Genomic DNA, 72,089 nt, shown 5'->3' on the forward strand with positions numbered 1-72,089 from the left:
GCCTCCATCCCAGCCTAATTTCCCTAATTAGCATGCCTTCTCAGGTGGCAGCCTGAAGAGTGAAGGTGTTTTCTCTCAAGAAAAGGCAAGGGGACAAAGGGCCAAGCGGGGGCATTTCCGGTGTGCGGGACCAGCCTTCACATTACGGTTGCTATAGAAACCTGACGTCATGACAAGCATGGCGACCGTGACGACTTTTTATAGAAGCAGACCTGGCTTGGCAAGAAAAACAGGTCTCGCCTTCAGGTGTTTGGACTCAGCTGAGGTTGGGGTGCCCCGCAGTGGGGACTGAATTGCCCTGGGGTGTGGGGAGACAAAGAGATCTCAGAACCAAGTTGGCTCGTTCCCACTTTGGGGCTCGATGCCCCGCTGTCTCCTGAGAGGTGTGGGACCCCCCCCTGGCCCCAGTGAGGGTGGCATCCTGCTCCAGGGTGTCGTGGAGCTACTTTCCATGTAAAGGCCTGGAGCGGGAGAACGAGACACGTAACGTGTCTCTCTCCCCCTCTCTGAGCTCAACTTACCCCTCTGTAAAATGGGCATAAGAATGCTCACCACATGATTGCTGGAACCTTCACTAATAAACAGGTGCAAGCCCATGGCCCTGTAGTTATTGCAGGAACGTGAATGCCTATATGAATTCAGGACACTTTTTTTTTTCAAATTTGTTATTAGGGGATAGATGAGGAAAGTATAAGAAAAAGCCCCTGGTGAGAAATCCATTGTATTTTCTTTTTCTCATGATCACTACCCAATTGTATCAATGTCACTGGTCACTAACCCAGTGCCCAGCACATAGTTATTCCCGTAAAGCATAGTGATTGCTGGATTCTCTTTCCCTGGCAGCTCTTCATGCAGGTGACTGAGCTCATATCAAGTGTCTGAAGGAGGTGGCTCTGAGGATCTGGGTCATGATGGCTGTTGAAGCTTCAGCAGTCCTCAGGAGACCCCCAACACTTCCATCCCTGGTAGGATATGACACTTGGCTCTAGGTAGTTCATACATGAACAAAAACATGTCGTGGAATAGTTCCTGTGTGGTTCACAAAATAGTCTAAAAGAACCTACTTTGATCTCATCATTGGAGAAGGGGTCTAGCAGGTGGATTTCATTCTATCAGCAGCTATATGCTTTGTAATAGCCCTTGAAGCTCATTTAAAGATGCTTTTATTTGTCATAAAGCAATGAATTGTTCGGTAGGGAGAGAAACCTGATGTTTAACAAGCATTTGTCATAAACTTACACAGTTTTCTCTGACTATATAAATAAAAATAATTGATTTCCATGTATCTCAGATGGAAGGTAAAATATAAAGTTGGTTAGAAGGTCTTCGTGGCAATTTGAGATTGTAATATGCATACTTTCATGGTTGCCACATTTTCATCCATTCTATAATATATTTTCTTTTTTGAGACAAAGTCTTACTCTGTCACCCAGGCTGGAGTGCAGTAGTGTGCTGGAGTGCATAGCTCGCTGCAACCTCTAATGCCTGGGCTCAAGCAGTCCTACTGCCTCAGCCTCCTGAGCATCTGGGACTACAGGCATGCGCCACCATGCCCCGCTATTTTTTTTTTTTTTTGTAGAGATGGGGATCTCACTATGTTGCCCAGGCTGGTATGGAATCCTGACCCCCAGCGATATTCCCACCTCAGTCACCATGCCCAGCCTATAATGTAATTTTTTTTAAAAACCCACTAATTTATCAAATGTTAGTTTAAAAATATCAAAATTTCAGTTACAAGAATTCAGTATTTTTAAAGTAGTAATTACCTTATAGTTTGCCCTATTATAATGATATCCATCCATGTCTCCTAAAATAACCAGATAAGCCTAGGTATCATTATTATTACTTCCCAAGACATAGCATTTCAATTCGGTAGTACTGGGGCTCCCTAGCCCTCCCACTGCCCTGTCTACAGGCAAACACAGCATTTCTGCCACTATAGATTAGGTTTCATGTCCTAGAAATGTATTTAAATGGAATCATAGAGGATTATTTTAAAGGAGGATCTGGCTTCTTTCATTCACTCTATTTATTTTCACATTGATCCATTTTGTTGCATATATCAATAGTTCATTCTTTTTTATTGCTGAATAGTAATCCAGTATATAGCTGTACCACAACTTGTTTTATCCATCACCTCTTGATGGATATTTAGACTGTTTGTAATTTGAGGCTTTTATAAATAAAGCTGCTATGGAACATTTGTGATTAAGTCTATTCATAGAAATATGCTTTCTTTAGGGTAGATATTTAGGAGTGCAATGGCTGGCTGGATCATATGGTAGATGTAACATTAACATTGTGAGAAACTGCCAAACTGTTTCCAAGTGATTGTACCATTTTTCATTGCCACCAGCAGTGTATCAGAGTTTCATTCTCCACAAACTTGCCAACACTTGGTATGGTCAGTGTTTTTAATTTTGGCCATCCTCATGAAAATGTAGCATCTCATTGCAGTTTTCATTTACATTTCCCTAATGATTAATGTTGTTGAGTATCTTTTTATGTGCTTATTTGACATTTGTATATTTTCTTTAGTGGAGTGTCCATTCTAGTATTTTGCCCATTTATTTATTGAAGTGTCTGCTTTCTTCTTAAATTGACTTTTGTGAGATTTTCTATATTCTGGATACAATTCCCTTATCAGATATATGATTTTAAACATTTTCTCCCACTCAAGGGCTTGTATTTTCATTTTCTCATTCATATATTTGGAAGACTAGAAGTTTTTAACTTTGAGGAAGTCCAATTTATTGATTTGTTCACTTATGGATTGCAGTTTTCATGTCATATATTAACATAATAGCATGACTACAAGGAGAATACTTTAAAATATAATAGCAAGCAGGGATAAGCCCACTTTTCCATTATATGTGAGCTTCAGTGTCACTGCTGTGTGGAGGAGGGGTTGTGGGATGGAGATAGGAGAGAGAAGAAGCATCATTCCAGTTAACTGAGAGGGGATAGGCAAGACATCACCTTGTGCCCTGCATTTCATGTGCTTTCCCATCCTCTTACTTCCCTCCCTATTCCATGTGCTTTATTATTCTCTCCCTTCTATTGTATCATCAGACAAGTGTGTGGACTCTGCACCCAAGAACCAGGAGCTCATAGAGAAGAACCAAGTGTGATGTTGAGTTTGCTAGACAAACTATTGGAGCAAGAGTGAAGAGATCAAGATCCCATCATTTGGACACTTTAGGTAAGTCACATATCTTCCACCTATCTCTTCTATTTAACAGGATAACAATTCCTACTCCTCCCGATGATCCCATGTAAGAAAGCAGTCTGTGGTCTTAGGTGGGAGGGAAGAACCAGTGCACTTTTGTGGAATTACATTAATAGAGACCCTCCACATGTCCCAGAACTCTGCATGGTAGGCATAAAAATAATGGTACTCAACTGTGAGCTATTGAGGTCAGGATTTTTTCAAGTGTGGTCTATGGATTGCTTCATCAAATCATCAAGGGATGCTTGGTAAAATGGCAGATAGTTGGGCCCACCCAAGAAATGCTGAATCAAAACCAGGAGGTGGAATTGGAGGTATCTACATTTAAAGTAATATCTACAGTTGGTCTGGTACTTATCTATATTAGTGTAATCCTAATTACTAGATGATAAACAATAGATATTTATTTCTCACAGTCCTAGGAGGTTGCAAAGTCCAAAATTAAGGTGCTGACAGCTTCAGTGTTTGGTGAGGGCCCACTTTCTTCATAGATGGATGTCTTCTCACTGTAACCATCCATGGTGGAAGGGGTTAGCTAGTTCTCTGGGGTTTCTTTTATAAGGGCACTGATCCCATTCATGAGAGTGGAGCCCCAAGGATCTAAAAACCTGCCAAAGGCCCCACTTTATAATACTGTCACCTTGGTAATTATGTTTTAACATATCAATTTGGGAGAGACACAAACATTCAGACCATAAACATCATCCATGTTTGAAAAGCACTACTATGGATTTGCAAGAAGGTCTTCTTACAATTTTGAATCCTTTAATGTCTGATTTCATCATTAGTTGCTCCAGTTACTCAGGCTAAATATCTTTGTCTTCTCTGGTGTGTCCAATAGGTAACAATTCCTTCAATTCAGTAATATCTATTCAGTGATTTATATGTGATGCACTGAACTAGGCACTGGGGAAACAGTACAGAGAATAAAACAGGAAAGGTCTCTGGAGCTATCATTCTACTTTGGGAAAACTGAGAATCAGCAGGTAAATAAATCAATAAGCAGGGCAATTACAAATGGGGATTTGTGCTTTAAAGAAAATAAACACATGGAGTAGAAAATGACCAGGACAGGGATTATTATAGACAGGGTTGTCAGTGAAGCTCTTTATTGCAAAGTGACACTTGAACTGAGTCCTAAATGGCAAGAAGCAGTCAGGCATGAACAGGCCATTTTGTCAGTATGCCTGTGATGTTTGTGTCTGTGTGGGCACCAGTTGTTCCAGGAGCAGAGGACAAGTTGTGACTGGAGCCTGGCACATAAATGCAGACAGGTGGGAGGTGAGGTCTAAAGGGCGGACAGGAGCCACGTTATTTGTGCCACGTAAGGAGTTTGGGTTTTATTCTGAGTGTGGAGGTTAGGATATGGGAGTGACGTGATCTGATTTATGTTGTCAGAAGGTGCCTCTGGCCACTGTGTGGAGAGTGGACTGGAGAGGGACAAGATGGGGAGTGGGGATAACGATTAGGAGAATGTTGCAGAAGTCCAGGGGAGGGACATGGGTAGATTGGGCCAGGGCTGCAGCCGTGTGCAGAGGGAGGGGTGGAGCTGGGCAGGGCGTGTTTGGAGGTAGGGCAGGCGGCATCTGCAGTGGCTGTGCATGTGGGGTGTGGGGGGATAAGGCAGACTCAAGGGTGACCCCTTCAGCCATGTGGAGAAATAGTGGTGCTGTTTTCTGAGATCAGTCCTTCCAAGTGCTTTTAAAATGTTCTCAGGGTAATTAGGTCATCTAATAGTAGTCATAATAAAAACTAGTGATTTAAAAAATGTGTCCGTTGATGAATACAATTCAATTGTAAGACTATTAAACTTTGCTCTCCCAACATCTCCATAGCAGAATTTTTTGAATACTGTGATTCCTCACCACTTATCTTTTTGAAAACAAAAACACAAGTTAATATATTTTTTAAAATATTTTGTCCTCTATAGTATATAATGTATAATGCCAGTTTTACAGATGAGTCAAATGAGTAACTGTAAGGTAAAGTAAAAGTATTCCAAGTCACTCAGTTTTTACGTGGCAGAACTTGGGCTTGTCCCTAGTCTGTCTCCAGAGCCTGCACTCCTAACCAGTACACTCAGGAAGAAGAAAAGGCATTTGTTGAACCATTTCAACCCATGGCGGTTGATGTTTGTTGAGCCTAAGAATACTGAGTTATAGAAATGCCCCCTGTATTTCTGGAGACAAGATTTGATTTCAGAAGTCACATAAGGCTTTGCCTTAAAGAAAAAAGAAATGTGTTGGTTCAAAAGCTGCCTCGTCTCAGGAGGGCGTCTCCTTGGTCAGTAATAGCTGCACTTCAAAGAGACAGCTGTACGCTGGGCCTATGGTTCTCACCTGTTTTGAAAGACAAGCCAGGCCTCTTCCTAGAGCCATGGGTTGCCGGAGCTGGCAAGGACCCCCGGAGATGAGAGCTGATCAGAGAGATATGCTAATGCCCAAGCCGGGCCGGAAGGAGCCATGCGGTTAAAGTAATTAACACAAAGCACAGCTCATGTTGACTTCTGAGATCATCTCTGTCTCCAAGAACACAATCACCGGAGCCAAGATGTCTCTGTTTTTTGCTAAAGTAATAGCCTTATCAGAAAACTTAGAAGTTTGCCCCAAGAAGATTTTACAACTCATTGTTCCCCTAGTTAGAGTTAGTTAAAGGATCTGTAGTAGCCTTTTAGAAGACTTTGACGCTAAAGCAAACTGCCTGTTAGTATGTAAATCCCATTGCCCTTGGCAACGGGAGCCTGTACCTACCCTATATAATACCTGTGTGGATTTTCAGTTTGGGAGATATTTCTGGCGGGAGGAAATATCCCCATCCGGATACCCTCCTTTTATCTATTTTCATAAACCTTTACTTTATAAACTATATCTTTGGCTCTGTGTATTATTATTATTATTCTGTTTCCTACTATTTTTTCATCCTTTGCGATGACCCCTGCCTGAGAGATCTGATCGGAAGAAACAACCTCTTTGCTGGGAGCGCAGCTGACTCCCCGCAGATGTTAGGTCAGGACCATAGCTCTTTAGGTGGAATTTATCTTTCAGTACCTGTTCTGCATTGTACCAGAGGATATTTAACTATAAAAAACAGAAAGATGATTAAAAACAAAAAAGGCAATAAGCATCATAGTTACTCTGCATTAGACAAATTGGAGTTAATATAATTCCTTGGACTTCCAAGGTAAATTTTTCTCCCTTTTAGGAACTCAAAGTGGTTTTCCAGATGGCCATCACATTGCTCTCTGTGCCTGAGACCTCATTGGTTCAGGGAAAGGGCTGCCCAGGTCCTCTTTGGCAGGTGAGACCAGATGAGGTATGGTGATTACCCTAGGTTACCTAGAGTTAATAGGTTAGGTATGACACCGTGACCCATATATGTGTCCTGTCTTGCACCCAGTTGCCTGTTTTTCAGACATGGCATTAGCCTTGTTCCTATGTGTAGTAAATCACTTTTCAGGGGCTTAGGATTCATGTTTCCCTGAGGCTAACCTGCAAGTAATATAAGAGGACACTAAGTACCTTCAGATGAAATGAAATGGGATGTTGATTTTCTTATCCAGCCCCAAACTCTATTGGGAGAATAGAAGAAAATTTCCTGAATCATACAGCATGTGTTTTTTCTGTCTGGCTCCTTCAGCAACTTACTGTGAGATTTTTATTTACTTCTTGCAATGCATGAGAAAGCCTATTTTCTCACAAATTTTCTAAGAGGAATGCTGAGGGGATGTGAATATCACGTGAGAAATCTGTGAAAACCATTTCCCTAAATCAGAAGAATCAGATGTTCAGATTGGGGTCCTAGTCCATGCTTGTCTTTGAACTCAATCTTTACTCCTCTCTGTGTCCTGTAGCTCTGGGTCCAGTCCCCCACATGGGAGAGGAGTTCTTACATGAAGTAGAACTGCCATATCACCTCAGATGGATTACTTCAATGACTAAATGGGAAAACTTTCTTAGGAATCACGCAGACTGATAACAAGTTCAAAAACATACCAGTCTGACCTAGCAAAGGGAAAATTGAAAAAGCAAAACCTCTTCCTCCTACCCATGAGAAAAACCAAGACTGAAAACACACAAGGGTTCCCTCATCCTTCCTTCTATATAAGTCAGATACAGTCAGGAGCAGGTAGTAGCCTATTAGCACTATGCAGACGGAGGTACGAGTTTAAAAGTACCTCATTTTCCCAAGGTAGCAACCTCTCTCTACTCAACTATATCATTTACTGTTTAGATGCTGGGTTTCTAGGACTCAGGGGGAAGCCTGAACAAAACATACTAGGAATGGAGTCTCTTTAATTCATTAATCATGGACAGGCACTTACATCCATGTTGCTTCTTATGGGCAATTCCTCTTATAAGCATCTCTAAAGATTAAAAGAGGGATGATATGGGATGCAGATATGGAATTGGACTGACAGTGCCTGGCACACAGTAAGCTCCTAATACACGTTAATAAATTAATGACATGTAGATACAGTAATAAACAGGAAATGAAACTATGTATATGTCCTGTCCTTTTTTAAACATGAATTTTTTTCAAGGAGAGTTGGGATGACCCAATATTTGTTGTTTCATTATCTGATTTTAGAGCATTTCAGATTTTGAATTTTCAGATTTGGAATGCTCCACCTGTATTAGGAGGTGGAACTTTTGAGAGGTGATTGGGCCATGAGGGCTCTGCTCTCATGAATGGATTAATGCCATTATCATGTGAGTGAGTTCTTTATTGCCAAAGTGGGTTTGTTATAAAAGGGAACATTTGGCCTCCTTTTTCTCTCTCATTTGCCCTTTGACTTTCCACCATGTGATGACACAACAAGAAGGCCCTCACAAGACGCTGGCACCTTGATCTTGTACTTCCCAGCCTCTAGAACAGTGAGCCAATACCTTTCTGTTCATTATAAATTACTCAGTCTTAGGTATTTTGTTATAGCAGCACAAATGAAATAAGACATATGCCATTTATAGGGAAATAAGATAGGTATAAATGAAAAGTAATCTAAAATTCCAACAAAATATATCACATTCAAAAATATTAATAATGTTGTGGAACCCATTATTTGCACAGATCTAGTAAAACAAGTACTGTCACCTTGTATTTGGTTGGGACACATTAATAAAAAAGATTTTAAATTTTAATTAGGCGAGTTTTTAATGTTCATGCACTTTGACAAAGCAGTCCCCTTGTGGGAACTTATTCTCCAGATACAGCCTGAGGAGGCCCCCAGACATCATCACTTATGTGTCGCCACTACTCAGTCATGAGCTGACTATTTCACCAGCTGGCTTGGTGCCTTCAGGCCCCCTGATCCTGCTCCATCTATTCTTCTATTCAAACAGGAAAATCTGTCTCACGGCTGGATTACCAGCCTTGAGGGACCACAGATCCAACTCAAGTGTTGATATAGAGCAGTGCTCAGGCCCCTACTCCTGGAAGAACTTGTAGCCCTCCAACTTTATCCCCATCTGGGAAAAATATTCCTTCCTCTCCCCTCTCTGCATCCTCAGAGGCCCTCTTCTCCCTAACAGGTCCAAACAGCACAACCCTTTCCTTAAATTTAAGTCTTCATAAGGGATAGAATGAACAATGGCTTCAGACAGCTTCTGCTTCCAGCCTGCCATAAACCTTCCATGAGGCAAAGGGAAGGGGCACCAAGCCTGGTTCCCTGCTGGAAATGGAAAAGGTAAACACAGAGAGAACAGAGATTAACCTCCTCAACAGTATGTGTCCAGATAAATTTGCTAAAGATCTGCCACCAGCAACTCAAGATGCCCAGGCTGGCAGGCTCTATCCCTGGCTCTGTGGTGAGCAACCTCTTTGCCTTCTGTCTCTGTCGTTAGGAATTTGTGCTTTTCAGTCACATACATCCATGAGGAGAGGATCTTGATACCTCACCAGCAGGGTTGTCATGAGATTAAATGCAGACACTAACATGAAGAACCTGGAGTTGGGCCCTTCCAAGAAATCTGCTTCATAAATAGTAGTTGTCTTTCCTGCTTGCAGCAAGGAGCTCATGTGGCAATTTGACCTGCCCCCTCATCCAGTGCTCCTTAACCAGGATGTACATCTGAATCACCTTGATGAGCCTTTTCTAAACCCTCACCAGAAACTCCCTTCTTGGTGGAAATAGGACTTCTGTATTAAAGGCCATTTAAGTCATTTAGTCATAATGATATGGGCCTCAGAACCAGATATGCTTATTTGATACCAACAGAGTATGTGAGTTCCTATTTCCTCTTCATTCCACCAACTAGCTTTTGTCATTATTTCCAGGGTTTCTTTGTTGTTGTTGTTGTTGTTTTATTACCAGATTTTGTCTTTATTTTTCTCCTGATCATCTTGTTTTCCCCAGACCTGCCCTATTGGAAACGTCATCTCAATGGTTGTTGAACTTACAAATTTAGAGGCTCATCCCATAGGCTTGTCAGATTTAGCAAATAAAAATAAAGGATGCCAATTTAAATGTGAATTTCAAAAAACAATTTTATTGCATGCCACATAGTTATGCCATAATTAAAAGTATTATCTATTTTTCTGGAATTCAAAGTTAATGGGTGTTTTGTGTTTTATCTGGCAATCCTACACATAATGGGCTATATGGGGTAAAATCAAAGTGCTCTGGTCAACAGCCCCAGCTGAGCTCCCAGCAAATGCCAGCACCAGTCGTCATCCATGCAAGTGGTCTCTCCTGGATGTCCCAGATGAGTGAAGCCTCCAGATGACTAAGGTGACAAACAGCACATGGAGAGACAGCCCCAGAGGTTTCACACCACATTTAACAGGAAAAACAACCAGGTGAGTCCTGTCAATACTAAGACTCTTGAGAGATAATAGATGGCTATTGCTTTAGGGTGTTTTGTTAAGCAGAAATGGATATCCAAAACCTGTGGTTTGGATGTACTCTTCCTCTTTCTCTGTGATCTGTTATCACTGCATAATATAGGGATTCTCTTATCCTTGAAGCCTTGGTAGGACTTTGTTATACTTTTGGCTATAGTCTGCATGTGGGTTTATGTGTAAGTATAAATTTCTGAACATTTCCTCAATTCCTTTTTGAATGGATTTCCAAGGAAATTTTTATGAGATAGGATTATCACCCTCCTCTTGGAATTTAGGGCCTAATTCTAATTTCCCTCCACGAAATGAGGCTCCACTGCAGTCATACCAATTAAGGAATTGAGAGGCTGCTGATACAAATGGCCTCATGAGCCACATGAAAAGCCATATTCTTACGAGGTTGCTAGGTGAGTGTTCAATCAGAGCAAGGGGTATTTATTCACTTTGAGAAGTGTTTCTCAAAGAAGGTGTCCTGAAACTCTTTTCTGCTACAAGGATAGTCTTGTGAGCAAGCTACTTTCCTTGAGCACACATAGACTCCTTCAGCAGACAGCAAATAGGATATGCATTGTAGTGCTTGACTTTTGTGACTGTCCCGATGCAGCACCACTTGGTGGATGAGTCTGTCCAATTGTGGGGTTCATTAAGAAGAAACTTCTTGTCAGCAGATCTAAACTTTCTCCGGTTTCACCTTTATAAAGAATGGAGTCAATGTTTTGCTTTCTTTATCCTTTTGTCATATTTCTTAGTTGGTTTAGAGCTCAGGCTTGGAGCAGGGAGTGTACTTTGGGAACCCCTTAAAGCCCCAAGCATTTTGGAACAAAATGATAGGAGTAGTTGGGGAGCCAGCAAAACAAAAAAAAGGGGAGAAGAGCTCTGGGCCCTTTGTTAGACCCACCCCAAGGGGACAGAACAAAATATATTCTGGCTAAGCACTGATTACCACCAAGACTTTTGAAGGGAGAGGGCCTGTGCTGTGCAACCTCTGGTTCACTTTCCAAACACACTCATCAGGTAAGTGATTCTTGCCATAGAGAAGGCGTGAGTGTATAGAGAGGTTAAAATTGCTTTTGTCATAGTTGCCCCTTCACATGGAAGAAAACATCACGAACAGAGGATAAGAATCCTCAGGATATCTGAATATGATTCACTTGAATGAGTTTCTGCCTACTAAATAAGTATAATATTCCATCCATGCTTTCCTGAAATAACTATGAGATTCCTAAAATGACAGTTTTCGGTGTTTGTAGATCATTCAGTCACGTGACTGAATTCAATCTCTTAGGTTTCTGCCAGAGATGGCTAACTGCTTAGCATGGTGTGTGAGTTTTACATATTCCCCCTCAGAGGACTAGCTCATCTCCATAAGCCCTAGGACACTTCCCTGGGTCTCTGTGTGCTGATGACACTCCCCTACTGTCACTTTTAAAGCAAACACAATTCTCCCAAACAGGGACTTGCTTTGTTCCAACAACCTGGACAGAGTTTTACTAATTGTCTGGGTCCCATTCTAGGTCCTCTAATTAGTATGTTTCTTCAGGTGGCAGCCTGAAGTGTGAAGGTGTTTTGCTTTCTGGGAAAGGCAAGGGCTTGGAGAAGAGCGCTGTGCAGAGACCTTTCCTGTGTAGAGGATAAGCCGGTGCATTGCGGTTGCCATAGAAACTTGACGTCGTTATGGCAACTTGACGTCGTTATGGCAACTTTTAATAGAGATGAACGTAGCCTGGCAAGAAGAGCAGGGTCCCACCTTCTGGTGTTTGGGACCCACCTGAGGGGGTGGGTGCCCCGCGGTGGGGGCTGAACCACTCTGAGGTGTGGCGAGACGAAGGGATCACAGATACAAGTCGCCTTGTTCCTGCTTTGGGACAAGTTACCTTTGCTGCGTCGTGAGGGAGAGAGAGGTGGAACGCTCCTGGCCCCAGTGAATGTAGTGTCCTGCTCCAGGGTGTCCTGGAGCTACTTTCCATGTAAAGGCCAGGTGCTGGAGGATAAGACAGGTAACAAATCTCTCTGAGCCCAGCTTCCCCCTCTGTAAAATGGGGATAAGAATGCTCACCACAGGATTGCTGGAACCTTCAGTGATAAACGTGCAAGATTGTGGGACGATGGATGCTTATATGAATTCAAGGCATTTCTTATTCCTTTTCAAATTTGTTACAAGATAAATGAGGAAAGTATAAGAAAAAGGCCCTGGTTTGAAGCCCATTGTTATGATGGGTTGTTATCATCACTACCCAATTGTATGAGGATCATTGGTCAGTAAACCAGGGCCTAGCATGGTGCCAGGCACATAGTTACTCTTATAAAGCATAGTGATTGCTTGGTTCTGTCTCTCCCTTTGTAGGTTTTAATTGGGTGTCTGAGCTCATATCAGGTGTCTGAAGGAGGCTGTTTCTGAGGATCTGGGTGGTGATGGCTGCTGAAGATTCTACTCCAGATTTCAAGGACAGCAGACCTCAGGACACGCCTAACACTTCCATCCCTGGTGGGATTTGACACAAAGCTCAAATGAGTGCATAGATCTGAAAAGAACTATGTTGTGGAATAACTCTGCAGGGTTTATAAAATAGCCTAAAAGTAGAGAGGCTACTTTGATCTCATCATTGGAGAAGAGGTTTAGCAGACGGAATTTCATCCCTTTAGCAGCTACATGCTTTGTAGTAGTCCTTGAGACCCATTTTAGAGATGCCTTTCTGTGTCACAAAACAATGAATTTTTCGGATGGAGAAGGAACTTGATGTTTAATATGTGTTTGCAATAAATTCACACATATTTTTCTGACTGTACAAATAAAAATCAGTGATTCCTATCAGCAGCATCAGATGAAATATGCAGTTGGTTGGAAGGCACTGTGAGATTGTAATATGGATTCTTTCTGGGTAGCTATGTTTTTATCCATTCTATGGTGAAATTTTGTAGAAGCCAAGAATTTTTGAAGTATTAGTTTAAAGGTTAAACAATTTATTATTTTCAAAAATAACAATTATACTAGAATTTGCCTTATTATAATGATACACAACCATGTTCTCTAAAATAACCAGATATTCTTAAATATCACTATGATTATTTTACCAGGTTGTAACTTTTTAGTTTTGAAATTCAGAAGGAAATGTGCATCAGCTTTCTGTAAATATTTAGATACACCTCATTTCAAATGATTATTTCTATTTTGGCCATATGTAGTATGAACAGCTTGGTAAAACATAGTGTCCATCTGCTAATATGAGAAGATTTTATTAGTGGGAATTGTTTTCCTAATTAATTCAATATCATCAAATGTCAAAAAAATAAGTATATTTCAAATGCTTTATTGAGGTATGTTTGACGTACAATACACTGGGCATGTTAATATTTAAAGCCTTGCTTTAGTAGGTTTTGACATATGTCTTCACCAGTGAAACCAACACTAGTCAAGGTAATGAACATATTTATTACCCTAAAAAGCATTTTAATGCCCCTTTGTAATGGTCCCACTTACCTATCTCCCTCCAGTCTCCCTGTTTCTCCCACCCCTCCCCATTTCCAGGCGACCACTGATCTGTCACTGTACATTGATTTGCATTTTCTACAATTTTATGTAAATGTCATCATACAGTATGTATTTTTTAATCTGGCTTCTTACATTCAGCCTATTAATTTTTAGATTTATCCATATTGTTGCATGATTGAATAGTTCCTTTTTAAAATTACTAAATAGCATTCCATTATATGGATTTACCACAATTTGTTTTATCGATCCACTTTTTCATGGACAGTTGGTAGTTTTAAGTTTGGGGTTCTTCTAAATAAAGCTGCTATAAACATTTGTGTAAATGTCTTCACATTTACATATGCTTTCTTTCTTTAGGGTAAATACTAGGAGTGCAATGGCTGGATCATATGGTAGGTGTGAGATTAATATTGTAAGAAACTGACAAACTTTTCCAAAGTGGTAGTACCATTTTTCTTTCCCATCAGTAGTATATCAGAGTTCCATTCTCTACAACCCTGCAAAAGCTTGATATGGTCACTCTTTTTAACTTTAGCCATTCTCATGGGCATGTAGTAGTATCTCATTGTAGTTTTAATTTTACATTTCTCTAATGACTAATGTTGTCGAACACCTTTTCATATGATTACTTGCCATTTATATATATTCTTTAGTAAAGTGTCTGCTCCAATCATTTTCCCATTTATTTATTGGAGTGTATGTCTTCTTCTTACTGACTTTTAAATAATTTTATATATTCCAGATATGTCTTTTGTCAGATATATGATTTTCAAATATTTTTTCCCAATCATTGGCTTATCTTTCCATTCTCTCAATGGTGTCTTTGGAAGAGCAGAAAATTTTAATTTTGAGGAGGTACCAATTTATTTCTTTAGGGTACCTAAAGTTGTTTCTATTAGTATTATATCTAAGAAAAGTTTACCTACCTGCAGTCACAAGGATTTTCTCCTGTGTTTTTTGTAGAATTTTATACATTTAGGTTTTACATTTAGGTCTCAGATTCAGTTTGAATTGACTTTTGTATATGGTGTGATATGTGGGTCACAGTTTATTTTTGTGTCTATGGATACCTACTTGTTCCAGAACCATTTGTTGAAAAGACTATCCTTTCTCCACTTAATTACCTTTGCATCTTTATTGAAAATCAGTTGTACATATAGGCGTGAGTCTATTTCTGGGTTCCTTATTCTGTTCCTTTGATCTACTTTTCTGCCTGCTGCTGCCAATAACACACTGTCTGGATTACTGTAGGTTTATAATGAGTCTTGAAATCAGACAGTGGTTGTTCTCTTTGTTCTTTTTCAAAGTTGTTTTTCATAGTCTAGGTCTTTTGCATTTGCATCTGATTTAGCATCAAGTTTGTCAATTTCTTTTAAAATTTGTAGAATATTTACTGGGATTACACTGAATCTGTATATTAGTTTGTGGAGAACTGATATCTTAACAATACTGAGTCTTCTGACCCATGAAAATAGTATATCCTCCACTTCTTTAGGTCTTCTTTAATTCTCTCAGTGGTATTTTATAGTGTTTAGTGTACAGACATTCCACATCTGTGAAAAGATAATTCATAAATACTTCATACTTTTTGATGCTGCTGTCAATGCATTATTTCTTAAATAGAATTATTATTACATCTTTACTGAACCATTAGCAACCAAATTTTTAACAATAACTATTGAACAATCTTTTTTTTTTTTTTTTTTTTTTTTTGAGACAGAGTGTCGCTTTGTTGCCCTGGCTAGAGTGAGTGCCGTGGCGTCAGCCTAGCTCACAGCAACCTCAAACTCCTGGGCTCAAGCAATCCTCCCGCCTCAGCCTCCCGAGTAGCTGGGACTACAGGCATGTGCAACCATGCCCGGCTAATTTTTTCTATATATATTTTAGTTGGCCAGATAATTTCTTTCTATTTTTAGTAGAGACGGGGTCTCGCTCTTGCTCAGGCTGGTCTCGAACTCCTGACCTCGAGCGATCCTCCGGCCTCGGCCTCCCAGAGTGCTAGGATTACAGGCGTGAGCCACCGCGCCCGGCCTTGAACAATCTTTTTAATTAAAAGCACAGGGTACTCTAAGATAGAAAAGGTATGTCGTGTTTAACATACCTGTATGTGCATTTCTATATCAGCTTTTAGAAATCATTGACAATACATTGAAACTAGGGATAAAAATGTTCCGGAGAGAAGTTTAGAGGTTATCTCCTGCAAAAGCAATCACTAAAAAAATACAGTATAGTAGCTTTCAACTGTCTGTGTGTGCTATGTTTGAATCTGTTAAAATGGGAAGTTGTACTTTTTTACCCCCAGTAAATCCACCTCAAAAATTCCTGGAATCTTGGATGTGAAAGAGAGAGGGGAGGAGAGCACATGTATGTATTTGAGTATGTGTGTATATATTAATCTGTATATTGCTGAAGCTGCCACGAATGTGGATTGTGAGGTGTTCTTGAGGTTAATTACTGTGCATTATGTCAGTACTATTTTTTTCTTAGCACATATTAGTAATAAGGGGGTTGTTAGTTTCCTCCCAGCTTTCCCTGGCCAGCATAGTTACCATGGTGACTCTGACTACTGTGGGATTTGGTGCAGACTGAACGTCCATTTATGATTTTTGCCTGAGTCACTTATGATAGCTGTGAAGTGTTGCTTATGCAATTCTGATATTCCTTCCAAAATTATAAGTTGGCATTTGAGAATAAGAGTTTTCCTCTTCTCTTTTATTTATTCATTTATGTATTTGTTCATGTATTTACATTGGTATGATTCAGAGATTCTCATTTTTCTCAGACGATTACTCTGTGCTGCTATCATTACTCTCTCTCTCTCTCTCTCTCTCTCTCTCTCTCTTTCTCAAATTGTCCCAGAATTGGCCAGTGGAAAGACCTTAAAGTTGACCTCAGTGTCCAATTGACACCTCCCTAAAATTCCTTGAGCATATACATATTGTGCTCTCTGAGCCTGACTATCTCTCCATCTGTAGAAAGGAAGTAAAGATGCCCGTCTCAGAGCATGGCTTTGAGCATTTGAAGAGAAAAAGTCTGAAAATAACAACCTGCATTATGTGGCATCTAGTAGGTCCTCAGCAAATGTCAGTTCTCCAAGTTTGCCTCCTTCATTCTGTCAATGCACTGCTTCTGATATTAACATAATAACATGACTACCAAAGAGAATACTTGGAAATGTTACAGCAAGCAGGGATAAGCCCACATTTCCATTATGTGCAACCTTCAGTGTCACTGCTGTGTGGGAGAGAGGTTGTGGGGTGGAACTGGGAGAGAGGAGAAGCATTATTGCATGGCTTCCTGTTAACTGAGTGGGGATAGGCAAGACATCATTACCCATGTGTGCATTTCCCATCCTTTTACTTTCCTCTCTATTCCATGTGCTTTCTTATCCCCTCATTCTCCCTTCTAGTGTAACATCAGAGAAGAGTGTAGACTCTGTGCCCCAGAACCAGAAGCTCATAGAGAAGAACGAAGCATGATGTAGAATCTGCTAGACAGGCTACTAGAGCAAGAGTGAAGAGATCAGGGTCCTGTCATTGGGACATGTTAAGTAAGTTACTTCCCTTCCACCAGCCTCATCTACACAACAGGATAACAAAACCCAATCCTCCTGACTGCCAGGAACACTTTGGAAATTAAGTGTGATCCTCTGTCAGACAGCAATCTGTGGTCTCGGGTGGGAGGGAAGGACCAGTGGACTTCAGAGTAATTACATGAACAGAGACACTCCATTTGTCCTAGAGGTCTACATGATAGGCATTAAATTAATGGTACACAAATGTGAGCTGCTTTCATTAGAATTTTTCTAAGTATGGTCTATGGACAACTTCATTAAAGTTGTTGGGAGGTGCTTGTTAAAATAGCAGATACTTGGGACCACCCTAGATCTGCTGAATTAAAATCAAGGAAGTAAGGTAGGAGGTGTCTACATTTTGAATAATTTCTCCAGTTGCTTTGGGTACTCATCCCTGTTTGAAAAGTGCTGCTGTGAATTTGTCACAAGGTCCACTAAAATTTTGAATCCTTTGATGTCTAATTTCATTGTTGATTGTTCCTGCTACTCAGCTTTTAATATCTATGTTTTCTCTGGTGTGTCAGACAGGTGAAAAGTCCTTCAATTCGGTAATATTTATTCAGTGATTTTTATATGAGGCTCTGAACTAGGCACTGGGGAAACAACACAGAGAAAAAGACAGGCAGGGTGCCTGGAGATATCACCCTAGTTTGAGAAAACTGGTAATAAGCAAGTAAATAGATCACCAGGGCGATTTCATATGGAGATTTGTGCGTCGAAGAAAATAAACAGAGTAGAAAATGATTGAGACAGGGATTATTATAAATGGGGTTGTCAGTGAAGCTCTTTCTCAGGAAGTGACACTTCAGCTGAGTCCTGAACAGCCAGGCATGGACAGGCCATTTTGTCAGTGTGCCCATGATGTTTGTGTGGGCACCAGTTGTTCCAGGAGCAGAGGACAAGCTGTGGCCGGAGCCTGGCACATTAAGTGCAGACAGGTGGGAGGTGAAGTCTAAAGGGCAGGCAGGAGCCACATGATTTGTGCCATGTAAGGAGTTTGAGTTTTATTCTGGGTGTGGAGGCAGAGTCAAGGATGACCCCTTGGCTTTTTGTTGGCCACATGGAGAAATGGTGGTGCTGTTTTATGAGATCAGGCATTCCAGCTGTGTTTTAGATATTCTCAAGTTAATTAGTTAGGTCATCCAACAGTAGCTGTAGTGAAAATTAGAAATTTTAAAAATGCAGGTTCATGAATAGGATTCAGCTGTTAGAGTAATGAGCTTTATGAATGACAGATGCAAAATATAGAACTATCAAAATGTAAAAAATGCGAAGCTCAGTGGCTCACGCCTGTAATTCCAGCACTTAGGGAGGTCGAGGAGGTAGGATTGTTTGAGCCCAGGAGTTTGAGACCAGACTGGGCAGCATACTGAGACCCCATCTCTACAAAAAATAAAAAATTAGCCACGCATGGTGGCGCACACCTGTGGTGCCAGCTACTTGGGAGGCTGAGGTAGATAGATGGCTTGAGCCCAGGAGTTTGAGGTTACAGTGAACTATTATCATGCACTGAACTCCAGCCTGGGTGACAGAGCAAGACCCTGTCTCTATAAAAATCTCAACTTGCTAGTATTTATAAAACAGCTCATGGTGATTGATCTGTTACTGTGTCTCTAGCACTCTTCTAAGAGTTTTCATTGGTTATTCTAAGAAACTACAGGAAAGCTTAAATGTTTCCTCTGAAAGTTTCATAATTGAGTCATCCTGCTGAAATAAACTGACAATAGATTACCAGGAGCAAAGCCATACAAATACATTAATGTGCACATAAACAAGGAAGTCCCAAAAATTCCAGACTCAGAAAAGGGTCAAATGGTTGAGGCTTAAATACCCTCTTCATAGGGTACAAGGAAATGTGGCGGGGTAGGCAATTTTGAGGGGTAGTAAATGATTTTGTGGGAAAACGAATGAGTTCAAAGAACAAATTATGGCCTAGGATAAGGTTCTTCTGAACTCTGGGGGAGGTGGTGGGACGGTGAGGGGCAGAATTTTACTGTGAACAAAGGTAGTCAGTCTTATTACACAGATAAAGCCCTCCCGGTAATGTCTTGGAGCCACCCTCAGAAGAATAAATGAGAATTCTGTTCCAACATGCTGATGACTTTTAGTCTTTTCTCTTTTCTGGTGTTTAATCTTTCTTGGTTATTTGATGAGATTCCTATGGAGGGGGTCTTAAGACAATTGCATTTCTTTTGGAAGAAGTTTTCCTCAGATAAGGAAATTCCAGTGGGAACCCCTCCCTGCACTTGGGGGGAGGGGGAGAAACAAGAAGTTAGAAACTCCTTGGTTCTGAGACAGATTCTAAGATTTCCTAATTTCTTTTAATTCAAAGTGCTCAACATGCCAAACCACCATATTCTATGAGACCCAACATAATTCTCAAGGCAACAAGTCATGAAGTAGGGACAATTTCCTCATTTTATAGAAGAGGAAACTGACGCACAGAAAGGTTCTTTCACTCTCCCCAGATCGCAGAGAGCCACCTATCTCAATGATTCTGCAATAGAAGTTCTTAAATAATGGTATTTCTGCTCATTTATCCTTGCAAAAACCAACACACAAGCAATATTTATTTAAAAACATCTTGTTTTCTAGGGCTGCAGTCCCCAACCCCCAGGCCATGGACCAGTACCACTTTGTGGCCTGTTAGGCACTGGGCCACAGAGCTCTACTGCACTCCCCCTCGCCGCCCCCCACCGCCATCCTGTGGAAAAATTGTCTTCCATGAAACTTAGGAAGGGCTGCACAGCATGAGGTGAGCGGTGGGCAAGCAAGCGAAGCTTCATCTGTATTTACAGCCACTCTCCATCACTTGCATCGCTGCCTGAGCTCTGCCTCCCCTGCTGCATGCCCCCTACTAACAACCCCCACCCCCCCATCCATGCAAAAATTGTCTTCCATGAAACTTGTCCCTAGTGCCAAAAAGGTTGGGAACCACTGTTCTAGGGTAAGCACTGCATAATCCCAGTTTTACAGATAAGGCATTTGAGAGACTTCAAGGTGAAGTCAAACTATTCAAACTCACACCATTTGTAAGAAGTAGGGCTTGTCCCTAGTCTGTCTGCCGAGCCCACACTCCTAACCAGTACACTTAGAAAGAAGAATAAGACATTTGTTAAACCATGTAAGGACATGGTGGTTGATGTTAGGCAGGGTCTTATGTCTTTGGGAGAAAACTATGCTTCAGTAGCCTCTATGCCATGTGCCAGATGGTATTTAAGAAAAATTAAAAAGTAATAATAATAAATACAAAAGGGTAAGGCCAATGAGATGGGATGATTTCCCCAAGGTCAACTAGAGTTAGTGGGTTAGGGCTGGCACTATGGCCCAGGTATGTCTCCTGTCTCACTTCCAGTTGCCTGTCCATCAGATGTGGCATTAGCCTTGTCCCTGTATGTAATAAATCACTTTTCATGGAATTATATGATACTTGCTTCTCTGAGGTTAACCTGCAGGTAATATGAGAGGACACTAAGTACCATCAAATAAAAGGAAATGGGGTATGGATTTTCCTTTCCTTCCCCAAACTCTATTGGGAGGTTAGAGGAATCTTACACCATATGCTCTTTGGATTCTGGCTCATTTCAATCAACATAATATGTGTGTGATTTACATTTTGCTTTCTATACTTGTAGATTGTCATTCTTATTGGTATATAGTATTACATCAAGTGAGTATTTTCCAATATATGTATCCATCGTGGGGATTTGGGCATTCTCCAGTTTTTGACTTATCATGAATAATGGTGCTATGAACATTATTATTTACATCTTCTGGATAGACATTTATTTTTTTAAATCTTTCATTGATATCTAATATTTACATATTTATGGACTACATATGAGTGTTTGTTATATACATAGAATGTGCAATGATCAAGTCCGTGTACTTGGGGTATCCATCACCTTGAGTACTTATGATTTCTATGTGTTACTATCATTTCAAGTCTTCTCTTCTAGTTACTTTGAAATATATAAAATGTTGTTGCTAAGTGTAGTCACCATAGTCTGCTATCAAACATTAGAACTTATTTCTTCTCTGTAACTGTATGTTTGCACCCATTAATCAACCTTTCTTCATCCCCCTGTCCCACCCACCCACCCTTCCCAGTCTCTGGTATCTATCATTCTATTCTCTACGTTCATGAGGTCAAGTTCTTTTTTTTTTTTTAAACTCCCAAACCTGAGTAAGAACATGGGGTATTTGTCTTTCTTTGGCTTATTTCACGTAACATAATGACCTCCAGTTCTACCCATGTTGCTGTAAATGACAGGATTTCATTCTTTTTTATGGCTGAATAGGATTCCACTGTGTGTACATTTTCTTTTTTTTTTCTTTTTTGTTTTTGAGGCAGAATCCTTCTCTGTCACCCTGGCTAGAGTGCCGTGGCGTCAGCCTAGCTCACAGCAACCTCAAACTCCTGGACTCAAGTGATCCTCCTGCCTCAGCCTCCCAAGCAGCTGGGACTACAGGCATGCGCCACCATGCCCAGCTAATTTTTTCTATATATTTTTGGTTGTCCAGCTAATTTCTTTCTATTTTTAGTAGAGACGGAGTCTTACTCTTGCTCAGGCTGGTCTCGAACTCCTGAGCTCAAACGATCTGCCCGCCTCGGCCTCCCAGAGTGCTAGGATTACAGGCGTGAGCCACCTCGCCTGGCCTGTACATTTTCTTTATCCATTCATTCATTGGTGGACACTTAGGTTGATTCCATGTCCTTGCTATTGTGAATAGTGCTGCAATAAACATGTGAGTGCAGGTATACCTTTGATATATTGATTTCCTTTCCTTTGGATACGTACCCAGTAGTGGGATTGCTGGATCACATAGTAGCTCTAGTTTTAGTTTTTTTGAGAAATATACATATGGTTTTTCATAGTGACTACATTAATTTACATTCCCACTAACAGTGCATAAGAGTGCCATTTTTCCACATCCTCGCCAGCATTTTTTATTTTTTGTCCTTTTATTAATAACAATAGCCATTCTGACTGGGGTGAGATAATATCTCATTGTGGTTTTGATTTGCATTTCCCTGATGCTTAGTGATACTGAGCATTTTTTTTATATACCTGTTGGCCATTTGTATGTCTTCTTTGAGAAATCTCTATTAATGTCCTTAGCCAATTTTTAATGGGATTATTTGTTTTTTGAATATTCTGAATATTAATCCCCTGTCAGATGAGTAGTTTGCAAATATTTTCTCCCATTTGAGACATTGTCTCCTCACTTTGTTGATTGTTTCTTTTCCTGTGCAGAAGCTTTTTAGTTTAGTATGGTCCCATTTGTCTATGGTTTTTTTTTTTTCATAAAAGTCTTTTATTAAGATGCTGCTATGCAAAATAATGATTATGAAAGATTTTAAAAGAGATATGACACATTACTGGAATAATCATTTTCAAAAGATGAAAATCTATCAACCAATAATTTTCTTTCATTTCTCTCCTTCTTTCCTCTCTTTCTGTTCTTTCCTTTGAATTCTTCACCCTTTGTTTTCCTGTTGTGTTTATATTATTCATTTTAGAACTGTGTAACTTTAGGGTTCAGTCACTGCATTACCATTACTAAATGCTTTAGGAAAAAGTTGCCACTTTAGAAAAGTAACCTGTCACAGTATTAATTTAACTTTTTAAGTGAGGCAGGAGGGAACACAAGTGGGCAGAATGATAGGAACAAAGTTAGGGTTATGTATCAATGAAAACAATAGCTGTGGTCGAGCCGTGACTGTAACCCTTACAGAAACACCCTGTTTGCTCCAGTTTGGGGAACCACCACACAGGCACCTGTGCAGATGGGGGACCAAAGTGTCCTCAGGTAACTCTGACTTCCTTCTACCAACGTTACCATCAATTATTGCCCCCCACCAACGGGCTTTGGAAGCCACGACACATCCAGGCCTGAACCAAATGAAATAAAAACTCCTCTGCCTGATGGATGGGAGGAGATGACATTTTCGTTGGCCAGAGGGATGGCAACACAACCGGCCTAGCTGCACGTGGACCTGCGCGCCCTCCCCAGCTTCTTCCGTGAAGTGCTGCATGCACTCCAGCAGGGCCACCATCAAATCTGTCATCCAATAAAGCATTCTGCCCTGCGTGACAATACAACGGCAGCTCAGCGTAGTCAGCGGCCAAAGATTTGAGGTACGAGCGCTTTGCGCAGCGGCCTAGGCGGGACCTCGCAAACTCGCGCCCAGGCGTGTTGGCCGGGCCCGGAGCAGCAAAGCCTTCTGTCCCCAGGCAGCGCTGATCTCACTGCAGCCCACGGGGACGGCGGGGAGGCAGCCCAGCCTGAAGTTGCTGATGACGCCCAGGCCGCCCTCGGCCCGGATCTCGAACAGGGCGCTGAAGACGTGGATTTCCTTCAGCCGGTGCAGCTGGGCCCGGGCGCGCCGCAGCCGGTTCTCCAAGCTCCCCAGCTCATCAAGCAGCTCCAGCTGGTGCCACTTGAGCTAACTGTAGTCCCTGTGGTGCTGCCGCTCCTGCTGCTCCAGCTCCGCGGTCTCGGCCTGGGCTGCCTGGAGACCCGCCGCCGCCTTCGCCCGGTCCCTGTCCGCGTCCTCCAGCTCCCGGGCCGGCCTGGCCTCCTCCTGCTCCAGGCCCCGCAGCGCCGTCCGCAGCGCGTCCCTCTCGTCCTCGCCCGCCAGCTCCCCGCTCTCCAGACAGCCAAGGTCAGTGAGAAAGAGCTGGGTGTCCAGCTGCTCTAGAAGCCTGTGGGTACACTCCTCGCACAGGGGCTGGTCCGTAACTTTTCGGCCCGAGAGGCTGTCACAAATGTCCCCAGCGGCCTTCTGGATGGTACCGAGAGTTCGCATGGGGTCAGTTTTCCCAAGCAGGGTGAAATGGCCTTGGACATCCCGCCATCTGCAGGAAGGAAGGGGTGTGCTGGGGGCGCCGTCCTGTAGCCTTTCACTCTCTGTCCACTCCCAGGAGACAGCCCTGTTCTCCTGGCTGTCTTCCCGCTCCCCCTGCGCTGGGGCCTCCGCGGTCTCTGCCATCGGGCTCAGTTTCAGGCGCGGGCTACAATGCTGGCGAAGGAAGCGAATGGAAGACAGGGTGGAGATCTCAACTCCTACCTTGGATCTAAGTTTCCTCCATCTCCCCCATTGTGTGTTCTTGTCACCCTTGTTGAACACCAGTTGTCTGTAGATAAGTAGATTTATTTTGGGGTCTTCTATTCTGTCCCATTGGTCTATATGCCTGTTTTTATGCCAGTACCATACTGTTTTAATTACTGTAGCTGTGTAATATATTTTGAAATCAGGCAGCATGATGCCTACAGCTTTGTTCTCTTTTTATTCAAGATTGCTTTGGCTATTCAGAGTCTTTTGTGGTTCCATACAAATTTTAAGATAGTTTTTTCTATTTCTGTAAAAAAAAAAAAAGTCTTTGGGATTTTAATAGGAAATGCGTTGAATCTGTAGGTGGCTTTGGGTTGTTTAGGCATTTTAACAATATTAATTCTTGCAATCTGTGAATACAGAATGCCTTTCCATTTGTTTGTGTTGGCTTTAATTTCTTTCATTAGTGTTTTATAGTTTTCAGTATATAGGCCTCTCATCTCCTTGATTAGGTTTCTTCCTAAATACTGTTTTGTGTGTGTGCTATTGTAAGCCAGATTGCTTTCTTAATTTTGGGGGAGGATAGTTCATTGTTGGTGTGAAGAAATGCAACTGATTTTTTGTTTTTTTTCTTTAGACAGAGTCTCACTCTGTTGCCCAGGCTAGAGTGCTGTGGCGTCAGCCTAGCTCACAGCAACCTCAAACTCCTGGGCTCAAGCAATCCTTCTGCCTCAGCCTCCCAAGTAGCTGGGACTACAGGCATGTGCCACCATGCCTGGCTGATTTTTTCTCTATATATTTTTAGTTGTCCATATAATTCCTTTCTATTTTTTTAGTAGAGACGGGGTCTTGCTCTTGCTCAGGCTAGTCTCGAACTCCTGAGCTCAAACAATCCTCCCGCCTTGGCCTCCCAGACTGCTAGGATTACAGGCATGACCCACTGCGCCCAGCCCACATATTTGTCTGTCTTTGTTGCCTGTGCTTTTCAGGTCTTATCCATAAAATCTTTGCCTAGACTAGACCAATGTCCTGAAGAGTTTTCCCTATGTTTTCTTTGAGTAGTTTTCTAGTTTTGGATCTAATGTTTAATTCTTTAATCCATCTTGAATTGATTTTTTTTTTTTGACACAGAGTCTCACACTGTTGTCTGGGCTAGAGTGCCGTGGAGTCAGCCTAGCTCACAGAAACCTCAAACTCCTGGGCTCAAGCAATCCTCCTGCCTCAGCCTCCCGAGTAGCTGGGACTACAGGCATGCGCCACCATGCCCAGCTAATTTTTTCTGCATATATTTTTAGCTGTCCAGATAATTTCTTTCTATTTTTAGTGGAAACGGGGTCTTGCTCTTGCTCAGGCTGGTCTTGAACTCCTGAGCTCAAGCGATCTGCCCGCCTCGGCCTCCCAGAGTGCTAGGATTATAGGCGTGAGCCACCGCGCCCGGCCCTTGAGTTGATTTTTGTATATGGTGAGAGATAAAGGTTCAGTTTCATTCTTCTGCATATGGTTATCCAGTTTTCCCAATACCATTTATTGAAAAGGGTGTCCTTTCCCCAATATATGTTCTTGATAGCTTTGTTGAAGATAAGTGCATTATAGATGTGTGGATTTATTTTGGTTTTTAAAAATTCTGTTCCATTGGTCTATGTGTCTTTTTCTTTTTCTTTTTTTTTTTTATTTATTTTATTTATTTATTTTTTTCCTTTTTATTTCAGCTCATCATGGGGGTACATAAGTTTAGGTTATATACATTTTCCATGTCCCACCCATCCCCCCGATATGTGTCTTTTTCTATACCAATATCATGCTATTTTGGTTACTATAGCCTCTTTATATGTTTTGAAGTCAGGTAATGTGATGCCTCCATCTTTGTTCTCTTTGCTCAGGATTGCTTTGGCTATTCTGGCTCTTTTTTGGTTCTTTACAAATTTTAGAATTTTCTTTTCTGTTTCTGTGAAGAATGACATTGGTGTTTTGATAGGGATTGCATTGACTCTATAGATTGTTTTGGGTAGTATGGTTATTTTAATGATATTAATTCTTCTGATCCATGAGCGTGGAATGTCTTTCCATTGGTTTGTGTCCTCTTCAGCTTCTTTCATCAGTGCTCTGTAGTTTTCCTTGTAGAGATCTTTCACCTCCTTGGTCAAATTTATTCCTAGGTATTTTATTTTTTTGTAGCTATTGTAAATAGGATTTCCTTCTTGATGTCTATTTTGACTATTTTATTCTTAGTGTGCAGAAATACCACTGATTTTTGTATGTTGATTTTATATCCTACAAATTTACTGAATCGGTTTGTCAGTTCTGAGCTTTTTGATGGAGTCTTTTGTTTTCTCTAAATATAAGATCATGTTGTCTGCCATGAGGGAAAATTTAACTTCCTCTTTTCCAATGTGCATTCCTTTCATTCTTTTCTTTTGCCTAATTGCTCTGGCTAAAATTTCTGGTACTATGTTGAATAGGAATGGTGAAAGTGGGCATCTTTATCTTATTCCAGTTCTTAGAGGAAAGGTTTTCAGCTTTTTCCTGTTCAGTATGATGTTACTTATAGGTTTGTCATATATAGCCTTTATTATTTCGAGGTAATGTTTATTCTATTCCTAATTTGTTAAGAGTTTTTATCATAAAGTAGTATTGAATTTTATCAAATGCTTTTTCTGTGTTAAATTAGATGATCATATGGTTTTTGTCTTTCATTCTATTGATGTGAAGTATTGTGTTTATTGATTTGTGTATGTTGAACCATGCATACATCCCTTGTGTAAATCCCACTTGATCATGGTGTATTATCTTCGATGTGCTGTTGAGTTTGGTTTGCTAGTATTTTGTTGAGGATTTTTGTATCTATGTTCATCAGTGATATCAGCCTGTAGATTTCTTTTGTTGTTGTTGTGTCCTTGTCTGGTTTTGGTATAAGGGTAATGCCGGCCTCAGAATGAGTTAGGGAGAATTCCCTCCTCTCAAATGTTTGTAATAGTTTGAGTAGGATTAGTACTACTTCTTTATACATTTGGTAGAATTCCACAGTGAAGCAATTTGATCCTGGGATTTTCTTTGTTGGGAGACTTTTTATTACTGATTCTATCTCACCACTCATTCTTGGTCCATTTAGGTGTTCTATTTCTTCTTGATTTAATCTTGGTAGCTTGTATGTTTCCAGGATTTTATTCATCTCTTCTAGGTTTTCTAGTTTTTTAGCATATAGTTGTTCATAATATTCTCTGATGATCTTTGGTTTTGCTGTGATATCAGTTGTAATGTCTCCTCTTTTAGTTCTGATTTTGTTTATTAGTGTCTTCTCTCTTCTTTTCTTGGTTAGCCTATCTAGCAGTTTATCAATTTTGCTTACCTTTTTGAAGAACCAACTTTTAATTTCATTGATCCTTTCTATTGTTTTTTAGTCTCTATTTTGTTATGTATAGATAACATCAATTCTCCTCCACAGGGGTTGTACCATTTGAGTCTTCTAGCACTGTATGAAAATCCCTGTTTCCTCACAGACTCTCTAAGAGGAATGCTGAGGGGAGGTGAACATCACATGAGAAATCCGTGAAAACTATTTTACTAAATTAGGAGAACTAGAAGTTTGTACAGAGGTCCTAGTGTTGTGCTTGTCTTTGAGAATTCAGTCTCTACTCCTTTCCGTCTCTTGTGGGTCTGAGTCCATGCCCCTCAACTGGAAGAGAAGTTCCCATCACCTCAGAAGACTAAACAGGAGGTACCTCCCTCATAGGGAAAAGACAAGCACAAAGCCAGTTCAGAAATCCATTACTTTGACATAACAAAGGACTAAAGGAAAAAGGAAAATCTGTAGTTTCCCACTCATGAGAGGAACCGACACTAAAACCATAAAAGGGTGACCTCACCCTTCACCCTCTGTCTGTAAAAGAGATCCTGTCAGGAGAAGATATCCCATTAGTGCTAGATGCCTGTTTCTCAATATTCAACTTCTCCCCTCTCAGCCACATCATTTCCTGTTTAGATGCTGAGTTCCCAGGACTCAGTGTGAAATTTGGACTAAATTTGCTTGGAATGGAGTCAATCTGAGGTCATACAGCATGGAGTGGGCACTAACATCCATGTTACTCTCTGTGGACATTCCCAGGTATACAGGTTTAGAGACTGAGAGGAAAGATGTGGGATGCACATATAGAATTGTACTGATAGTGCCTGGCACACAGTAGATATCCAATATATATTTATAAACTGATTAGACATAAATGTAGGAATGAGCAGGAAACAAAACTATGTACTTTCAGTCTTTCTATACATCTACGAGTTTTTCAAAAAAAACTCGAAGTCACACTGTACTTACTGTTTTGTAATATGCTTTGAGGAAAACATTTTGTTTCTGTTTATAAAAATTATGCCTTTTCTTTGAGAAAAAAAAAACCTGTATAAAATGGAGTATGATGCCACCTGGTGCTCAGAGTCAGAGTTGCAGAAGTGAAAGTCTCAACCAGGAGGCTTGGCAAGGGGCAGAGGATTTGGGTGGGTGAGGGAGGTACATGTATTCCATTGTGTAGGCCAAAGCTTTCCAGAAATTTCTACACATCGGTGGCTATCCTGCTATATTCATGCCCACCCTGGGATCTTCAAGTCTGAGGCCTAGAAGGAAGTCCAGCCCCTATGTGAATCAAATAGAAAGCTGCACAACTCGGTGTATGAATAATTATTGTGAAGAAGGTTGAAACAGAAATATGCAAACACCCACACTTGTACACACAGAAACACTGTCAGATAAATTGTTTGGAGATACTTATTTTACACATAAAACAGTATACTGTGAACATGTTTCCAAACCAATGAATATATGAACATCATATTTATATTCAGTTCACTATTGTTTTATGTTTTCAACATTTTCTAAAACGAAGTTTTCACATTTAAAACACTGTATAAGTGCAGATTTATAAAATAAAAGAATGCTTTATCTTCCTCCAACACATACACTGAATTATTACATAAATATTTTTAATGTGCTATTTTCACACAACAGTATATGAACATGATTCTTAGTCAACAAATGTATTTCTACACTATCACTTTGTGACTTCCTTCACTGGTTTCTCTGATACACAAAACTTTATCTCAACAACTTTGTCACATTGCCAATCAATTCTTTTCATTGTTTAAGATATATCAAACATAATTGAGGTATATATTGGAAATTAATTATTCTCCCATCCAAGTACTAACCAGGCCTGACCCTGCTTAGCTTCTGAGATCAGTCGAGATCAGGTACATTCAGGGTGGTATGGCCTCTCCTTTTCTGTAATACAAAGATAGTCTCTGTTAATTTATTATTATTATATATATATATTTTTTGAGACAGGGTCTTGCAGTGTCACCCAGGCTGGGGTGCAGTAGCACAACCATAGCTCACTGTAACCCTGAACTCCTGGGCTTAAGAGATCTTCCTGGCTCAGCCTCCCAAGTAGCTGGGACTACAGATGCACTCTGCTGCACTGAGCTATTTTTTTAAATTTTTTTGTAGAGACAGGGTCTGGCTATGTTGCTCAGGCTGGTCTTGAACTCCTGGCCTCAAATGATCCTCCTGCTTCAGCCTCCCAAAGTGCTAGGATTACAGACAGTCTATGCTAATTTGTTGGTACCTATTTTCCAGGCTTTTTTTCTGTATGTAATACACTAACATTTTTAATCACACACCTATACCTATAAATAATACATATAAAAACACACACACACTTTGGGATAATTGAATCATATTCCACATTATATTTTATGACCTGAGTAAATATGATTTTTTTCATTTCATTTCTTTATTTGTTTGCCTTGATGTGTTTCTAAATGTTTATTAGGGGTTTGTATTACTTTTAGTTCCTTATCTCCTGATGTTGACTCATCTCTATTGTTTAAGAATATTTCATATTTAGAAGATGTAAATTCTATGATTGCATATAGGCTGGAAATAATTTCTCCCAAATTCTTATGGTCCTTTTTATTTTCTATTTAAGCTATGCAGATGGGATTTTATATTTTATAAGGATTTTTAGTATTTAAAAAGTACTTTTAACACATTGTTTTCAAGAGAACAACTGAATAATAATGCCTTGAGGTATATCAAATGTCAGCACACAGGATAGAGGGGGGAAAAAGCTTAGTCTTTTGAGTAATTCCAGGTTTTGAGATCTGGAGCCATAATTTATAAGATTTTTTTGCCCAGGTGAACTTACCTAAGTTTTTATGAAATTATTGATTGTGATCATATTATAATTTGTTTAATAATAAATGGAATAATATTTAATGACAATGTAACCATTATTAAATTATACTCCAATATAAGATAAATACATAAAGGTACGTCCAAAAGACATGCAATAAATGCACTAAATAAGTATTGCAGAGATTCCTAGTGAAACTAGACGTGACATTGCAACATTTTTTGTGGATGTGTGTTTCTTTGTGACCAAATTTTCGTTTTTTATTTCAAAATATTAAGGGGGTACAAATGTTTTTGTTGCATGGACACCTTGTATAATGCTTAATTCAGAGCTTTTAGTGTGTACCCATCACTAGAATAGTGTACATTGTACCTGATAGGTAAGTTTTTATCCCTCATCCCTCCCACCCCACCTCCTTCTTGATTTTCAATGACCTTTACATCTTTTTGTGCCCATGTGTGTCCATTGTTTAGCTCCCAATTATTAGAGAATACATGTGGAGTTTGTTTTCCCATTCCTGAGGTACTTCTCTTAGGGTAATGGTCTTCAGTTCCATCCAAGTTGCAGCAAAAGACATTATTTCATTCCTTTTTATGGCTGAGTAGTACTCCATGGTGTCTGTGTGTGTGTGTGTGTGTGTGTGTGTGTATGGGGGTTGCGGAGGCAGAGACACTGGGCCCAGTGCTGAGCAGTCAGGGCTCTCCCCCTGCCCAGGTCGGGGCAAAAGCAGTCACAGCAGGGCTTCTCGGGTGGCATCTGTGGTGCCCATTCTGCTCAAATTCCCCCAGTCACAGGACACACAAGAGCATCTGTTCTGCCTGCTCCCTCCCCGGCCTGGGTGGTGGTTAGGAGGCGGCTGAAGCAAAGCCAAGCCCCGGTGCCCTGGACCTGAGAGCTCATGATGGCATCAGTTGCAGCAACCCGGGATGGAAGCTGCCAGGTCCCTGCTGTGCCTACTCTCTGGTGCAGTATGGCTGCAGAGACTCCAAGTAGTTCCCCGGTCAGTCCAGAGGTTTCCGGTGGTGGTGGTGGTGGTGTCCCCTCACAGCACAGGCTGCAGTGCCTGTGTGGGGAGCGTGGAGCTTCAGGGTTCTCTCCTCCTGTCCTTCCCCACATGTAGATGCTTCTCCCAGGTACCTTCCGATCTTGCCAAGTGGATTGCCCTGTCACCTTCTCCTTTACTCTGAATGTCCCCTGTCACTTCTCCAGTGATTCACAATGCTCTTCCCTAGAAGGCCCATCCATAGGTGGGCATCCACCTGCAACTTTTGATCCCTTCCTTAAGAGTAGCATGTGTTGGCTGCTTCTAGTCCACGATCTTGCCCCTCTCCCCCCTAAGTTACCCAAATTGTAATTTCTGTTCCCAGATCAAATAATGGGGATAATTATTCGTCCTGGATGGAACTGTTACAATTAAAATGAGATGAAATGTAAAATACCCTTCATGTAGTAGTTGTGCACATATTAATAGCCTACCATTCAGGCTCCCTTTCCAAAGGGCCACAGCTTTTGCTATTTCCTGGGTCCAGTTCAACATCTCAGAATCAGCCAGTCTATATGGTGCCCACATCCAGGCCTCTTGACCCAGGGGGCGGGATTTCATCTCCACTATCATCTTCATCAACAAAAAGGGTGTGATTACCAATGAGGATATGACACAGCCAAGGTTCCATATCAGGGGAATTTCCCACTATCAGTCCTGGAAAGCTGTCATCTAAATGGGAGGCTGCTGGTTGGCCTATGCAGAGTGCAAAGGGTACATGTTTGACCCTGGAAAATGTATGTAACTTCTGTGAGTCTCAGCTTGATTACCTGTAAAATGAGACTAAGGGTGCCTTCTTCACAAACTTGTAAGAAGAAAAGAATAAATTCTAAAAGAATTTCTGGCACATAGTAGGAATTTGATATGTGTTACTGCTGGCCCACTCTTCCCCCTCTGTCCTACAAAACCGAAGATTTGAAACAACATCTGCAAATGTGGCAGCAAGAAGTAAACTTTGGTCCCATCTGATCCGTTTCTTTTTTTCCATGTCTTTTCCTGTCTTTTTATTTTTTGTCTAGTTTGACATGGGTGAAGCAATTTCTTACTGAGCTTCAGAAAGAAATAGTACAGAAGAGCAAAGAATGGTAACAGGTTGAGTAGATGAAAATGGGAATAATCAAACCTGTGTCCCAGTTACCCATTAACTGAACACAGAACCTTGGGTGAGTCCCTTTCCTTTGTTGGCCTCTGGTCTAACACAAAAGAGCACTCAATATAGAAACAGTGGTTATGGGTGTGGGCTTCGGGGTGAGAAGGACCAGAATTTAATCTGGGAAACTTTACTTGTTGGTAGCACGATCATGTTGGTGTCTTTTATTATTATTTTTGTTGTTATTATTATTATTATTATTATTGCCATCCATCCAAGGGGGAAATGATAGGAATAGAGATTACACTGCCAGGTATTACAATGTTCCATGAACCTATGATTTTATAACTGTTGGATAGAGTGGTCAACATGAAGATGAAAGGATGTCTATATAGAGCTCATGAGCAGACCTAGGTATTAACATAATTTAATGTGCTACAGGTATGGTATTTCCAATCAGATGCATTTTTCAAGCAATGAAAAATTGCTTGAAATTGGAACAGCTGTTTTAAGCATTCATTAAAAAAGCAAAGTTAGTCCCACATCTCTTAGAATGGCTAGTATCAAAAATATGAAAGATACCAAGTGTTGAGTGAGGATGTGGAGAAAAGAGAAACCTTGTACACTGCTGGTGGGAATGTAAATTACTTCAGTCATTATGGAAAACTAAAAATAGAACTACTATATGATCCAGCAATCCCACTACTGAGTATATATCCAAAATAAATGAAATCAGTATGCCAAAGAGATATCTGCATTCCCATGGTAATTACAGCATTAGTCACTGTAGCCAAGATATGGAAGCAAGCTAAGTGTCCATTAACAGATGAATGGATAAAGAAAATGTGGTGTGTGTGTGAGTGTGTGTGTGGGTGTGTGTGTATAATGGAATACCATTCAGCCTTTAAAAAGAAGGAAATCCTGTGATTTGCAACAACATGGATGAACCTGTAGGACATTATGTTAAGTGAAATAAGCCAGGCACAGAAAGACAAGTACCACATGATCTGACTTATATGTGGAATCTAAAAACATTGCACTTACTAAAGCTGAGGCTGGGGAGGGGGCGGGTACAGTGGTTGGAGAGATGTTGGTCAACGGATACAAAATTTCAGTTAGGAAGAATAAGTTCAAGAGATCTATTGTATAGCATGGTGACCTTAGTAACAATGTATTCTATACTTGAAAATGGCTAAGAGAATAGATTTTAAATGTTCTCACCACAAGTAAATTATAAGTATGTGAGGTAAGGCATATGTTAATTAGCTTGATTTAGCCATTCTACAATATATACATATTTGAAAACATCATATTACACACAAAAATATATATAATTTTTATTTGTCAATTAAAAATAAAATAATTTAAAAACCAAAGTGAGATCATGTTTTATACCTTATCATTTAATAAGAATGCTTAGTACATGTTAGTACTTAGGATAAAAGATCAGATAAAAGCAGAAACAAAAGTGACCAAAAAACAAAATACTAAACTGTGTATACAGAATGATAGTATTTATATAAAATATATGTGTAATGTACATGCATGCACAGAAAAAACAATGGAATGCAATAACATGTGAATTTCAATAATGATAAAATTGCTGGGCATTGATTTTTTGACCTCTGCATTTGGCTCAATTTGTACAGATGAGTATGGATAACATTTATGATAAATATGTAGCTCCTAAAATATCTACTACTTAAGTATTTCAGAAACAGAATAGAGAGAGCCATAAAATTAGCCCCGGGTAAGTAAAAACTTTACTCCTCCCTGACTGCATCCCCTTTGTTCTCCTCTAGAGATAATCACTATCCAGATTGAGATGATTATCATTCACACGCATAGCTTTATCCTTTTACTCCATATGAGAGCTTTCTAAACAAAATATAGTATTGTTTTGCATATTTTCACTGCACATACATGTACACACAATGTTTTTATCCTCCTGCTTGATAATTTATGATTATCAGGATCTATCTATCCTGATTCTTACACTCAAGAAAGGGAGCATCAGCCGGGCGCGGTGGCTCACGCCTGTAATCCTAGCACTCTGGGAGGCCGAGGCGGGTGGATCATTCGAGGTCAGGAGTTCGAGACCAGCCTGAGCAAGAGCGAGACCCCATCTCTACTAAAACTAGAAAGAAATTAGCTGGACAACTAAAAATATATAGAAAAAATTAGCCGGGCATGGTGGCGCATGCCTGTAGTCCCAGCTACTCGGGAGGCTGAGGCAGGAGGATCGTTTGAGCCCAGGAGTCTGAGGTTGCTGTGAGCTAGGCTGACGCCACGGCACTCACTCTAGCCTGGGCAACAGAGCAAGACTCTGTCTCAAAAAAAAAAAAAGAAAGAAAGAAAGGGAGCATCATATGGAGTTCAAGGATAAATCTTCATCAAGATCCCAGCATGATATTTGTCACATCATCCACAATGCTAATGTTTGCTTCCTCTCCATCCCATCTGCTCCAATCATTAACAGAGACATTGTTTCTTCACCTCAATAACAGCTCTATACTTTCGTATTTCAGAATGGAAGAAGAAGAAGGAACCACACATACTCATCTATATTACGTAGGAAATTCAGTGCCATCTCTGGGCTGTACGCTATAATGGAGTCAGAGTTGGGAAAGGTCCTCACCCCTTTTCCATTCATTTCTTTTGCTTTTCCTGTACTCTGTTGGGGCCCTCTGTGTTCCCATCAGGTGTGTGCATGCCCTGAGGCTCTGGGACTTTCTTGGAGCTCCAGTAAGAGGTGACTGTGGGTCTGCAGGAGGGACCCTGGAGCAAGAGTCAAAAGCTGTTCCTGGGTCCCAATGCCTGAGCCATCCAAAGTGAGTTCCTTTTGCTTTGAACTGCATGGTCACACAGGTGTTCCCTAGGCATTTATCACTCTTCACAGCTGCAGTGGCCCAGGGGCTGGAGAAGTCACAGTAATCATTGCACAAGGTCCAGGCCCTTGTGGAAGTTATGGCAACCTCTGCAGAATTATCTTACTATGTAAAAGGAGGAAGACATCACTGGAGTCATCAGAGGCTCCTCAAAGAGAAGCTGGGCCAAGCACAATGGGCAGGATTTATGGGGGCTAGATGGGAGGGAGGGGACAGGGAGTCCAGCCTGCCTGGAGTGAAGAGTGGGGGCTTCCCAGGGGAGCAGATAAGCTCTGAGATAAATGACTGGACACTCCGGGGGTCTGAGGCCATCTAGGTTTGGGACCAATTGGAGAAGGGCACATTTGCTTCAATGGGATGCTGCATGTCACCTTTACATACTGAAACTGCACAAATTTGATGAGAAGGGAAGTGCCCGGCATGCCTCTCTCTGGCCGTGGGGGCAGGGAGGAACCGGGAACACTGACATTAGTGAAGTGGCTAATGTCAGTTCCATAAACCTTCATTAAAGTGGGAAGCAGACGTCAAAGGGAAGGATGTACGACTAATCGAGCCACCATGCTGTCTGGAGATGATACACCCACTTTAGTTTCTCTCTGACCCCAGGTCCTGTGGATTCCCATTTGCCAGCCAGTTTCTGCCTTTCCCCTGGAGTCACATTCTTAACCAGAACACTCTCTCCATGGGGCTCACACTCTCTCTAAAACTCTTTCATTTTTCTCTCTGTATTCTCCCAGGGATTTTTTAGGGGGCTTTTCTTTTTTATTGCCTCAGCTCCTTTGATCATCTCAGTGAGTTGTATCACAACTCAACACTGCTCTGACAAGTTTAGGCACATAGTAACATTCATCGCCTGTCAGGCAGGTGGGAGGGGGGAGGAGAGGATGCATATATTTCACACCTAATCGGGGGATGGACAGTCTTGAAGCTCTGACTTGGGTGGGACAAAGGCAATATGTGTAACCTAAACATTTGTACCCCTGTAATATGCTGAAATTAAAAAAAGGGATATCAGAGAGAGAATTGCTTCCCTTATCTAAAACCCTATGTTCTCATTAGAAGAAACAATGAGAAATGACTTTTCACAATGCCTCTTTAGCCCTGAGGTTCAGCCAACCCCTACTGCTGTGTCCCAACATTTCAAGGGCCATTGAAGTCCCACTCCATGCCACAAACTCTGGACAGGTTTTCTCATTTACCCTCTGGGCAGCTCTGGAAGGATGGTGTGGTCAGTCCCATTTCACAGATGACCAAGCTCAGGCTCACAGAGCCTAGGTCACCTCCCCAGATAAGTGGCAGGATTTGGAATGAGGTTCCTCCCCTCACCCTCCCTAGGGGACCCCGAGCAGCCTCCCTTTTAGAAGATGGGCTTCCAGGGCTTAAGAAATGGTCAGATCACATTCTCTTGCTATTGTGGCCCCATGGGTCTTGACTCAACAACCCCTTGCAGTGACGAAGGAAATAGAGGAGATAAAATCCCTATTGACAGCTAATTTTGAATTATTGTAAAGTTTCTCACATTTTGTCTTCATGCCTCTTGGGCTCTGAATGATCTAATGTCCCTGGGGGTTGCTTTTACAAGTTCCAAAGGTGGTGCTCAACTTTTAAAAAAAATTATGATCTGGTGGCTCACGCCTGTAATCTTAGCACTCTGGGAGGCCGAGACGGGATGATCACTCGAGGTCAGGAGATCGAGACCAGCCCAAGCAAGAGTGAGACCCCATCTCTACTAAAAAAATAGAAAGAAATGATTTGGACAGCTAAAAATATATCTAGAAAAAATTAGCCGGGCATGGTGGCGCATGCCTGTAGCCCCAGCTACTCGGGAGGCTGAGGCAGTAGGATCGCTTGAGCCCAGGAGTTTGAGGTTGCTGTGAGCTAGGCTGACGCCACGGCACTCTAGCTCAGGCAACAGAGCGAGACTCTGTCTCAAAAAACAAAAAAAAATTACGATCTGTAAAGTTTTTGTTGCTATTGCTGTTTGTTTGTTTTTTGTGTTTTTGTGGTTTTTGAGACAGTCTTGCTCCATTGCCTTGGGTAGAGTGCCGTGGCATCATCATAGCTCACTGCAACCTCAAACTCCTGGGCTCAAGTGAGCCTCCCAGAGTGCTAGGATTACAGGCGTGAGCCACCGTACCTAGCCAAAAAAACAATTTCTATATTAATAAAACACCAAGAATTCTCTGAAAACTTTGGAAAAAATATTTGCAAACTACAACTCATATATAGGATTAGTATCCATGATTTATGAAACACACTAACAAACAGATTGGTAAGTAATTTCAACAGAAAATTTATATAAAATGTACATGAACTTTTAAAATCCGGTAAAACTACAAGAACTACTAACATGCAATTATAAATCCTAAGAAGAATATTAAGTAGAAAAGACAAGTTGCAAAAGAAGATGAGAGCTGTAATTCCACTTTTGGAGCAGACTGTGTGTGTAAGTGAACACGTTCATATGCACCTCACCTACAGGAACACATCTGGAGAACTTGCACCATTCAATGGACAACAGACACCTGCAGGTCAGGCAATGGAAGTCGAGCCAGTGAGAGATGCAGGATAATTTAAATTTACTGAAGTGCTTTTGTACTGTGTTTCAAATTTTGCATTCAGGAATAAAATGTGTTTAGACAAAAACTTGAAAATAGAATGGACTTGTGAGCAGATCGATAAAGGTAACATGTACATATATTCCATATATTCCTCACATTGGAAAATCATTCATTAAATTGAATTTCATGGGGGGAAAAAAGCATAAAAAATGGATTGACTCTGTGTGTGCGTGTGTGTGTCTAGCTATTGTAGCTCTGTCACCTACAGTACAGTTCACAATTGTAGCTTCATCTTCAGACCAGGACTGGCTTCTGATCTCAGGTTTAGATATCCCACAAAATGAGCTTTTTTATATATCCCAGATAAATGATGGATACAGACGGGTTGCTGCGGGTAAGTGAAAAGTTCCAGAAAACGGTGGCTGATCCCATTAATCAAACTCCCAACCTTCATCCCTCCTTCCCCCTTGCCGAGTCCCCAGGTCTATTCCCAGAGCTGCAATTCTGACACTAGCCACCAGGAGGCATCACGGCTATCTCCACGTTTGGTGTTTTTTAATGAAAAGTGGTAAATTTTGCAAAAAGGAAGGAATGTTATGAAATCTTTGTTTACTGTGATACTAGTTCTGTTTGGGGGAAAAAATCACATGTATATTAACGCAGTTCCATTTCCTGTTGTCCCTAAATCTACATCGCATTCCCTGATGTCTCTCTTCCCTCATCAGTGTAGGCTGAGGCTTCCACACTGTAGAGGGGTCCCTCCCAGAAAGCAGGACATTCACCCTCCATTACCCACCCCTGTACGGGCTTCCCAGACCTCCTCCCACCCCCTCTCAGTCATCCCCTCTCCAGGACCCTATGGACACAGCTGCCCAGACCCCGCTCCGATGCCCCCATCCTCTCTGAGTCACCCTGCCCTGCACCGCCCTGTGCCTGCTAGGGACTGCCAAGGAGTGCCAGAGCTGCCTGATATCTCATCCTATGGATGCTCTATAGCATGTTTTTACAGTCTTCTTCTACACCTATCAGGGTTGTTTTTTTCCTTGAGACAGAATTATAATCGTTCAGCAGTTAGTTTCATAAACTGGATTTTAAGAGAGGATATATTTTTTTGCTCCTTCCGCTTCACTGTAGAGAATTTGATAATGGTGGTGTGTTGCTGCCATCTTGTGGCATTAAGTCTGAACTGCAGCTTGAACATAGCTGAGCTGGAAGGTGGGAGGGAGAGGCTGTGGCCAAAGCACACCACACAGAGCTTTCTGGAACTCTGGATGGAAAAGAGGGCATTCCCAGGGTACAGGGGTACAGACAGCCACCAAACAGAAAATGAAGCCTCTTACTAAGCTGAAGACAGAGCTCTATGTGAGAGGAACAAAATAATCCTTTTTTTCTTTTTACGCTTCGAGACCTCTGGATAAATAGCTACAGACCTACATTAGCAAAAATGTATCCTGACCACTTAATGATCTTTGTGACCCGCCTTTGGCCTCACTATGATCATATTTCCATGAAAATACATTTCTGTAATAACATTTTAAATTTCTTTCAAAAAATTTTTGTTTCCTTTTTTCTTTAATCAACTGGGTGGTTCTTCATGTGGATGCCCCAAAATTCACTTCATTAGTATTCTAGTGATGAAAGTTTGGTTGCTTTACTATCTTTTTCCGTTTACAAACAATGGTATCCTGCACATCCTGCTATATAAACAAATACCTTTGTAAGCATTTCTGTAAAAAAAAAAAAAAAAAAAAACCTGAAATTGTTCTTTTGAAACCCTGGAAACTATGAAATTTTGTATTAACATAATGAAGTCAAAACACTATTGCTAAATTAGATTATATTCCTTACATCACAGTATGTAAGGAGCTGTATCTTCACACGTTAGAAATAATGTGAATCATTGCTAATCTGACAGTGCAACAAATCACCTCTCATTGTTTTCATTATAACTTGTTGCTCTCTTCTACAATTCCGTCCTGTGCTTGTGACATAATCAGTTTTCACAACCCCCTGATATTCAGAGTGTTCTGATGTTCCCTGTTATCTACACTGTGTGGATAGTGTCTTTTCAGAGTCTGTGCCATGCTGAAGGACACACTTCAGGGCACAGTTCACAAGTTTGTTTCCACTGGTTAACTGAGTGTGTCCTCTTGGAACCCAGCTCCAAGTAAAGGTATAGAGTTGTGCAAACATCACCATAATTGAATTTTAGGTGTTTCCATCACCCAAAAAATTCTCATCGCGCTTGAATGCAGTTAAACCCACACCCACTGCCAGGCTTAGGAACCACATATGTGCTTTGTGTCTCTGTGGATTTGCCTATTCTTGACATTTCATAAAAATGGGATCATACAATATTTGGTCTTTGGCATCTGGCTTCTTTAATTTCACATAATTTTTTTTCTTTTCTTTTTTTTTTTTTGAGACACAGTCTCGCTGTGTTGCCCGCCCTAGAGTGAGTGCCGTGGCGTCAGCCTAGCTCACAGCAACCTCAAACTCCTGGGCTTAAGGGATCCTCCTGCCTTAGCCTCCCGAGTAGCTGGGACTACAGGCATGCACCACCATGCCTGGCTAATTTTTTCTATATATATTTTTTAGTTGACCAGATAATTTCTTCGTATTTTTAGTAGAGACGGGGTCTCGCTCTTGCTCAGGCTGGTCTCGAACTCCTGACCTCCAGCGATCCACCCGCCTCGGCCTCCCAGAGTGCTAGGATTACAGGCGTGAGCCATGGCGCCCGGCCTCACATAATGTTTTTAAGGCTTATTCATGTTGTAGCATGTGTCAGTACTTCATTCCTTTTTATCGGTGAATAATACACTACATTTTATTTATCTATTCATCAATTTGGTATACACTTTGGTTGTTTTCAAGTTTTGGTGATGCTACATATATTGGCGTGAAAGTTTTTATGTAGACATATTTTTTCATTTCTCTTGAGTATGAACTTAAGAGTAGAATTTCTGGGTCATGTGGTAATTCTCTGTTTGACAATATAAGGAACCCTAAGAATATTTTATTGACCCTAACAGTCTTGAGGAGTACAGACTTAGTCTGTTGTGTTTTCTCATGATTAGACTGGGATTATGGATTTTGAGAAAGAATACCACAGAATTGAAGTGCCCTCCTCATCACATCATGTGTGGGTTTGTGTGATACCAATCACTGGTGATGTCAACTGTCACCATGTGGTAAAGGTTGTGTTTGCCAAGTTCTCCAGTGTATACTAACTTTTTCAATTCACCTACTAATATTTTGTTGTATAGAAATGAGTCACTAAGTCTGACAGGCACACCACAATTGGGGCAGAACTGAGTCTCACCTCATGGAGGGTGAGTAGCTTCAAATACTATTTGGAATTATTCCATGAAGACAATTTGTCTTCTCACACTCATTTCTTTATTAATTCAAACATTTATTTATATCAGTATGGATTCATGTATACTTATTTGAAAGTAAGGACTTTTTACTGAATGGAAACATGCCCAAAGAAATTCCAGCATCATGATTTCTGTGGTGCGCTAAACAAATTTTGACTTTACAGTCAGAACTCTGCAAAAGAGTTCCCTCTCAACACAATTATATTTCACTACCATTATATTTTCTAATTATGGTATGTTAGTACTTTTAGACAATATAATTAACCATGGAAAAGTTTGGAATAGCGTTATAATTTCAGATGATTTCATTGCTTACTTGGTAACCCTTTGAGAAAGTAATAAAAAACAGATAAGGCAAAGTTATTGAAGCGGCCATAAAAAATTACTTCTAACATAAAGTAAACCTACTTGCAAACTCCCTTTCAATGAAGCAAAAGTAGAAAATATGTTGGGTAAAATATGTGTTTCATTTGAAAGCATGTTGTCTATAGCTCAGCCTTCTGATTATCTGACTGTGACTTTATGGAAGTTATTCTACAACTCTAGCTTTTTAGGTAACTGACAGCAGTACAATGTAGTCCTTGTCTATACACAAACAAATGAATTCTGTCTTGGGGAAAGGAAACCATTTCCTCCTGGCGAAATACCTGTTTGTCTCTATTTCAGCATTTATTTCAATACTCTCCATTTATAAATGTGACAAAGAGATGGCTATTGTCTTAGTGAAGGTGCATTTCAGTGGAGGGGTGGGGGAACAGAGCCCCATTAGATGAGGTAAGAGTACTGAGGTGGAGGGAAGTGCAGGGGAATATGAGTTGAGTATTTTTCCTTCAATAATAAATTAACGACAGCTTACTGTAACTTTTTTTTTACTTTATAAACTTTTTATTTAACTTTTTGACTCTTGTAATAACACTTAGCTTAAAACACAAACACATTATACAGCTGTACAAAAATACTTTTAGTAGAGAGAGGGTCTCAGTTCTTGCTCAGGCTGGTCTCAAACTCCTGACCTAAAGCAATCCTTCCCCCTTGGCCTCCCAGAGTGCTAGGATTGCAGGCTTGACATTTCATAAGAATGGGAAATTTTTATGAAATGTCTGCTCTGCCAAACAAATGTACTTTATACTTCATCTCCTTTAATCCTAACAGCTGTTCTTTAATCCTGGCGCCTACCATTATGACCATTGTTCAGACCAGGGTGCTGCCTTTAGAGGAGTTTATACAAATCAGGGAGACACCTTTGTTATCTCCTGATCAGCTTCTAACTCTGAAACACCCTAAAGATGTATCATTTTCTCTTGATCCCTCCAGGGCTCTGAATGATCTAATCTCCCTCCAGGCTGACAGTAAGTGCTCCCCAAGGTGTTGTATGACATTTTTTTTTAAAATTCTAACCTGTATAATTTTAAAGTCACATTATTGAAATTTAAAAGTCTTTCTAAATGAAAATAACACTAAAGCCTTATTAATACAAGGGAGAAAACACTTGCAAACTACATCTCGGATACTGGGTTATTATCCATGATTTGTGAACCACATTCTGTAACATGACTGACAACAACTTTCAACAGAGAAATCTCATTAAAATATATGTGAATATGCTTGAAGCTCTGACTAGGGGTGGAGGGGCGGCAAGGGCAATATACGTAACCTAAACTTTTGTACCCCCATAATATGCTGAAATTAAAAAAATTTACACTCAATAGGTACAGTTTCAGTTTGGGATGATGAAAAATTCTTGCAGATGGTTGTACAACAATGCAAATGTATTCATTCAATGCCATTGAAATATATACTTAAAAATAGTTAAATTGGCAAATTTTATGTTATGTATATTTTACCACGATAAAAAAATAACTCCTTAAAAAAATACGTGAATAATAAACATGTTAAGATATGCCAAAACTACAAGTACTAATAAGGCGCAAATGTAAATTCCAAGAATAATATTACATGGAAAAGACAAGTTGCAAAAAAAAATTGTACTGTAATTCCACTTTTGGAAAACACTGTGTGTGTAGCTGTATAGATTCACATACACTTCTACACAGACACAATCTGTTCACAACAGCAGCATTCAGGTCAGAGGATAGGAGTCAGACCAATGAGAGATGCAGATTACTTTCAATTCATAAAGACACTTTCATATATTGATTGAAATTTTGTGTTCAGGAAAAAGCATTTTGATAACTGCTTATGAATAGATTGACAAAAGTAATGTGAATATATTCACTAATTTAAAAATGCATTCATTGTTCAATTTTATGGAGAAATGAAATAGATAAAAATTGAATTGATAACGTGTCTGTGTGTGTTTCTGTCTCATTTATCATATGAATAAACACAGATGCAGCTTTACCTTCAATTCAGGCAGGGGATGGAACCAAATCTCAGTTTTAGATAGCCCAGGAAATGGTAGATACAGACAAATTGCTACCATGAACTGAATTGTTGAGCCTAAGAAATATTGATTTACAGAAATGCCCCACATATTTTTAGAGACAGATATGATTTCGGAAGTCAAGCAAGGCTTTGTCCACTTTTTACTGTTCCCCCAGGACTCGTCCCCTTTACCTGATGCCGGGGGGAGGGATTAGTCTCTTTACCTGAATTGACTTGTGCACAGGCGAGACATCTCATTGTTCCCTGCTGGGCCATCTGATTTGGCTGAGGAATGCAGTAGTCCCTCTGGAGAAGTTCGGTTAACTGGGTGCTGCCAAGGTGGGTGTTCTGATGTATTTGCTTGATTAGGTCTCATCATAGGTGTTCAGGGATTAAGACCCTATTGTCTGGGAGGATTTTCCAACCTCCTGAATCAGTTTTAGTCTTCAGGGCTTTTCTTAATTTAGCATTCTCTTTGGTGTAGTTTGGAGAGTTTGGCAGGAGCCGTTCTGGCAGAACAGGGAGAATTTGGAGAGGCCCCACTGGTTTTTGCGAGACTTTTCTTGCTGTCACGTCAGCGAAAGCATTGTCTCTTGTCACTGGGGAGTCAGTCCTCACTCTTGGTAAAGTGTCCCTTGTACATGTGCTGTTGCAAAGGCTTTCACCTGTCTTAGGGCCTGGGTCAGGGCTATGGGTTCAGCCTTTTGGGCTGAGGTTTCATGTCCGAGAGCCTGTGCCCAGATAACCCGGCCTGCAGTTACGACAGCCGCCCCTGCATGCCTGACTCCTTCTGAGACGTAGCTGCTCCCATCTGTGTATAATTCTTCGTTGGGGTCCGGCCATGGGCAGTCAGTGAGGTCAGCTCTCAGGTTGGTAAGAGACTCGAGCATTTTGAGACAGTCATGGAGTGGCTCCGACGGCTCATCCTCCGGGAGCAGGGTGGCAGGGTTGAGGGAGGCTGTCTTTAGGAACCGGATTCTGGGAGTGTCTAGCAACAGCACCTGATATTGGGTTGGATTCTGGGGGTGTCTAGCAACAGCACCTGATATTGGGTTATGCGGGAGTTGGAAAGCCACCTCTGGGGGGGGGGGGCTTTTTAGTAGAGCCTCCACCGAGGTGGGGGGCAATTATATATAAGTTCTGCCCCAAAATGGGCTTGGAGGCTTCCTTTGCCAAGACGACAGTTGTAGCAATGGCCCGCAGGCAGCCTGGCCAGCCAGATGCTACAGGCTCCAGCCTTTTAGACAGGTATGCAACCGGTCTGTTCCAGGGTCCTAGTTTTTGAGTTAGGGCCCGTTTAGCTATCTCTCGGTTTTCAGCAACATATAACTGGAAAGGCTTGGTCAAATCGGGCAAGGCCAGTGCAGCGGCACTCACAAGGACCTGTTTGAGGCTCTTGAGGGCCTTAGCCTCATTTTCAGTCCAGATCAGAGCGTCCCCGTTTCCCCCCTATGCTAGCATATAGGGGTTTTGTTATGTCAGCAAACTCAGGGACCCAGAGTCTGCAGTACCCCACTGCCCCCAGGAACCCTCGTACTTGTCTCTTAGTTTGGGGCTGTGGGATCTTCAGGATAGCTTTACTTCTACTGGTGGAGAGCGTTTGTTGGCCTTTCTTTAGTTCGTACCCCAGGTAGACTGCTGTCTGGGTGGGTACAAAGCTGAGCCTTTTTAGCCGGAACACAGTAGCCCAACTGAGCTAATTCTGTTATCAGGTCCTCAGTAGCCCTTTTACATGTGGCTTGATCCTTGGTGGCTCCAGTGTCAGTCAGAAACTCTGTAGGTTTGACCCCACACTCAGAGTTACCTTGGGCTCCTGGGGGCTTATCAGAATGGAGCCGCGGCCCCGTCAGTCTGTGTCCTCCATGAGGACCAGCACAGGCTTAGCCACCTCCTGCTTTAAGTGAGGACATTTGTTTTTCCAGTGACCATGTTCTTTGCAGTAGGCACACTGGTCACGGCGTAGGCTGGTCTTCCTCCTTCTAGTATTCCCCTCTGGTCTTTTGGGCCTCTTGCCTTTTTCAGTTTTATATTTCTCTTGTTCTACCATAACAGACACGAGAATTTTGGCCATCGTTTTAGACTGGGCAGTCCCAGGATCCTCTCTGTTGTTATAAAACTTCTGGGCAATTTTTACTAACTCAGACAGCAATTTTTCTCAAATCCTTCTAATCTCTGCAGCTTTTTCCTAATGTCTGGGGCTGACTGAGTGGCAAAGGCAATATTAATGGCACGTCTATCTTCGGGTGCCTCTGGGTCTATGGGAGTATACAGGCGGTAAGCTTCAAAAAGGCGTTTTAGGAACACCACCGGGGACTCCTTAGGTCCCTGTATGGTTTCGCTTACCTTGGACAGATTAGTCAGCTTTTTAGCCGCTGTCCGTATGCCTCCTAGCAGAGTCTGGGGATACTGATGGAGAGCCTCCTTGCCTCGTTCCTCATTTGGGTCCCAGTCTGGGTGTGTGGTGGGGAAGGCAAATGCAGGTTGCCTGTCAGGGCCAGAAATTGTCTATGGATGACAAAACTCTTAGAATACTCATGGGTAGACAGACAATTGACAAAGTTGGTTAATTTTATGGCAGAACAATGTAACATAATAACCATAATTATTACTGATAATATATATGAAGATATATCAATATTTTACAATTTAGAACATATATTAATAACATGTTATACAAATATAATCCCAAGAAAGACATCATTTCCTATTTGACAATGCTTCCTGTATAGTTTTAACATACCAAACAAGCCTAAAATGTCTTTCTTAGACTTTCAGTGGCCTTAATATTTGAAAAAGCTAGTTTGAGGTCAGAAAGACTGGATTTGGATTTTGGAAAGTTTTTCAAATATCAGAGGCTTAAATCCCCTTTCATGGACTTTATCCCAACTTGCGCAGACCAGCTACAACATACTTAAAACTTTCTGTTTTGTCTTAACTTTCCCTTTTGTACCATACAAGATTCCTTCTTATACAATATTATTCTCCTCTCTGTTTAACCTTTCTTACCAAAAATATGTTTATATATTCATAGCCTTTTTACATCTCTTTCCCTTACTTCACTGGTTACTTTCTATCTTGTTTTCATTTTCTTTTTAAATCTGTATTTTGAATCAACCTTTAAATAACCTCTCAATTAGACACAATTCAACATCTAAGCGGACCATGTTTGTCACAAGACTGGGACTGGTCCATACTGGTGACAAAAGAACTACCTTTTGTGAGGCACGAGGACAAAGACAGACAGCACAAGGAGACAGACCAGAACAAACAGAAACACAGTTGGCCAATATCACTCAAAAGAACTCCACAAAGACAAAGACAGACAATATCATTGTCAACTGCGCTGCGCCTGGCAGGCGGCAGCGGAGGGACGGGTTGGCCAGCCCTGGGGTTGGCCTTATTGATAGACACCGAAGCCCCAACAGGACCAACAACCCAAAAGTGCTGATGGTGATATAGTAGACTGGCTCTGTGCTAACCACCCAGAAGCCAGAAGACCAGGAAACGAGAAAACCAGAACCAGAATTTCCACCGAGTGGCCCTGGTCTCACCCCTCTCGGGTGCCTCCCACTCTTTGGAAAAAGAAAACCAGAAATTTCAGCCACCTAAAAAGATCTGAAGGGCACACACAGAGAAAGGCATAGACAGAAAGAGAGGGAGAGGGAGACGGAGGCCCGGCTCTACCACCCCGGACGGCCTCAGGAAAAAGACAGATAGGAAACTGACAATCACGGATCCCAGTGATAAGCGGGCACTGTTCTTTAAAGTTCGAAACTATAACCTAGGACCCGGATGACAGGTGAAACCGAAAGGGAATCGAAGCCGAGAGAAATGAAAGTAGAAGAGTAATTTGAAAGAAAGTACCAGGAATCCGACCAGGACTCGCAAGTTCTAGGTGATGCGTCGTGCCCTAGTACTAGCCCGAGGAAAAGGGAAACAGAGTCAGATTCCGACAATACCCAATAAGTTCCAGGTGACGTCTGACCTCTTGGAACCCGCCTGAGGAGTGACTCTGCATCCAGCCAATCTCCTGAGGTGCCAGACAACTCCGGAGCCAGAAACAGACCAGAAAAGAACTCACCGGTGAACAGAACCAGAAGACTCGTCCAGAGGAATCTGCGGCTTTGAAGGTGCCGGGGCCGTGCGTTGTCAAGCCTCTGCCCGGGGCTGAGGAACGTCTCTCAGAGGCCTCCCCTGGGCAAGACACTGGACTCCGCGCCTAGTCCCCAGGCACCGGTGGTCGCCAGGTGCCCTATATTAGGGCAGAATCTCACTAGGGCCTCTAAATGTTATGGTCTGAGACACGAGAAATGACCACCTAAAGACCGAATTGAGCCAAATCAGGAGTCTTTATTAGCCGGCCAGCGACTACCAAAGGCGGCACAGAGAGCAGCAGTGACCCTTTGAAACAGAAAGCTTTTATATTGGAAGTTTGTGGGTGGAAAATTATTAAGGTTGAGCAAGCACGTGTACAAAAAGCCTTGAGTAAGCATCATATCATTTTCTTATCTTTGGTGTAACAGGATCTGGGCAGTTTGGGCTCTGGGCCATATCTTGTTCACGCAAAACATGAGTGTTGTAATAGCTTCACGCAAAACGGGACTGTAATCATTTTACGCAGAACATGGGTGTTGTAGTCACTTAGGAATTTCTGTGTTGGGGGTAACAAACAGGAGCAAGCAGGTTTTACAGAAGCAGAAAGGCAGATTAATGATTTTTCAGCATGAAACTCAGACTCTAACAATGGCAGTCACTGCTTGGCTAAGCAGGTGGGTAAACAGAGGAGCCTGCTATCCGTTCAGGGGGTTCATTTGGGACAGTGCAAAGAGAAGCACGTCGTGTAACTACTTTCATCTCATGACTTCACTAAAGTTCTGGGATGTGTACATGTTGTCTGACTTTGCATTATAAGGTTCATTGGAGAGATGTGCTTGCCCTTCCTCTGGGTGTCTATGATTTTCCTGAAGCTGCGCAATTTGCCCATCGTGTGGGGAGAGTCACACATTAGTTCTGGGACCACCTTAGTACCTGATCCCCTTGCCTGATGCTGAGCCACTTCCCAGTGGGAAGGGCTGGGAATGTTTATTCTTATTATTACTTTCACTTCCAAAACCAACACACTTTTGTCATAGATAAAATGGCAAACTTAGGAAAGCAAAAAAAATTAGAAACTATTAAAAGTCTACTGCTTATGTAGAAGCACCGTTACCAGTTGAATTTGTATATATACAGCTATGTGGTGCTTAACAACAGGAATACGTTCTGAGAAATGCATCGTTAGGGGATTTCATGATTGTGCGAACATCATAGAATGTACCTGCACAAACCTAGATGGCACAGCCCACTACACACCTAGGCTACAAGGTATGGCCTGTTGTTCCTAGGCTACAAACCTGTACAGCATGTTACTGTACTGAATACTGGAGACAGTTGTAACAGGACGGTAAGGATTTGTGTATCTAAACATTCTAAACATAGAAAAGGTACAGTAAAAATATAGTATAAAAGATAAAACTGGCCAGGCGAGGTGGCTCACACCTGTAACCCTAGCACTCTGGGAGGCTGAGGCAGGAGGATTGCTCGAGGTCAGGAGTTTGAGACCAGCCTGAGCAAGAGCGAGACCCCGTCTCTTCTAAAAATAGAAAGAAATTATATGGACAACTAAAAATATACATAGAAAAAATTAGCCGGGCATGGTGGCACATGCCTGTAGTCCCAGCTACTCGGGAGGCTGAGGCAGGAGGATTGCGTAAGCCCAGGAGTTTGAGGTTGCTGTGAGCTAGGCTGATGCCATGGCACTCAAGCCTGGGCAACAGAGCCAGACTTTGTCTCAAAAAAAAAAAAAAAAAAGATAAAAACTGGTACACCCGTAGAGGGCACTTACCATGAATGGAGCTTGCAGGAACGGAAGTTGCTCTGGGTGAGTCACTGAGTTAGCCGTGAGTGAATGTGAAGGCCTGGGAGGTTACTGTAGACTTTATAGATACTGTACACTTAGGCTACACTTAACTTACAAAAAATATTTTTTCTTCAATAATAAATTAACTGTAGCCTACTGTAACTTTGTATCTTTATAAACTTTTTAGTTTTTTTAACTTTTTGTAATAACATTTAGCTTAAACACAAACACATTGTACAGCTGTACAAAAATTCTTTCTTTACATCTTTATTATATAACCTTTTCTCTATAAGCTCTCTTCACTTTTTAAACTTTTTGTTAAAAACTAACATACAAACACATACATTAGCCTCCAAGATTACACAGGCTCAGGATCATCAATATGACTGTCCTCCACCTCCATGTCTTGTCCCACTGAAAGGTCTTAATGGGCAGTAACACACAGGGAGCTGTTACCTCCTAGGATAAGAGTGCCTTCTTTGGGAATATCCCCTGAAGTGCCTGTCTGTGGCATTTTACAGCTTTTTTTATAAGTAGAAAGAATACATACTAAAATAACAATAAAATGTATAGTATAATAAATACATAACCTGGTAGCATCGTTGTTTATTATCATCATCAAGTATTACGCACTGCACATAATTGTATGTAATATACTTTTATACAACTGGCAATGCAGTAGGTTTTATACCAGCATTACCACAAACACAGGAGGAATGCCTCACCCTAGGGTGCTTACAATGCCTATGAAGTCACTAGGCAATAGAAATTTTTCAATTTCATTATAATGTTATGGGACCACTGTCCTATATGTGGTCCATCATTGACTGAAATGTTATGTGGTGCACGGCTGTATGTTGTTTTCATAAATTTTACTATGCAAATATAACCATGCATATTTAAGAATGCAATGAGGTAATATTCTACTTAGAGCTGTACAAACTCTTTTTTTTAACACACATCATAATATGAATGGCAACTACGCCAACCAGTATAAATTCACAGAATAACAAAAATGGCAATCTGTTAACACTGATAAAAAATGTTAATATATATTGCCAACTTCTTCACTTCCAGACATGGCTGTTAGTGCTGACCCTATACTTACTCATTGAAACCTCCCCACAACCTATGAGGAGGAGCTATTGTTGCCTGACTCTAAACATAAGGGAACTGAGGCACAGCGAGCGAGGGCAGGGCCAGCAAGTGGTGAAGCTTAGACCTGAACACACCCTGTGTGGCCCCCGAGTCCCTACATGTAACTAGAATGTGCTACTGCCTCTCATGTGATAAGACCAACCTTACTGTCATCAGGGCACAGCACATTAAAACAAATTAAGGTTCCATGTTTCTTCTCAGTGACTAAGTAGAAATATAAAATATTGATAGTAATCTGTGTGGTTTTGAATGTGGAGGAAATATGCCCAGTAAGCTGTACAAAGTGCTCCCCCTCCAACATCTTGCCTCCCTTCCTGCGCCTTAGGGTTGTTCCCATTCTATAGTGGAATGAATGCATTTCCTATTGTTGGCAACTCAGAATGCTTATGTTTCACAGGTGTTTTAATATTTTGTGTAATTGCAAGAGCAATAAGGCTTATTATTGGTGAAAACAGATGACATATAAAACAAAAATATCCCAAATCCTACCACCCAAAAATAAGCCCTTATAGTGATTTTACCTACATTATATTCTTCTACAAGTTTTCTTTTGCAGTATTTTTATGTTTGTGTAAGTATGCAAGCATGCATTTATATATTTACATACAAAAGATATTTCATCCTTTATTTTGTTTTGTAACTTGTTTTTCTCACTGCAATTGGTCGAATTGTGTCCCCCAAAATATGTTGCAATCCTAACCCCTGCCCTACCTTATTTGTCAGTAGGGTCTGTGCAGATGTAATTAAGCTAAAGATCTCAAGATGTGATCATCCAATGGCTGGTGTCTTTATAAAAGAAAGGAAAGGGAGATTTGACACATAGTGGGAAGAAGACCAGTGAAGATGGAGGCAGAGATTGGAGAGATGCTGCCACAAACCAAGTAAAGCAAGAGCCACCAGAAGCTGGAAGAGAAAGGAAAGGATTCTTGTCTTGAGTTGTCAGAGGGAGCGTGGATCTTCCTAGAACTTGGTTCTGTACTTCTGGCTTTGGTTTCGTACTTCTCAACTGGGAAGTAATAAATTTCTGCAATTTGTTATTGCAGCCCTAGGAAACTAACACATTCACTAACAGCATATCACAAATGTCATTGCTTGTGAATAAACATTAGTCTATAGCCTATTTTTTCATGGCTACAGTGATACTAATGCCAACAAAATATATAAAAGGAAATGAAAATGACTAAAATTTATCATATACCATATAATTTTATGTATTGTCATTCAGTGCTGATAGCACTCTTACAAGATAGAATCTGTGGCTAATCCCCATCTCATAGATGAGAAACTGAGGGACAGAGGGAGGGAGGACTTTGCCCAAGACTGCACAGTTAGGGAGTGGGACAGCTTGGATTTCTGTCCATTACCTCATCTCCAGAAACTGTCAAACATTTGTTGTTAGGCAAAAGAAGCTGTCTGCACAAGCACGCATATTTTAGGAGGTCATTGAAAGTAACGCTCATCATCTTAATATATTTATACGAAAAACAGGACCTAGCAACAAAAAGGTGGATTGTGACCTTGATGAGATCACAGTCATTGCAATCCTGGGACAGAAAACATACTGCAGTGGGATAAGGAGTCAGTGGGAGCTGAAGAATGTTAACAGAGAGTACAGGAAATTCTTTTTGGTACTTTGAATTTGAAAGGGAAGAGAGAGACCTACAGATAGACACAGGGATATTTACAGAGAAAAGGATCCTGTGGCTAAATGGGGATGAAAAGATCAAGGATGAATTTTTTTTAAATCTTCAATTCCTTGAAAGTTGAGCAGATTTTCAAGTTAATGTGAAAAAGCCATCTCATCTCAGATTTAAGCCGTGAATTTGCCCATATATTCACTTCCCTTCTGACCTTATTTCCACTTGGAAGAACATGTGACACCTCCAATGCAATAATAGGGGTTTGAGCTCAATATGTGCTTAATTATAATTAAATGATAGAATGGACAATTGTAGAAAGAAATACGAGTAACAGTTGGATTTTTGTCGCTCAAGGAGGAAGCCATAGTTGAAATCCTGGTGTGATTGTGACTGGATAATGCATGATCTGAGGACCCTGCACTGCTGACTGCAGGATGGGTCCAGAATTTTCCTATAGATATCTTAACGTACTGAGCACTCCAGGAACAGCCATTAGGCAAACACCAAACCTTGCTTCCCTGGAGAAATCTGTCACTGAGCTCACCTGGTAAGTTCAAAGACACACCGGTCTTCCCTACATGGGGAACTAGATTTAACTCTGCTCAAAGACATGATGTTGAATAGCTCTTTTTTTTTTTTTTTTTTTTTTTTGAGACAGTCTCGCTCTGTTGCCCGGGCTAGAGTGAGTGCCGTGGCGTCAGCCTAGCTCACAGCAACCTCAAACTCCTGGGTTCAAGCGATCCTCCTGCCTCAGCCTCCCGAGTAGCTGGGACTACAGGCATGTGCCACTATGCCCGGCTAATTTTTTCTATATATATATATATTTTTTTAGTTGGCCAGATAATTTCTTTCTATTTTTAGTAGAGACGGGGGTCTCACTCTTGCTCAGGCTGGTCTTGAACTCCTGACCTCGAGCGATCCACCCGCCTCGGCCTCCCAGAGTGCTAGGATTACAGGCGTGAGCCACCGCGCCCAGCCTGAATAGCTCTTATAAGATTATGAAACACTCAAGAATGCAGACAACCTTCTGTCTCTAACACTTGGAATTCAAGGGATATCAGAGAGAGATTTGCTTCCCTTATCTAGAAGCCTGTGTTCTCATTAGAAGAAACAATTAGAAATTGCTTTTCACAATGCCACCTTAGTCCTGAGACTCAGCCAGCCCCTACTGCTGTGTCCCAACATTTCAGGGGCCACTGAAGTCCCACTCCACACCATATTCTCTGTACAAGTTTTCTCATGTACCCTCTGGGCAGCTCTTTAAGGATGGTGTGGTCAGTCCCATTTCACAGATGACCAAGCTCAGGCTCACAGAGCCTAAGTCACCTCCCCAGACAGGTGGCAGGATTGGAATGAGGTTCCTCCCCTCACCCTCCCTAGGGGACCCTCAGCAGCCTCCCTTGTAGAGGATGGGCTTCCAGGCTTTGAGAAATGGTCAGGTCACACTCCCCTGCTAATGTGGCCCCACGAGGCCTCACTCAACCACCCCTCAGTGTGACAAAGATGACAGAAAAGATCAAATCCTGCCCTTTGTGCTGAAAGACCTGGGTGTGGGGGCCCATGAGTTGGCTGATCCCTGAAGGGGTGAGTTGGTTTGGGCAGAAGCTCAGGTGTGTGGCCCTTGGGACAGGTGAGTGTGAGCCAGAGGAAAGAAAGTAGCATGTACTGACCTATTTTAAGCAAATGTACTTCATTTTTTATTTTAATTTTCTCTTTTTTTTGGAGACAGAGTCTGGCTCTGCCACCTGGGCTACAGTGCCATAGCATTATCCTAGCTCACAGCAATCTCAAATTCCCTGGCTCGAGCAATCCTCCTGCCGCAGCCTCCCAAGTATCTGGGAATACAGGCACACAACAGCATGCCTGGCTAATATTTTCCATTGTAGTAGAGATAGGGTCTCACTCTTGCTCAGGCTGGTCTCGAACTCCTGACCTCAAGCGATCCTCCCGCCTTGGCCTCCCAGAGTGCTAGGATTACAGGCATGAGCCACAGCGCTCAGCCAAGCAAATGTACTTTATATTTCATCTTCTTTAATCCTAACAACTATTCTCCTTTTATCCTTGCAGCCACCATTATAGCATTGTTCAGGCAGGGTACTGCCTTTAGGGGAGTTTATGTAAATCAGGGAGACACCTTTGTTATCTCCCGATCAACTTCTAACTCTGGAATTCTCTAAAGTTTTATTATTTTCTCTTGATGCCTCCAGGACTCTGAATGCTCTAATCTCCCTCCAGGCTGATAGGAAGAGTTCCCCACAGTGTTGTCCAACAGTTTTGCTTTTTAAATTCTGAGCTGTATAATTTTAAAGTCACATTATTGAAATGCAAAACACTTTCGAAATGAGAATAACACTAAAAACTTATTAACACAAAGGAGAAAACACTTGCAAACTACATCTCGGATATTGGGTTATTATCCATGATTTGTGAACCACATTCTTTAACAGTGTGACTGTAGCCATTTTCAAAAGAGAATTGTCATTAAAATATACATAAATAATAAACATGTTAAAATATGCCAAAACTACAAGTACTAGAAAGGTGCAAATATAAATTCCATGCATAATATCAAGTGGGAAAGACAAGGTAGCAAAACAAAAATTAGTAATGTAATTCCACTTTTGGAAAAGACTGCGTGTGTAGGTGTCTGTATTCACATATATGTCACCTACAGGGTCACATCTGGAGAGTATGCACCATTCTATTGACACAGAAGCTTTTAAGTCAGAGTGTAGGAGTCAAGTGAGAGATGCAGCTTAATTTCAGTGTATAAGTATACTTTCATATATTGTTTTAAACTTTACATTCAGGAAAAAACATTTTGATGAAGGCTTGTGAACAGATTGACAAAGTAATGTGCAATGTATTCATTAATTTGAAAATGCGTTCATTGTTCAATTTTATGGTGAAACGAAGTAGATAAAAATTGAAGTGATAATCTGTGTTTTGTCTCCTTTATCACCTGAATAAACACAGGTGCAGCTTTACCTTCAGTACAGGCAGGGTATGGAAGCAATCTCAGTTTTTGATATCCCAGGAAATGATGGATACAGTGAAATTGCTACCATGAGCTGAATTATTCCAGAAAACTCTGATACCTTCTTGCAGCCAAGATCCCAACATCCCTCCCTACCTCCCCCTTGCAGAGCCACCTGGTCTGGGATGCTCAAAGCTACTATCCTGGAATGGGCCACCAGATGGCAGCCATCTCTATTTTGGCTTTACTTTTTTAATAAAAAGGAGTACATTTTGTAAAGACTAACAAAGGACTTGGAATGGTTTGTTTACCATGTTAACAATTCTGTTTGGTAAAATTCATATGTATATTAAAGCAGTTCCATTTGCTGTTCACCCCAAATCTACACCGCATTCACTGATCTATCTCTTCCCCCATAAGTGTAGGTTCAGGTGTCCACACTGTAGAGTTCCCTTCCAGGGAACAGGGTGTTTACCCTCCATTACCCACCCCTGTACAGGCTTCCCATGCCTTCTCTCAGCCCCTCTCAGCCAACCCTTCTCCAGGACTAAAGGCACAGGTGTCCAGACCCCATTATGAGGCCCCCATCCACTCTCATTCACCTCCTTCCTACCCTGTGATGCACTAAGCTTGCTGGTGACTGCCAAGGTACTAGAGCTGCCTAGTGTTTAATCCTATGTAAATCCCCTGTATGTGGATTTAGTTTTCTTTTCACTGTGAACAAATGTGAACGGGAAAGAGCCAATCCTTCAGGATGGATCCTGAGTGGTTAGCTAAGTCTAAATTTAAAACTGAGCCAAGAAGCCATTCGCCAACTAGAGTTCTCACGTATACTCTGTGATGCAAAAAACCCACATCTTTTTAACTTTGGGACTTTCATTGCTCACCTGAACCAACAAATCAGAGAACACCTGCCTCAGCCAATCACAGATCAGTGTCATTGCCTAGTCGGGGCTCAGCTGTATCAACTAATCAGAATTAAGCAAGTTACAATCCTTCATTTGCATAAACTGACCACATTGGGAAGTTGGGCAGGAACTTCTGTTAAAAAAAACACCAATCATTTTGTGATATGATGCACACTTTCATTTAACACTGTTTGCATACTCTTTACAGTAATAGTCTTTTTTCCACCAAATTCCTTTTTGGAGAACTTGTGTTCCAGCACATAACAGTTTTTCAGACAGAATCACTCTGTACATAGCATCATAAACTGAGTTTTAAGGGAGGTATCACATTTTTGCTCATTGTGGACAATTCTTTGAAGGCTTTAGTAATGGGGATATGTTGATGCCCCCATCGTGACAGAAGACTGAACATCAGAAAGTAGGAAGGTGGGAGGGCTGGGCTGTGACTCAAGCCCACCCTATAAAGCTTTCTGGAAGTTTGGGTGGAAACCAACGTATTCCCGGTGTTCTTGTGTACTGCTGGCCTCCAGACAGAAAGTTCAGTCTCTTACTGTGCTATAGAGAAACCTTTATGTGAGAGGAATAAAAAGATTTATTCTTGTTTTTATGCTTTTGGACTTATGGATAAATAGCCATAGACCTATAATTTTTATAACACACATTTACTCCTATTATGACCATCTTGCCCTATAAATATATTTCTATAATAACACTTTTTGATTACTTCACAACAAAATTTTAATATGTTTAATATGGACCTGCTGTTTCATCATATCATGCCCTAAACTTTACTTCCCCAGTACCTTAGTTGTGAAAATTCAGTTCCCTTACCCTGGTTTCTATTAATATTGCAGACATTAGTATTCTTAACACTCAGCTACTTTATATGCAAAGATCTTTTTAAACATTTCTTTGTAAGTTCCTGAAGTGTCCTTTCTAAACAATAGAAATTATAAATTTTTTTTTTTTGAGACAGAGTCTTGCTCTGTTGCCCAGGCTAGAGTGCCGTGGCGTCAGCCTAGCTCACAGCAACCTCAAACTCCTGGGCTTCAGCGATCCTCCTGCCTCAGCCTCCTGAGTAGCTGGGATTACAGGCATGTGCCACCATGCCCGGCTAATTTTTTCTCTATATATTTTTAGTTGGCCAGATAATTTCTTTCTATTTTTAGTAGAGACGGGGTCTCGCTCTTGCTCAGGCTGGTCTCGAACTCCTGACCTCGAGCGATCCACCTGCCTCGGCCTCCCAGAGTGCTAGGATTACAGGTGTGAGCCACCGTGCCCGGCCTAAAATTTTTTATTGACATAATAAATCCAAAATACTATTACTCTCAGCATGGGAACTCATAGTGTGGATTGAGAAAGAATGCACAACAAAAAAGATTAGAATAGTTTTATTAAAAGAAATTTTATTTTACTCTCCCAAGTGAGGGAAGGGTGGGACACAAGAGAAAGAAAAGTTTCAGCAGGGAGGATAAGGAGTTCAAGGTTTCTATTGGGCATAAAGGCGGGGGGAGGGGGGTGTTATTCCTGCAAGCTGATAGCAGAAGATGGCTATGAAGCACCTGTGTCTGCTTTTCCTTTTCCTTTCTCTATTCTGTGAGGCTGGCTGAACAGGGTCTTTAGAATGTGGTCTGTCCAGAGCTGGGGTTGGCCCAAGGACCACTCCTTCTATCTGCTCAATTCTTTTCAAGTGCTGTGAAAACAAAACTCTGCAGGTGGACAACCTTAAAGACAGCAACTTGAGCCACAGGTGCTTAATCAAACAAGGGGTTGGGATCTTTCTCTTCAAAGGGGCAATTATGTCCTCTTTTTCCTTTCTGTTAGTTTCTCTTTCTCTGTTAGATAGTGAAAGGTGGCCTTACTAATAACCTATCTAACAGAGGAAAATGACCTATGTAACAGAAAGTCAGGGAAATAAACTCATAGCATATTATTGTCCCTTTGATAAGGAAACTCACAACACAACTGCCTTTTGCTAGTTTAATTACAACACCTGTGGCCTAACCCGTTATCTCTAAGAGTCCTTTCTCAGCCTTGAAGAGCACTAAGGGGACAGGAGGACTGTAACCCCCTGCTCCAGCCCTCTGCCTCAGTTCCTGCCACAACACCAGATTTCAAGGACTCCAAAAAAGCAGTCTCACAGAGAAATAAAAAGAAATAAAGAAATCCCTGACAACCCACAGCTGATTCTGTTATCAGGGTGCTGAATCAGAAAACAAAAGCCATTTTTACCCCTTAAAAGTACCAACTAACTATACTCAGCTGCCCAGCACTACCTCCTCCCTTTTTCTCAGTGCTGTATCCACACTCTCTCTCTCCGTCTATCTCTCTTTCTTTCTTCTTTCTTTTCTTTCTTTCTTCTTTCTTTTCTTTCTTTCTTTTTTTTTCCTTCCTTCCTTCCTTCCTTCTTTCTTTCGAAAATAAACTTTGTACTTCTTTCTGTCCTAATCTCTGTGTGAGAATTCTTTCTCCAACTCACCCTGAGCACAGAGTATAAGTTTCCACCCTAACAGATAGTTTATTAGCAAGGCCACCCTCTAAATTACTAATTTATATTCCCAACATCACAGCAAGAAAGTTCCTATTGCTACACACTTTAGAAAACTAGGAATGGTAGCTAATCTGATATGCAAAAATCATCCCTCAATTTTATCATCATTATAGCTGACTTTGTTGCCCACCTAAAATCGCATCCTATGGATGTGACATAATCAATTTTCACAACCTCATGTTTTTCAGTGTTCTGATTTTCCGTTGCCTACACTGTGTGGATGGCATCATTTCAGAGTCTGTGCCATGCTGAAGGACAGACTTAAAGGCTGTTCAAGTGGCTGTTTACACTGGTCCACTGAGTGTTTCCTCTTGGAGCCCAGCAATGATTTAGGGGAATTCTAGAATTGTGATAACACAACACAGTCAATGTATAAGTGTGTGTGTAAGTGTGTAGGTGCATGTCACGCAACACAAAGCATTTCTCTCTGCTTCCTTCTGCCCCTTCGTGGCTTTGTATGGCATTGGGTCTCCTCTGCTAAATTCTGGCAGTGTACAAAAGTTCGCCAAATAGCAATTTAGAGGAAAGAGACTTTATTCCAGAGAACAGTTCTCAAACAAGGGAGATACAGCCTTCAATATAAAATGAACGTGCTGTTCCAGAGACCAAGGGGAGGGTTTGTCATTCATAGCGAAAGTTCCTGCGCAAGTTCCCACTCAGATCCACTTACACAAACGAAGGATTCAAAATTGCTTAGTTCTCATTGATCCATGCTTGCTAAGTTCTGATTCCTTGATTTAGATAACAGCCTACTAGGTTGTTCAAGCAGCATGAACAGGAACAGGCAGCTAAGAAAGTCCCAAAGTTAAGAAGACATGTGGGTTTTCCTGACACTTAGTACATGTGTGAGTGCTAGGGCTCCCTCCCAGGGAACAGGAAATTCACACGCCATTACCCGCCCCTATACAGGTATTCAAGGACTTCTCACACCCCGTCTCACTCTTCCCCTCTGTAGGTCAGTGGACACAGCTGCCCTGACCCTACTCTGACATCCCCATACCCTCAGTCTCTTCCTACGTGCCCTGTGCTGCCATAAACCTGCTGAGGACTATCAAGCTACTACAGTTACCTAGTGTTTAATCCTGTGGATGCCCCAATATATGGATTAAGTCTTCTTTTACTCTGTGAACAAATGTGAACGTAAAACAGCCAGTCCTTAAAGACGGATCCACAGTAGCTCCCTGAGCCTAAATTTAAAATAAAGCGGAACAGCCAGTTTCCAAGTAGAGGTCACACATGTACTCTGAGGTTTAAAAAATCTGCACCTTTTTAACTTTGGAGTTGAGCTGTACTGACCAATCAGAACTCCCTAGTATCAACCAATCAGAACTAAGCAAGTTTCAACCCTTAACTTGCATAAAAACTTTTACTCTAAAACTCAATTCTCATTTGGTTTGCTGGAGCGAGCGTTGTTTTACCGCTGTCTGCACACTATTTAAAACAGCCACTCCTTCAATATGGATCCTGACTGGTTATCTAGGCCAAGTGAATACAGAGCCAAGCAGCCATAAGCCAAGTACACCTCAAATTCTATTGTGAGTCTTGGAAACTCTGCATCTACTCAACTTGGGGGTTCAGCTCTACTGAACAATCAGAACGCCCCGGTCCCAGCCAATCAGAACTAAGCACGGTTCAATCCTTCATTTGCATAAGAACTTTTCTGTAAAACCCAGCTCTCATTTGGTTTGCTGCAGCGCATCTTATTTTACATACTATTTTAAATAGTACGTAAAACATACTATTTAAAATAGCCAGTCCTTTAATATGGATCCTGACTGGTTATCAAGGCTAAGTTAATACACAGCCAAGCCGCCATAAGCCAAGTACACCTGAAACTGTACTGGCAGTTTTGGAAGGTAAGCATCTTTTTAACTTGGGGGTTCAGCTATACTGACCAATCAAAACTTCCCTGTCCGAACCAATCAGAAGTAAACACGTTCCAATCCTTCATTTCAATAAGAAATTTTGCTGTAAAACCCAGTTCTCATTTCCTTTGCTGGGGTGCACCTTGTTTTACCTAAGTGTGCATACTATTTAAAACAGCCAGTCCTTCCATATGGATCCGACTGGTTACCAAGGCCAAGTTAATACACAGCAAGCAGCCATAAGTTCAGTGCACCTCAAACTCTCCTCTGAGTTTTGAAAACTCTGCATTTTTTTAAGTTGGGGGTTCAGCTCTACTGACCAATCAGAACAACACTGTCCCAACCAATCAGAACTCCCTTGTCCCAACCAATCAGAAGCAAACATGTTTCAATACTTCATTCGCATAAGAATTTTTGCTGTAAAACCCAGCTCTCATTTCGTTTGCTGGAGTACACCTTGTTTTACATAAGTGTGCATACTACTTAAAACATCCAGTGCTTCCATATGGATCCTGACTGCTTACCCACGCCAAGTTAATACACAGCAAGCAGCCATAAACTGAGTACATCTCAAACTGTCCTGTGAGTTTTGAAAACTGCATCTCTTTAACTTGGCGGTTCAGCTCTAGTGACCAATCAGAATGCCCCTTTCGCAGCCAATCAGAACTAAGCCCATTTCAATCCTTCATTTGCATAGGACCTTTTACGGTAAAACCCAGCTCTCATTTGGTATGATGCAGCGCACCTTGTTTTACAGGCTGTCCGCATACTATTTAAAATAGACAGTCCGTTAACATGGATCCTGACTGGTTATCAAGGCTAAGATAATACACAGCCAAGCAGCCATAAACCGAGTACAACTGAAACCATACCGGCAGTTTTGGAATGTCTGTGTCTTTTTAAGTTGCTGGTTCAACTATAGTGACCAATCAGAACTCCCCTGTCCCAACCAATCAGAAGTACACACGTTTCAATCCTTCATTTGCATAAGAACTTTAGCTGTAAAACCCCACGCTCATTTCATTTGCTGGAGTGCACCTTGTTTTACCTAAGTGTGCATACTATTTAAAATACCCAGTGCTTCCATATGGATCCTGACTGGTTACCCAGGCCAAGTTAATACACAGCAAGCAGCCATAAGCTCAGTGCACTGCAAAGTCTCCTGTGAGTTTTGAAAACTCTGGATCTTTTTAAGTTGGGGGCTCAGCTCTATGGACCAATCAGAACGACCCTGTCCCAGCCAATCAGAACTAACCCTGTTTCAATCCTTCATTTGCATAGGACCTTTGGCAGTAAAACCCAGCTCTCATTTGGTTTGCTGCAGGGCACCCTGTTTTACAGGCTGTCTGCACACTATTTAAAATAGCCACTCGTTTAATATGGATTATGACTGGTTATCGAGGCTAAGTTAATACACAGCCAAGCAGCCATAAGTTCAGTGCACCTCAAACTCTCCTCTGAGTTTTGAAAACTCTGCATTTTTTTAAGTTGGGGGTTCAGCTCTACTGACCAATCAGAACAACACTGTCCCAACCAATCAGAACTCCCTTGTCCCAACCAAACAGAAGCAAACACGTTTCAGTACTTCATTTGCATAAGAATTTTTGCTGTAAAACCCAGCTCTCATTTCGTTTGCTGGAGTACACCTTGTTTTACCTAAGTGTGTATACTATTTAAAACACCCAGTGCTTCCATATGGATCCTGACTGGTTACCCACGCCAAGTTAATACACAGCAAGCAGCCATAAGCTGAGTACATCTCAAACTGTCCTGTGAGTTTTGAAAACTGCATCTCTTTAACTTGGCGGTTCAGCTCTAGTGACCAATCAGAATGCCCCTTTCGCAGCCAATCAGAACTAAGCCCATTTCAATCCTTCATTTGCATAGGACCTTTTATGGTAAAACCCAGCTCTCATTTGGTATGCTGCAGCACACCTTGTTTTACAGGCTGTCGGCATACTATTTAAAATAGACAGTCCGTTAATATGGATCCTGACTGGTTATCAACGCAAAGATAATACACAGCCAAGCAACCATAAACCGAGTCCACCTGAAACTGTACTGGCAGTTTTGGAAGGTCTGCATCTTTTTAAGTTGGGGGTTCAGCCATACTGACCAATCAGAACTCCTCTGTCACGACCAATCAGAACTCGCCGGTCCCAACCAATGAGAAGAAAACACTTTTGAATCCTTCACTTCCATAAGAACATTGGCTGTAAAACCCAGCTCTCATTTCATTTGCTGGAGTACACCTTGTTTTACATAAGTGTGCATACTATTTAAAACAGCCAGTCCTTCCATATGGATCCTGACTGGTTACCCAAGCCAAAGTTAATACACAGGAAGCAGCCATAAGCTGAGTACATCTCAAACTGTCTCGTGTGTTTTGAAAATTTCATCTTTTTAACTTGGCGGTTCAGCTCTACTGACCAATCAGAACGCCCTTGTCCCAGCCAATCAGAATTAAGCCCGTTTCAATATTTCATTTGCATAACAAGTTTGGGAGTAGAACCCAGCTCTCATTTGGTTTCCTGCAGTGCACCTTGTTTTACAGACTGTGTGCATCCTCTTTAAAATAGCCAGTCCTTTAATATGGATGCTGACAAGTTATCAAGCCAAAGTTAATACACACCCAAGCAGCCAATAGCAAGCACACCTGAAACTCTACTGGCAAGTTTGGAAGGTCTGCATCTTTTTAAGTTGGGGGGGGGTGCAGCTACACTGACCAATCAGAACTCCCTTGTTTCCTCCAATCAGAACTGCCCTGTCCCAACCAATCAGAAGTAAACACGTTTCAATCCCTCATTTGCATAAGAACTTTTGCTGTAAAACTCAGCTCTTATTTGGTTTGCTGCAGTACACCTTGTTTTCCCTAAGTGTGCATACTATTTAAAACAGCCAGTGCTTCCATATGGATCCTGATGGGTTACCCAAGCCAAGTTAATACACAGCAAGCAGCCATAAGCTCAGGACATCTCAAAATCTCCTGTGAGGTTTGGAAACTCTGCATCTTTTTAAGTTGGGTGTTTAGCTCTACTGACCAATCAGAACGCCCACGTCCCAGCCAATCAGAACTAAGCCTCTTTCAATCCTTCATTTGCATAAGAGGTTTTGCGGTAAAACCCAGCTCTCATTTCATTTGCTGTAGTACACCTTGTTTTACCTAAGTGTGCATACTATTTAAAACAGTCAGTGCTTCCATAGGAATCCTGACTGGTTACCCAAGCCAAGTTAATACACAGCAAGCAGCCATAAGCTGAGTACACCTCAAACACTCCTGTGAGTTTTGGAAACTCTGCATGTTTTTACGTTGGGGGTTCAGCTCTACTGACCATTTACAACGCCCCTTCTCCAGCCAATCAGAACTAAGCCCGTTTCAATCCTTCATTTGCATAGGACCTTTTATGGTAAAACCCAGCTCTCATTTGGTTTGCTGCAGCGCATCTTGTTTTACAGGCTGTCTGCATACTATTTAAAATACACAGTCTTTTAATATAGATCTTGACTGGTTATCAAGGCTAAGTTAACACACAGCCAAGCAGCCAAGAGCCAAGTACACATGAAACTGTACAGGCAAGTTTGGAAGGTCTGCATCTGTTTAAGTTGGAGGTTCAGCTACACTGACCAATCAGAACTCTCCTCTCCCAACCAATCAGAAGTAAACACGTTTCAGTCCTTTATTTGCAGAAGAACTTTTGCTGTAAAACCCAGTCTCATTTCGTTTGCTGGAGTACACCTTGTTTTACCTAAGTGTGCATACTATTTAAAACAGCCAGTGCTTCCATATGGATCCTGACCTGTTACCGAAGCCATGTTAATACACAGCAAGCAGCCATAAGCTCAGTACACCTCAAACTTTCCTGTGAGTTTTGGAAACTCTGCATCTTTTTAAGTTGGAGATTCAGCTCCACTGACCAATCAGAACACCTGTATACCAGCCAATCAGAACTAAGCCTGTTACAATCCTTCATTTGCATAAGAAGTTTTGGGGTAAAACCGAGGTCTCATTTGGCTTGCTGCAACAATCCTTGTTTTACAGGCTGTTTCCATACTATTTAAAAGAGCCAGTCCTTTAATATGGATCCTGACTGGTTATCAATGCTAAGTTAATACACAGCCAAGCCGCCATAAGCCGAGTATACCTGAACTGTAATGGAAGTTTTGGAAGGTCTGCATCCTTTTAAGGTGGGGGTTCAGCCATACTGACCAAACAGAACTCCTCTATCCCCACCAATAAGAACTCGCTGGTACCAACCAATAAGAAGTACACACGTTTCAATCCTTCATTGGTATAAGAACTTTCGCTGTAAAACCCAGCTCTCATTTCGTTTGCTGGGGTGCACCTTGTTTTACCTACGTGCGCATAGTATTTAAAACAGCCAGTTTTTCCATATGGATCCTGACTGCTTACCCAGGCCAAGTTAACACACAGCAAGCAGCCATTAGCTCACTACACCTCAAACTCTCCTGTGAGTTTTGGAAACTCTGCAAGTTTTTAAGTTGGGGGTTCAGCTCTACTGACCAATCAGAAACCCCCGGTCGCAGCCAATCAGAACTAAGCACGATTCAATCCTTCATTTGCATAAGAACTTTTCTGTAAAACCCAGCTCTCATTTGGTTTGCTGCAGCGCATCTTATTTTACATACTATTTTAAATAGTACGTAAAACATACTATTTAAAATAGCCAGTCCTTTAATATGGATCCTGACTGGTTATCAAGGCTAAGTTAATACACAGCCAAGCCGCCATAAGCCAAGTACACCTGAAACTGTACTGGCAGTTTTGGAAGGTAAGCATCTTTTTAAGTTGCGGGTTCAGCTATACTGACCAATCAGAACTTCCCTGTCCCAACCAATCAGAAGTAAACACGTTCCAATCCTTCATTTCAATAAGAAATTTTGCTGTAAAACCCAGCTCTCATTTCCTTTGCTGGGGTGCACCTTATTTTACCTAAGTGTGCAAACTATTTAAAACAGCCAGTGCTTCCATATGGATCCTGACTGGTTACCCAGGCCAAGTTAATACACAGCAAGCAGCCATAAGCTCAGTACACCGCAAACTCTCCTGTGAGTTTTGAAAACTCTGGATCTTTTTAAGTTGGGGGCTCAGCTCTATGGACCAATGAGAACGACCCTGTCCCAGCCAATCAGAACTAACCCTGTTTCAATCCTTCATTTGCATAGGACCTTTGGCAGTAAAACCCAACTCTCATTTGGTTTGCTGCAGCACACCTTGTTTTACAGGCTGTCTACATACTACTTAAAATAGCCAGTCGTTTAATATGGATCCTGACAGGCTATCAAGGCTAAGTTAATACACAGAAAAGCAGCCATAAGTTCAGTGCACCTCAAACTCTCCTGTGAGTTTCGAAAACTCTGCATTTTTTAAGTTGGGGGTTCAGCTCTACTGACCAATCAGAACACCACTGTCCCAACCAATCAGAACTTCCCTGTCCCAACCAATCAGAAGTAAACACGTTCCAATCCTTCATTTCAATAAGAAATTTTGCAGTAAAACCCAGCTTTCATTTCCTTTGCTGGCGTGCACCTTGTTTTACCTAAGTGTGCATACTATTTAAAACACCCAGTGATTCCATATGGATCCTGACTGGTTACCCAAGCGAAGTTAATACACAGCAAGCAGCCGTAAGCTGAGTACATCTCAAACTGTCCTGTGAGTTTTGAAAACTGCATCTCTTTAACTTGGCGGTTCAGCTCTAGTGACCAATCAGAATGCCCCTTTCCAGCCAATCAGAACTAAGCCCATTTCAATCCTTCATTGGCATAGGACATTTTATGATAAAACCCAGCTCTCATTTGGTATGCTGCAGCGCACCTTGTTTTACAGGCTGTCTGCATACTATTTAAAATACACAGTCCGTTAATATGGATCCTGACTGGTTATCAAGGCTAAGATAATACACAGCCAAGCAGCCATAAGCCGAGTACAACTGAAACTATACTGGCAGTTTTGGAAGGTCTGCATCTTTTTAAGTTGGCGGTTCAACTATAGTGACCAATCAGAACTCCCCTGTCCCAACCAATCAGAAGTACACACGTTTCAATCCTTCATTTGCATAAGAACTTTAGCAGTAAAACCCAGCTCTCATTTCGTTTGCTGGAGTGCACCTTGTTTTACCTAAGTGTGCATACTATTTAAAACACCGAGTGCTTCCATATGGATCCTGACTGGTTACCCAGGCCACGTTAATACACAGCAAGCAGCTATAAGCTCAGTGCACTGCAAACTCTCCTGTGACTTTTGAAAACTCTGGATCTTTTTAAGCTGGGGGCTCAGCTCTATGGACCAATCAGAACAACCCTGTCCCAGCCAATGAGAACTAACCCTGTTTCAATCCTTCATTTGCATAGGACCTTTGGAAGTAAAACTCAGCTCTCATTTGGTTTGCTTCAGGGCACCTTGTTTTACAGGCTGTCTGCACACTATTTAAAATAGCCAGTCGTTTAATATGGATCCTGACTGGTTACCAACGCTAAGTTAATACACAGCAAGCAGCCATAAGTTCAGTGCACCTCAAACTCTCCTGTGAGTTTTGAAAACTCTGCATTTTTTTAAGTTGGGGGTTCAGCTCTACTGACCAATCAGAACAACACTGTCCCAACTAATCAGAACTCCCTTGTCCCAACCAATCAGAAGCAAACACGTTTCAATACTTCATTCGCATAAGAATTTTTGCTGTAAAACCCAGCTCTCATTTCGTTTGCTGGAGTACACCTTGTTTTACCTAAGTGTACATACTATTTAAAACACCCAGTGCTTCCATATGGATCCTGACTGGTTACCCAGGCCAAGTTAATACACAGCAAGCAGCCATAAGCTCAGTGAACTGCAAACTCTCCTGTGAGTTTTGAAAACTCTGGAACCTTTTAAGTTGGGGGCTCAGCTCTATGGACCAATCAGAACGACCCTGTCCCAGCCAATCAGAACTAACCCTGTTTCAATCCTTCATTTGCATAGGACCTTTGCCCTAAAACCCAGCTCTCATTTGGTTTGCTCCAGGGCACCTTGTTTTACAGGCTGTCTGCACACTATTTAAAATAGCCAGTCGTTTAATATGGATCCTGACTGGTTACCAACGCTAAGTTAATACACAGGCAAGCAGCCATAAGTTCAGTGCACCTCAAACTCTCCTCTGAGTTTTGAAAACTCTGCATTTTTTTAAGTTGGGGGTTCAGCTCTACTGACCAATCAGAACAACACTGTCCCAACTAATCAGAACTCCCTTGTCCCAACCAATCAGAAGCAAACACGTTTCAATACTTCATTCGCATAAGAATTTTTGCTGTAAAACCCAGCTCTCATTTCGTTTGCTGGAGTACACCTTGTTTTACCTAAGTGTGTATACTATTTAAAACACCCAGTGCTTCCATATGGATCCTGACTGGTTACCCATGCCAAGTTAATACACAGCAAGCAGCCATAAGCTGAGTACATCTCAAACTGTCCTGTGAGTTTTGAAAACTGCATCTCTTTAACTTGGCGTTTAAGCTCTAGTGACCAATCAGAATGCCCCTTTCGCAGCCAATAAGAACTAAGCCCATTTCAATCCTTCATTTGCATAGGACATTTTATGATAAAACCCAGCTCTCATTTGGTACGCTGCAGCGCACCTTGTTTTACAGGCTGTCTGCATACTATTTAAAATACACAGTCCGTTAATATGGATCCTGACTGGTTATCAAGGCTAAGATAATACACAGCCAAGCAGCCATAAACCGAGTACAACTGAAACTATACTGGCAGTTTTGGAATGTGTGCGTCTTTTTAAGTTGGCGGTTCAACTATAGTGACCAATCAGAACTCCCCTGTCCCAACCAATCAGAAGTACACACGTTTCAATCCTTCATTTGCATAAGAACTTTAGCAGTAAAACCCAGCTCTCATTTCGTTTGCTGGAGTGCACCTTGTTTTACCTAAGTGTGCATACTATTTAAAACACCGAGTGCTTCCATATGGATCCTGACTGGTTACCCAGGCCAAGTTAATACACAGCAAGCAGCCATAAGCTCAGTGCACTGCAAACTCTTCCTGTGAGTTTTGAAAACTCTGGATCTTTTTAAGCTGGGGGCTCAGCTCTATGGACCAATCAGAACAACCCTGTCCCAGCCAATGAGAACTAACCCTGTTTCAATCCTTCATTTGCATAGGACCTTTGGAAGTAAAACTCAGCTCTCATTTGGTTTGCTGCAGGGCACCTTGTTTTACAGACTGTCTGCACACTATTTAAAATAGCCAGTCGTTTAATATGGATCCTGACTGGTTACCAACGCTAAGTTAATACACAGCAAGCAGCCATAAGTTCAGTGCACCTCAAACTCTCCTCTGAGTTTTGAAAACTCTGCATTTTTTTAAGTTGGGGGTTCAGCTCTACTGACCAATCAGAACAACACTGTCCCAACTAATCAGAACTCCCTTGTCCCAACCAATCAGAAGCAAACACGTTTCATAAATTCATTCGCATAAGAATTTTTGCTGTAAAACCCAGCTCTCATTTCGTATGCTGGAGTACACCTTGTTTTACATAAGTGCGCATACTATTTAAAACACCCAGTGCTTCCATATGGATCCTGACTGGTTACCCACGCCAAGTTAATACACAGCAAGCAGCCATAAGCTGAGTACATCTCAAACTGTCCTGTGAGTTTTGAAAACTGCATCTCTTTAACTTGGCGGTTCAGCTCTAGTGACCAATCAGAATGCCCCTATTGCAGCCAATCAGAACTAAGCCCATTTCAATCCTTCATTTGCATAGGACCTTTTACGGTAAAACCCAGCTGTCATTTGGTATGCTGCAGCGCACCTAGTTTTAGAGGCTGTCTGCATACTGTTTAAAATAGACAGTCCGTTAATATGGATCCTGACTGGTTATCAAGGCTAAGATAATACACAGCCAAGCAGCCATGAGTCGAGTACACCTGAAACTGTACTGGCAGTTTTGGAATGTCTGCGTCTTTTTAAGTTGGCGATTCAACTATAGTGACCAATCAGAACTCCCCTGTCCCAACCAATCAGAAGCACACACGTTTCAATACTTCATTTGCTTAAGAACTTTAGCAGTAAAACCCCGCTCTCATTTCGTTTGCTGGAGTACACCTTGTTTTACCTAAGTGTGTATACTATTTAAAACACCGAGTGCTTCCATATGGATCCTGACTGGTTACCCAGGCCAAGTTAATACACAGCAAGCAGCCATAAGCTCAGTGCACTTCAAACTCTCCTGTGAGTTTTGAAAACTCTGGAACCTTTTAAGTTGGGGGCTCAGCTCTATGGACCAATCAGAACGACCCTGTCCCAGCCAATCAGAACTAACCCTGTTTCAATCCTTCATTTGCATAGGACCTTTGCCCTAAAACCCAGCTCTCATTTGGTTTGCTCCAGGGCACCTTGTTTTACAGGCTGTCTGCACACTATTTAAAATAGCCAGTCGTTTAATATGGATCCTGACTGGTTACCAACGCTAAGTTAATACACAGGCAAGCAGCCATAAGTTCAGTGCACCTCAAACTCTCCTGTGAGTTTTGAAAACTCTGCATTTTTTTAAGTTGGAGGTTCAGCTCTACTGACCAATCAGAACAACACTGTCCCAACTAATCAGAACTCCCTTGTCCCAACCAAACAGAAGCAAACACGGTTCAATACTTCATTCGCATAAGAATTTTTGCTGTAAAACCCAGCTCTCATTTCGTTTGCTGGAGTACACCTTGTTTTACATAAGTGTGTATACTATTTAAAACACCCAGTGCTTCCATATGGATCCTGACTGGTTACCCACGCCAAGTTAATACACAGCAAGCAGCCATAAGCTGAGTACATCTCAAACTGTCCTGCGAGTTTTGAAAACTGCATCTCTTTAACTTGGCGGTTCAGCTCTAGTGACCAATCAGAATGCCCCTTTCGCAGCCAATCAGAACTAAGCCCATTTCAATCCTTCATTTGCATAGGACATTTTATGATAAAACCCAGCTCTCATTTGGTATGCTGCAGCGCACCTTGTTTTACAGGCTGTCTGCATACTATTTAAAATACACAGTCCGTTAATATGGATCCTGACTGGTTATCAAGGCTAAGATAATACACAGCCAAGCAGCCATAAACCGAGTACAACTGAAACTATACTGGCAGTTTTGGAATGTCTGCGTCTTTTTAAGTTGGCGGTTCAACTATAGTGACCAATCAGAACTCCCCTGTCCCAACCAATCAGAAGTACACACGTTTCAATCCTTCATTTGCATAAGAACTTTAGCAGTAAAACCCAGCTCTCATTTCGTTTGCTGGAGTGCACCTTGTTTTACCTAAGTGTGCATACTATTTAAAACACCGAGTGCTTCCATATGGATCCTGACTGGTTACCCAGGCCAAGTTAATACACAGCAAGCAGCTATAAGCTCAGTGCACTGCAAACTCTCCTGTGACTTTTGAAAACTCTGGATCTTTTTAAGCTGGGGGCTCAGCTCTATGGACCAATCAGAACAACCCTGTCCCAGCCAATGAGAACTAACCCTGTTTCAATCCTTCATTTGCATAGGACCTTTGGAAGTAAAACTCAGCTCTCATTTGGTTTGCTGCAGGGCACCTTGTTTTACAGGCTGTCTGCACACTATTTAAAATAGACAGTCGTTTAATATGGATCCTGACTGGTTATCAAGGCTAAGTTAATACACAGGCAAGCAGCCATAAGTTCACTGCACCTCAAACTCTCCTGTGAGTTTTCAAAACTCTGCATTTTTTTAAGTTGGGGGTTCAGCTCTACTGACCAATGAGAACAACACTGTCCCAACCAATCAGAAGTAAACACGTTTCAATACTTCATTTGCATAAGAATTTTTGCTGTAAAACCCAGCTCTCATTTCGTTTGCTGGAGTACACCTTGTTTTACCTAAGTGTGCATACTATTTAAAACACCCAGTGCTTCCATATGGATCCTGACTGGTTACACAGGCCAAGTTAATACACAGCAAGCAGCCATAAGCTCAGTGCACTGCAAACTCTCCTGTGAGTTTTGAAAACTCTGGAACCTTTTAAGTTGGGGGCTCAGCTCTATGGACCAATCAGAACGACCTTGTCCCAGCCAATCAGAACTAACCCTGTTTCAATCCTTCATTTGCATAGGACCTTTGCCCTAAAACCCAGCTCTCATTTGGTTTGCTCCAGGGCACCTTGTTTTACAGGCTGTCTGCACACTATTTAAAATAGCCAGTCATTTAACATGGATCCTGACTGGTTACCAAGGCTAAGTTAATACACAGGCAAGCAGCCATAAGTTCAGTGCACCTGAAACTCTCCTCTGAGTTTTGAAAACTCTGCATTTTTTTAAGTTGGGGGTTCAGCTCTACTGACCAATCAGAACAACA

The sequence above is a fragment of the Lemur catta genome, chromosome X, assembly GCF_020740605.2.
Source record: "Lemur catta isolate mLemCat1 chromosome X, mLemCat1.pri, whole genome shotgun sequence".
NCBI lineage: Eukaryota > Metazoa > Chordata > Mammalia > Primates > Lemuridae > Lemur > Lemur catta.